Consider the following 72,089-nt stretch of genomic DNA (forward strand, 5'->3'; position numbering starts at 1 on the left):
AGCCATAAATCCATATGCAACCTTAATTCTCCTTGCCATGTCACCCATTTTCAGGTTCAGGGATCAGGACAGGAACATCTCTGGGGTGCCATTATTCTGCCTGCTACATCTCTTGGTTTTCTTTGGGTTTGTTTTTCTTCAGGGGAAAGTGATCACTGTATTGTGGTTATTATTTTTTTAACCCTTATCTTTCAGGGATACAGGCTGCATAATTGACAGATGAAAGGGTAGGATGTTTGACATCTCCTTCAAAATAATAGCAGAGAAAAGAAGACAGAGATCAAGATAAAGTTGGCCATGAGCTGAGAATTGTTGACTCTGCGTGTTTGGTATGTGGTGGTTCACTGTGCAATTCTGCTTACACTCAAATACATTTAATATTTTTGCATAATAAAAACAAATAATGACTGGAAATAGAGACCAGGGGACCAAGAGACCATAGCATAAACTGAGTCGTTCTGTGTGCTGGCCGCTATGCAAAACGCCTCATCTGACTCTCAAACAGCCCCCCTGACACCTAAAAAGCTGCTGCTTTGATAGGTTAGATGACTCGCCCGAGTAAACCGAGAACCACGTTCTGAATCCAGGTTTTCTTTGATTTCAAAGCCCATGTACTGAATCTTTTTTTAAGTTAAATCCTCAACTATAGGTTAAGTGGCTATTTAAGGCACTGGTAAGGTGACAGTATTTTAGGAGATGTGATGCTCGGTCTCAAGGTGATCTAGGCCTAGAAAATACCCACTGAATTGTAATTCTGGTCCTGGCTCTGACCACTTACAAATGATTGGAGACGAATTATCTCAGTTCTGCAGACCTCCATCAGGCCTCCATGATGAGATCACAGAATCCATTTTGCAAATTGTAGAGGAGAGTAGGGAAGGTCAAATTTAAGTTAAAGCCATTATGAAGAGGGATGCCTGGGTGGCTCAGTTGGTGAAGTGTCTAACTCTTGGTTTCTGCTCAGGTCACAGGGTCCTGGGATTGAGCCCCGCGTTGGGTTCCACGCCCAGCACAGAGTCTGCTCGAGATTTTTTCCCCTCCCTCCTCCTCCACCCATCCTTCTGCTCTCTCTCTGTCAAATAAATAAATAAAATCTTTTTTTAAAACGCCATTATGAGTAGTTAAGGGCTGTATAAGTAAAAAGGACAAAATGCAACATGGTGATGATACTGTGGTTGAAGATGAAAAGGCCCATGGCCTATACACAAAGAAGGAGAGTTTTCATGTATTGTCAAGTTCTTCCAAGCCTTATGATTTTTCTTCATGAAAGTGACAAATTCACATATATGAGTGAGGCCAACGCTAGGAATACCCAGGACAGGGACATTTCAGAGTGACTGAGGAAAAGCTCGCTCTTTGCACTGAAGTCTCTTCCTACCTCAGGGACTGTACTTAGCACTCAGGGACAGCCATGTTGGGAAATAGGGATTATGTTCGCTGTGGTGACTGGGAAAGCATGACATGGTATATTAATGAGGGGACAGGAACAGATGGTGTCAAATGCACATTAACAATGTGATGTCCTTCAGGATCCAGTCCCAGCTGGAATCTGCAGGTTTATCACCCATATCCCAGTCATATATACCTTTCATTCCAGCCTGACCTAAAATGAAGTTTCTGGGAAAGTCATGCCAACTCACTGCCTTATTCACAGTTCTCATGTGAGCACACCCTTCCTCCACCCTTTGCTTGGTTCTTACTCATTCTTTAATATTCAAATCAGTTCCTTCCTTAGGAAGATTTTGAATCCGATATCCCTGCTTTGACTTCCACAAAATTCTATGACTTCCAAGTGATATTGTATCATCCATTTTAGCACTAGACCAAGAGGTAATGAAGGCAGATGTTGACTTTCCTTGCTCTATCTCTAATTTCTAGAGAAGGACACAGAACATACTGTTTTGTGATTATATGTTGAATGAAAGACAGTATGTCACAGAAAATAAATATTATTTAAAGTATCCTTCCTTTTAAGGGGGTGGTTCTTTGTAATTGAAGGTTTCTTTGCTGAGCGCTACATTTCTTGTGAGTGTGCCAGCATGGAAACAGCAGCCTGAGATCTATGTTGTTCATCATAGTCAAGAAAAGAGACTTGGAGAAGAAAAATATTGTTAAAATATCCATACTACCCAAAGCAATCTACAGATTTAATGCAGTCCCTATCAAAATACCAACAGCATTTTTCACAGAACTAAGACAAACAATCGTAAAAATTGTATGGAACCACAAAAGACCTCAGAAAGTCAAAGCAATCTTGAAAAAGAAAAGCAAAACTGGAGGCATCACAATTCCAGATCTCAGGTTATATTACAATGAGGTAGTAATTAAAACAGTACGGTAGTGGCATAAAAATAGACACAGAGATCAATGGAGTGGAAGAGAAAACCCAGAAATAAACCCACAAGTATATGATCAATTAATCTTTGACAAAGGAGGGAGGAATATACAACAGGAAAAAGACAGTCTTTTCAATAAATAGTGTTGGAAAAACTGAACAGCCATATGCAAAAGTATGAAACTGGACCACTTTTATTCACCATGCACAAAAATTAACTCAAAATGGATAAAAGACCTAAATGTGAGACCTGAAACCATAAAAATCCTTAAAGAGAGCACAGGCAGTGATCTCTTTGACATCAGCCATAGCACCATTTTTCTAGATGTGTCTCCTAAGGCAAGGGAAATAAAAGCAAAAATAAACTATTGGTACTAACTACATTGGACTAAAAAGTTTCTCTATAGCAAAGGAAACAGCAAAATTAAAAGGTAACCCTACTGAATGGGAGAAGATATTTGCAAATGATATATCCAATAAAGGGTTAGTATCCAAAATATATAAAGAACTGATACAACTCAATACCCAAAAAACCAAATAATCCAATTATAACATAGGCAGAAGACACAAACAGACATTTGTCCAAAGAACACGTATAGATGACCAACAGATACATGAAAAGATGCTCAATGTCACTCCTCATCAGGGAAACACAAATAAAAACTACAAGTTATCACCTCATACCTATCAAATGGTTAAAATAAAAAACACAAGAAACAACAAGTGTTGGTGAGGATGTGGATAAAAGGGAACCCTCTTGCCCTGTTGGTAGGAATACAAATTGGTGCGACCACTGTGGAAAACAGTATGGAGGTTCCTCAAAAAATAAAAAATAGAGCTACCCTACAATCCAGAAATCACAGTACTGGGTATTTACTCAAAAAATCCGAAAACACTAATTCAAAGGCGTACATACATCCCTATGTTTATAGCAGCATTATTTACAATAGTTTAAGTATGGAATCAGCCATGCATCTATCAATAGATGAATGAATAAAGAAGGTATGGTATTTATATATAATAGAATTGTATATAATTTAAATAATTTTATTCAGCCATAAAAAAGAATGAAATCTTTTCATTTGGAACAATATGGATGGATCTAGAGAGTATAATCCTGAGCAAAATAAGTCAGAGAAAGACAAATACCATATGATCTCACTCATATGTAAAATTTAAGAAACAAAACAACTGAACAAAGGAAAACAGAAAAAGGAGAGAGACATACAAACCAAGAAAGAGACTCTTAACTATAGAGAACAAACTGATGGTTACCGGACAGGAGATGGGGGGGGAGGTTGGGGGATATGGGAAATGGGGATTAAAGAGTACACTTACCATGATGAAAAAATAAAGTAAAATGATTTAAAAAAAAAAAGAAAGAAGGGAAGAAGGGAAGGGTTCTTCCAGCTGGTCCCTAGAGGATCTCAGGCCATACATACACATCCATTGAACACAGTTTTATTGAGCACCTGTTCTGTGCCAGGCAGTAAAGATGCAAAGAGAGCAAAAGTGCTGTGGTCCCTGCTCTCAGAGAGGTTACAGTTAGCTCCTAAAGTGTCACCAAAGCAAAGAAATAGTGTTGTTCCCCCCAACCCCTAAGAGATTGGAATTAGCCCTTTGTGGCTTTTTTTTTTCCTATGTAACAGTGACTTTAATATTGTTGTGATATTCGTTTCCTAATAAAATTGACCAGTGGGGGGAACAGAGAGAGAGAAAGAGGGAGAGAGAGAGAGAGACTTGGAGGAGCACAAGATCAAAAACAGTGGAAAAGGAGTCCTCTCTGGCTATATTAATTCATAGGCGGCCAGTGACTATAACAGATATATCTCAAAATACCATTGACTAAATATAATGGAAATTAATTTCTCACTAACATGAAGTTTAATTTTCATGGACAAAATTTCTCACTCATGTAAGCCCCAAGAGATGATCATGATGGCAAGGGGTAGAGGTATATATTAGAGTTAGAATTAATTCAGCCCCACACACATAGATAGATTGATGGAGGCTTCAACACCATCAACAGTCCATGGACTTCAACAATGAGTCAGCAGTGCGGGGAAGAGAGAGAGGATTGTCTGTGGGAGGTTTTTATGGGCCAAGTCATCAGGTATTCACCACTTGTACCCATAAACCAATAGATAAACTCTGTCCCATAGTGACACCTTACTGCAAAGGACCCTGGGAAACGTACTCTAACTATGGGTCTGGTACAAGAGAAAATCACCTTTGAAGAACACAGGGGAGTCTCTACTGTAAGGGTTGAGAGGTGGAGAATATCAAGAATGAGAAGAGTCCTGGCAAAACAGAAGGCAGAGAAAGGGCAGATGGGAGGGGGGCGGGAAGGAAGAAGGAAGAAAGAAGGAAGAAGGAAAAAGGGAGAAAAAGGAGAGTCTAGAAATCCTGTCGTTTTTCTACTGCCCTAATGGAGCTAAATATGAGACAAGAAAATGAGAGCCTGGACAATTCAGGAAATGAGAAAGCAGCCTCCATAATCTACACATGGATTGCACACTTGCTTTATCTCACTAACCCCACATGACCCCTCGGTAGGGTGGTGTCATTTTCCCCATTTACAGATAAGGAAGCTGCAGTTACCAGAGCCATGTGGCTGGTCACTGGCAGAGCTAGGAGTAAGAATCCAGACTGCAAACAGTATCGAGAGCAATAATGAAAGGTGGTATTTAGTTAGCACATCCTCTATACTAAGCAGAATATTAGGACTTTACCTGAGTTCCTGAATTTTAGTCTCAAGGCAAACATATGAGGGAGGTACTAAATACCATTCCCATTTTGCAGATGAAGAAACCGAAGTAGAACTGACAAATCATGCTCCCAAGTTTTCTCAGCTCTTATGCAAGAGCACTTGTATTTGCACCCAGGTGCTCCGACTAGGAGTCTGCCAGATGAGCTTCCTCTTTCCCCGCCGTCCAGCCCAAATCCATCTCTGTCAATTACACCCATTGCTTCCTGACAACGCATTTGCCATGTATGAACCTCTTTGAATATTTATCTAGTCAGAACCCCCAGAGGAGAGAATGTATTTTGGAGCCTTCTGTCTGAGAAGATTGCTTTATGGTCCCTTCCACGTGGATGATCAACCATCCGAGTTTGCCTGGGAATGCCCCAGTAATCGCTCTGAAAGTCTCGCATGCCTGGAAACTCTTCAGTCATGAACAAACTAGGAATGTCTGTCACCCTACTTTCAACTCTGAAATCTGTGTATTTATGAACTTTATGCACAATCCTCTGTCCTACCCTAAAAAGAGAAGGGTCAACTGGGTGCACACTCAGAATCTCAACTCTTCTCTCGAATGGAGTCAAGTCCACCACACCATACTCTCTTTTTAACTTCCCTCCTCTAGCTGGTTAAGGAAAACATGTGAAAAATGAGACACCATTGGCAGGAGCGAGGATCCATAATATTCTCAGTGGATTGTGCAGTTTTATCATCTGCAAAGATGGTAATGGGGAGGACATTCTTCATTTTTAGTAAGTCATCAAAGCAGTACATTTGAGATGAGGCACCATTAGAAATTAGCAAGTCTCTCTGTGGCCTGTGCTGATTGCAAACCAAGAGAATTACTGAAGCCATGGACAGAAGCTGAGATGACCAGTGCTCAGGGGGAGCTGGCAATTCTTCAGGGGCTGCACATGTGTCATCACTGTTTGGGGAATAGCCCTGGATTAGTGACTCAAACTTGGCACAGAAGTAAGTGAGCTTTAGCAACATCTTCGTCTGAACTGAGAGCATGTTAACAGGGCATCTGGAGAAGAAAAATTTGCCTGGGTGGGAGTAGAGATTCAAGTAAACATTGGCCATTACCAATTCCCTCACATTACTGCAATTTCATTTTTTTAATGTAAATTCAATTAAACAACACATCATTAGTTTCAGACGTAGTGTTCAATAAATGATCAGTTGCATATAACATCCAGTGCTCATCATATCACGTGCCCTCCTTAATGCCTGTCACCCAATGACCCCTTTCTCCCACCCACCTCCCCTCCAGCAACCCTCAGTTTGTTTCCTATAGTTGAGAATGTCATGATTTTTCTCCCTCTCTGATGACTTCTCATTCAGTTTTCCCTCCCTTCCCTTATGATACTCTGCACTGTTTCTTATATTCCACATATGAGTGAAACCAAATGATAACTGTCTTTCTCTGATTGACTTATTTTGCTCAGCATAATACCCTCTAGTTCCATCCATGTCAATGAAAACGGTAAGTATTCATCCTTTCTGATGGCTGAGTAATATCCCATTGTATATATGAACCACATCTTCTTTACCTCTTCATCTGTTGATGGACATCTCAGCTCCTTCCACAGTTTGGCTATTGTGGACACTGCTGCTATGAACACTGGAGTGCAGGTGTCCCTTCAGATCACTACATTTGTATCTTTGGGGTAAATACCCAGTAGAGCAATTGCTGGGTCATAGGGTAGCTTTATTTTTAACTTCTTGAGGAACCTCCATACCATTTTCCAGAGTGGCTGTACCAGCTTACATTCCCACAAGCAGGGTAAGAGGGATCCCCTTTCTCTGCATCCTTGCCAACATTTGTTGATTTCTGTCTTGTTAATTTTAGCCACTCTGACTGGTGCGAGGTGGTATCTCATTGTTTCATTTTAAGGCATTATTTCTTTTGCTTGCCACCGTTAACAAAGGGTGTCATCCTCTGTGTCTTGGTCTGCCTGGGCTGCTATAACAACATACCACAGACCAGGTAGCTTAAACAACAAACATTGATTCCTTACAGTTCTGGAGGCTGTGAAGTCCCAGATCAAGGGGCTGGTGGATTTGGTTTCTGGTGAGAGGTCTCTTCCTAGCTTGCAGATGACTGTTTTCTCTCAGTGTCTTCACGTCCTGGAGGGTGAGTGAGCTCTGGCTCCCCTCCTCTTGTTAGAAGGATGCTAATCTCATCACAGAGGCCTCATCCTCATGACCTCATCTAAACCTAATTACTTCCCAAAGGCACCACCTCCAAATACCATCACATTGAGGAGTAAATCTTTAACATATGAATTTGGGGGGGGACACAAATATTTACTCCATAAAACCCTGTGTCAGGAGCTCCCCCACCTGCAGGTTGCCCCAGGCTCTGCAACTGATCATGGTTTTACTCAAGGGAAAATAAAGACACACACACACACACACACACACACACACACACACAGACAGAGTTTTGTTCTAACAAACTTTTAATTTTGTAATAATCTTAAATTTTTAGAACACTTGTAAAGATTGTACAGAGAGTACCCATATGCCCCTCACCTAGCGTCCACCGTCATTAATATCTGACATTATCATGGTATATTATGAAAGCTAAGAAACCAACGCTGGTCCATCATTTTTAATGAAACTCCAGCATTTATTTGTATTTCACCAATTTCTCCATGAATGATCTTTTTATCTGTTCTGAGACCCAATCTGGGATTGTACTCAGTTGCCATGTCTCTTTAGTGTCCATTGGTCTGTGACAGTATCACAGTCTTTCCTTGTTTCTGATGACCTTGACAGCATTGAGGAATATGGATCAAATATTTTGTAGAACGTCCCTCAATTTGGGTTAATGTGTTAAAAAAAAACAGTTCGTATTCCATAATGCATCAGCCAAGATTTTGATTCTGCTCTGGCCAGAGGACCTATAACATAAATTGGGCCCTGCCTCATTTTGGTGATACGCATCTGTTTTACCTGAAGAATTTCTGTAGCTGGATATTATCCCTCTGTCCTCCCTCAGTCCCTCCAGTATGGAAGGATATCTGATCCCAAGGAAAGAGTATACACATTAGAGCCATAAAAATTTGGATTCAAGTCTTGACTTTGTATTTACAAACATTGATCTTGGGCAAATCACTTAACTTCTGTGAACCTCTGTTCATTCCTTAAAAAAAAAAAAATGAGAATGGGGCACCTGGGTAACAGAGTCAGTTGAGAGTCAGACTTGGTTTTGGCTCAGGTCATGATCTCAGGTTCTTGACATTGGGCCCCACGATGAGCTCCATGCAGAGTCTGCTTGAGCTTTTCTCTTCCTCTGCTCCTCACCCCCATGCTCTCTCTCTCTCAAATAAGTAAATAAATCTTCTAAAAAATGAGAATAAAATGCTGAGTTCATGGTATTATTGTGAAGAATAAATGAGCTACCATGTAGCACTTGGAATATTACATGGAATATGTGAGTATTTAATTAACATCCATTTCCAACCACCTACATTTGTTCTTTTCAACTACCCAGAGCCTGCTTCTGAATATCACCTGTTGTCACTTGTTCATAAAAAGAATATATGGAAGACAGACTCATCACAAGAAAAAAAAAATGTGAAACTTTGTATGGGGACAGATGGCAACTAGATTTACTGTGGTGGCCATTTCACAATATATACAAATATCAAATCATCATGTTATGCGCCTGAAACTAATATAATGTTATATGTCAATTATACCTCAGTAAAAAAGAAAAAAGAAAATGGAGGCTGGGGTAACTCCCCAGCTCACAATCCTCCCAGAAGTGTCATCATCTGTGTGATTCTTTCCTTTCTTATAGTAATGGATCTGCCTTACTTGTGGTCATAGAAGGGACATGTGACCCACGTCAGCCAATGGGAGGGCTCCCCTTTCCTGGCCATACTGACTGGTCCAAGCCCAGCCAATCAGAGTCTTTCCCTGGGATTGTTCCCACTGGGTTAAGAAGAGAAATTCCTCCTTCCTCTCTGGTCATGGAATTAATTGTAAGGATAAGCTGCTTGTAGACATGTTTCCTGCCAGGTGGAGACAGCCAGCCCCCCCGAGGAAACCAGCATGCATGAAGAAGCAGAGCTGAGAGATGAAGAGAACAATCAATGGAATTCCGGTACTCAGGTCCAGTGATTCCTGAGGTCAGTCTACCTCTGGCCTTTCCATAGTTTGGTGATCTGATTAAATCAATGATCCTTTTTCCTTAAGCTACTTTGGATTGTGATTTTTATAAAGTACAATTAAAAGGATCTCAATAGATTGATTTATTGAACTTTGCTGCCTACTGCCACCTGTTCTAAGCGCCTTGCTCCATAACCTGTTATCTTTTCCTTCCTTCTCCTGTGGTCTAGTTGTCACTGAAGTGGCCTTCCTCTTTGGCCCTTTTCCTAACACTAACTCTAAAGCTAAAGGTCTAAATTACTGTGACACAGACAATCTATTAAAGGAACAAGAATCAAAATCTCTAGGAGTGGGTCTGTGAGAATGCACTGAAAAGAAATAAAACCACAGATAATGTCACCTTGTTGTTCAGAACATAGACTCCAGAGTCCATCAGACCTGAATCCATATCCTGCCTCTGTCACTCACTAGTTGTATGACTTCAGGTAACCCACTTCACCTCTAAGCCTCAGTTTTCCCATTAAAAAATAAACATGAGAATGAATACCTTTCTCATGAAGTCTTTGTGTGGACTCAACAGGTTAACATACATGTGATGTCAAGCAAGGGGCCTGTTACATTGCTGATACTTCACTTCATAACACCAGTTATTAGTAATGACAATTAAAATTGTGCAAATCACCCCAATCCACCAATTCATCTTGGTCTCAGGAAAGTTGGGGTAGTCAGGCTTTGTGTGTATCCTGATGTGCGTAGTATGAAACATTCATTAAGCACCACTAGTGTTCTTGCCAAAAAAAAAAAAAAAATCTGAATCTGAATCAAATCAATCCTCAAGGGCTCACTTATAGGAAAAGGGCAAGAGAAAGAAGAAGAGGTTAGATGAAACTATACAGAAATGAACACACATTCAGAAAGTGGGAGATACTAAAAGACAGATAACTTGATTTCTGCAATGAATCAATGGCAGAAGGAAAAGAGAGATAGACAGACAGACAGACTGAGAACAAGCCATGGTTACGCTATTATCTCACCATATTATACTCAGTGGAGAGGTTCTTGAAAGGGTACTGGTTTTATAAGCCAGGTGGCCTGAGCTCATAGCCTATCAACTACTGTCATTACACATATAAACCTGTGTGATTCATCAAGGGGTGATAATCCAAAAGTTGATGTGAAGTTCAAATGAGACAATGTCTACAAAATATGCAATAAGAAATTGTATGTATACATAGTTTTGTAGACATTATCTCATTTAAATACCTATACACAGAGTTCCTGCAATGAATACCATTTCTCTCCCTCTGCTCATACTGTCCTCTTGTGTTTCAAGCTTATCTATAGCCTGCTCCTACACCCATTGATGCAGTCAACAAACTCTTAGTGGATATCGTGGGATGGCAGTAATTATAAACACAGTAAGACAAAATCCCTGCCCTGAGAGGATTTACAGGGCAAATTGTCACAGGCACATCATGAGATAAACACAGAGGCCACTAAATGTGGCAAAGGGTTTGGGGTAGGCAGACATGGGTTCAAACCTCAGCTCTGCCATTACTAGCGGAGTGGGCCAGATCTATTCTCCACCCTAAATCCCCTTGCTCTGGGAGACCCATGTGTAGGGACAACTTCAACAGGTGCCAGTACCCTCTGGCTCCTGAATGGGTTTGGCCCCCAGAGGAGCTTGGAAGCAGAGAGGAGAGGCAGGCAGGGCAACATCCTTCCTGAGCTGTGACTTAGGACCTGTTGTGTCCTACAACCTGAGGTCTCTCTCAAAGTGGCCCTAAAGACAGTTCTCTCCTTCCCTCCTCCTTTTAGTCCTATGGGTAACAGTCCTGCTGCTAACTAGCCCTGGAACCCTGAACTACCCTTGTGGCTTCCTAATGCTGCCCACACCTTTTAAATAATCCTTTATTAAACTGTTCTGAAGCGGCCTCCTTTGTATGAGCCACCTGTTTCCTGCTGGAACCTTGACTAGTCCATAGCATGATCTTGGGCAAGTCTTAAACTTTTAGAGCCTTTGTTTATTCATCTGTAAATTGGGACCAAGTATAATCCCTTCCTCCTGGTCCTAGGCAATTTTGGTTAAGAAGAAGGCTGTGAAGTACGGGGAAGACTGAGCAGGGAGAAGGACAGATCAGGGTCCAAATCTGACTTCCGCTCTTATAAGTTGAGTAACCTCTGGCATTTGGCAACAAATCTCTTAGAAGTTCAATTCCTTGTGGGCAAAAGATAATGGCCAATGTTCAATAGGACTAAGCTTTGGCTGAGATCCCAAAGCTGGGAAAAAAGCTAAGTAGCCATGCATTCTAAAGAGAGGAGCTAGACCCCTATCCAGGAGAATGTCTGGTTTGTATCCAAATCAACATTCCCAACAGCTTGCTTACAGGAAGGCTGAAGCTGCCTCAGAGAGAAGGAATTCATCCAAAGAGCCTGGTAGTATTGGGTATGAAGTTGCCTCCACTCACCCACAGCAAAATAAGGACATCTAGGATAGTCAATCTTGGGGAGAGGATTTGTTGCAAGAAGGCAGACTGGATGCTTGTGGGATGTGGAGATGCAGGGACAAGTCCCAAACTGTATAGTCTCGTGGAGCTCTTGGGCGATCTTCAAATATGTTCTGCTGTCATTAGTTGCTAAGAGACTAGTACCTAGCACTTGCCTGGAGAAGATGGAGGATGGGGCTCGTTAAAGCAGCCCAGGATGGCAAAACAAGTATGTGTGCGTTTTCCTGGGGCCAGGTGAATACCACGGAAAGCAGACAGCTTCACATATCTTCTCAAGTAGACTGGGGTGCCATGAGGTGCAGAAACTGAGAGAAGTCACAAGAGGTTAGTCTAGTGCATTGTGAAGCCAGTGTCCCTGATGAAAGATGCCACGTGGATGAGCCAACATCTGGATCCTACCATTTGTAGGACATTCAATAGCTAAGAGAATACCATGAAAAGTGTTCACCACCATGAAAAGCATCTCTCATCCTTCTCACCAGCCTAACCTTGGAAAATCCATCAGCTATTAGGTGAGGCAGGTAAGAAATGGAGCAAAGATTGTTGAAGAGCAGATCAAAGGCCCCATGCCTTTACTGGTATCAGAGCATCCAGACATGCCTGAGCTGGGCAGAGGGAAAGACGCTCTAAACTGGATATGAGATTACATTTTGATTTATATTGGATTTATATTGGATTGGACATTTTAATACTTGCAAGTGACCAAGAAGCTATAGACCATCCCTGATATGCCATCAGGGGAAGGAAGAGGCAAATGAGTTTGAAGGCAATAGGGAGAAAAGTAAAACTATTTCCTGATTGTATCGACCAGGTCCAACCTATTTCCAAGAAAGCTATCATGATTATTTTGCAGAGTATTGGTGAAAAATAACTGAAATAACCTGGCATACTACATCCTTGTGAATAACAGTAGTATTATTAAAGATTTCAATGTATATGTTATGCGTGCAAGTTAATAACACACAAACTAGTCACATTCTGAAGGGTTAATGCAGAAGAGTGGTTGCCCCTAGTAAGCTTCGGTCCAGGGATCTGTTTTTAGGGGACCCCAGGCTCCTGAGTGGCCAGGTTGGTATCCAGAAGGCTAAAAGTGAAATACAAAAGGTCCACACAGTCTTTCACTGTGACCACTGAACTGACATCTGGTCCAAATCCGTACCACCAGTTGGCTCCCTTGCATAGCAGAGCCACATCATTGTCTTCAAATTCTTAGAGAAACATACAAAGTACTTGGACTCTGGTTTCCAAACCCACTTTCCACAAATCCCACCTTACCTGTTAGTTTCTTCTCCCTGGAAACAGTCTGCCCTGCTTTTTGGTCATGGTTGTCCTTGCAGAACAATCACATTCTTTCCATTAAGACTAGAATACCCAGGTTTCTATGTTCTTTTAGGCTTCCCCCCCACCCCCTGTTTTGTGGTTCACCAACTCTACTATTTAACTATTACATCCTTTAAAGACTGGTTAGGTGAACAAACTCGCCTGGATTGAACGGATGACAAAATGAGGTTGAGGCAATAAGAAACCTATCAAAATTCACATGTAGGACACAGACCTTGAGACTTTAAGGAGACTCACTCCCTGGGGTGCCTGGGTGGCCCAGTTGGTTAAGCGTCTGACTCTTGATTTCAGCTCACGTCATGATCTCAGGGTTGTGATACTGAGCCCCTCGTTGGGCTCGGGCTCCTCACTGGGCATGCAACCTGCTTGAGATTCTCTCTCTCCCTCTCCTTCTGCGCTACTCTCTCTCTCTAAAAAAAAAAAAAGAGAGAGAAGAACAAGAAGAAGAAGAAGATGATGATTCACTCCGAGATTTCACACACTCAGCAAATGTTGAGTGAGGGTGTGCTTGTGAAAGCTCATTTGTGTGAATACCCAAAAGCCATTGAAGCTTCTGTGTAATCAACACGTCCCTTCCTGGCTGTCTCTGTGTGGCAGGGGATGGAGGGGGAGTATCCTTCTTTAACCACTTGATGGTTAGTGTGGAGACCACACAGGTTCAGAAAGCCAGCTGGTATCAGAGTCTTGGTGACAACACAGCTTCAACCACCACTACTCCTTTGCTGTGCTCACTGCCTCTGCACACAGGTCTTTCAGTGACCTCTGGGTAAGGAGTGAGACTCCTATAAGCCAAGGAGAAAGGGAGTTCTTCTCCGCCTCTGATTTTTACCTAAAATATACTGTGCAAAGTTTACGGAATGTTTCAGCTAACCCTCCAGGTCAGTGGTTCTCAATGTTTTGGAGGATGTGCATAGCCATGGGACTCTCCTGAAAGATCTGGAATTTTTTCTCAGAAAAAGGCCACAGAAGACATAGAGACAAAATCTGTAGAAGTATCAGAAGGTTCATGAACACTCTCTATAGACCTTTGCAGATCCGTGAACTCAGGGCTCAGATTCCTGTCCTCACGGAAGTAAAGGAGTACCTCCTTGTCAGGCACCCTCCGAGTATCAGTAAGAACAAGAGGATCAAGGAATCCAAAGTGGTGTCTCTTCCAAGGAGGGCAGGAGGAGAGGGGACAAGGTCAGTTGGGTGAATGCTACTGCAGGGTGCTGTATGGGAAGGACTCGACTGAGACTTCTCCTGCTCTTCCTTGCAGCAGAAAGCAATGCTTACGAGCGCTGCACTTTTCGGGTAAATTTGCTTGAAGTCCAGCTTGGATTCATGACTGTGATTCACATTATATGGATGGTCATAATGCTCATGGACCAAGTACCTTTCTTAGCTGATGAATTTTATGAAAACAGTTTTTTTTTTTTTTTAATGTTTAGCTAACTCCTTAATGGAAGCTGCTAGATGCCTTATATTTCATGGCCCATGATTCCTGCACCCTCTCTCCTCCTTTACCACCCAGGCTTCAGAGGAGACTGATGAGCACACATTAGAAATACAGTGATCAGAAGTTAGGGAGAGCCCCTGCCTGCAGCCTCCTTGTCAGACCACAGGTGGGTGTCCGTGAGGGTCCTGATACAGAGCGCCCGGGGCGGGGGGGGGGGCTGTCAGTCTGCCATCTTTTCTGTAAAATGCCATCTTAAACAATTTTACCACCAAACATAACTTAGCCTTTGGCGGGACGAGGGGTGGGAGGTATGGAAACGAGAGCAAAGGTATGGAACTCTCACGATGAGAACCATGAAGGCAAAAAGAGTCTCACTTTTACAGACTGAGAAAAGTGGACTGGAAAAAGAAAAGGAAAAAAAAAGATAAAGAAGACAAAAAAATCACACTAACCCAGAGATGAACCATTTAAGCGCCCATCTCATGGCCCAATGTTACCCTGGCTTAGGAAGGCTCAGCAAGCCCTTGCCACGAGCTCTTTCACCTCAGGGAGGATGAGGGGGGTGGCTTTTAAATCTCGCTTCATAACAGTTATAAGTGGGTTGAGGAGGCTGTACTATTGTGTTGATTTAATAACAGAGGTCACCTTGCTATCTGCACAGCTTTCCCTTCTGCTTTTTTTCTCAACTGGGAAGCTTAAGACCTATTTGTTGTTTAGATGGAACTATCTAGAAACACATTTGTTCAAATAATGGAGGTAGCAAAACGATAGAGGAACCCCAAGGGAAGCTGCTCCCTCATTATCATGGTGACCTTGCTAGATGCAAGAGTGGTTTTGAGGGTATGTGTGAGTGTGTGTGTGTGTGTGTGTGTGTGTGTGTGTACAACTTCCCAGCAAACCTGCAAATGTAGGAATTTTGGGTTGTCATTTCATATAGGAGCACACTAAGGCTCCCGAAGACTAGACGGCCTCCCCAAGGACTCCCACTTCACTCAAAAATCAACAGCACCCGAATTATGTTCCTGATGTTATTGGCTCCCAAACCCCTCAGGGGTTCGTTATTTACTCTGTTTCCAATGACTCATTTAGCAGATGGATTTGCAGATAGTGGCTACAATGTCCTGGACGCCATGCTGGGCTGTAGCAGGTTGTAGGGATACCACAATGAGGAGCCATCATCCTCAGGAAGCCCACAGCCTAGGCAACTATTTACTGGAATATTTGGGAATTTGCCTTAACCCCTAAAGCACTGTGCAAACATTGGCTGCTCAAGCAATGTCACTCTCATCTTTCACCCATTTCTTAAGGAGCTGTGCCAACCTCACTTACAATCTTTTTTTTTTTTTTTAAAGATTTTATTTATTTATTCGACAGAGATAGAGACAGCCAGTGAGAGAGGGAACACAAGCAGGGGGAGTAGGAGAGGAAGAAGCAGGCTCATAGCGGAGGAAGCCTGATGTGGGGCTTGATCCCACAATGCCGGGATCACGCCCTGAGCCAAAGGCAGACGCTTAACCGCTGTGCCACCCAGGCGCCCCATCACTTACAATCTTTACATTCCTTACCTATTTTCTTCTGGGGCTGACCTCCAGGCTACAGACGAAAGTCTGCATCTGCTCTCTGTGTCCCTTTCTGCCAGTTCCCTGGTCAGGGTTCCCTGGCTCTGTCTGTCCACCACACGCCCTGCTCCCCTGCAGGCATTCCCCCTGGCCTGGTCCTGCCTGTTAGGGCCTGGACTCAAATCCATTTCTTCATGCTGTGATCAGTGCACAACTCAGTCCATTTTGGGAGAGGAATGGAAGGCAAGGAACCAGGTCAGAAAGGTTCCTCAGGAGGCTGAGGGAGAAGAGTCTGGCTCTGAGGGAGTGCCCCAGGAGAGTGCAGAATAAATTCATAGAGTGTAGGTGTGGTAAGCAAGGACTTTGGAGTCTTAGAAACTTTTCTGACTCGTCTGTCTACCTACGTGACTTGGAGGAAATAATTAATCATTCTCTGCCTTGGTTTGTGGGGAGTTAATAAACTCCTTATAGGGTGACTCAAAGTAGTGACTGAATTATCAGAGCAAAATAATTATCATTATACAGCATTTGGCATTTAATTCAAGGAGTCTTAGATTGTCCTATGAACACTCAACGAGACGTGGTCCCTATGGTCTTTGTGCCAGACATATTCTATTGACCACCCACCCCCGATCCACTCTCCATCCTTCTCTGTGCCCCAGGAGGCTGACGTGAATGAATCCATTAATGGGTCCCTTTGCCACTTGGTTTCTCATAGACTTTGGCCAATTCTAAATACCAGCAGAAGAGGGAGGAGAGTCAGGTGGGGTGCTTATTCTCAGGGGAACTCCTTCCTCCTTGAGTCTTGCTTAAGTCAGGCAGCTTTCTCGGGCCCTCTCTGTTTCTGTTCCGTATACCACTCTGTCCCTCTTTCCCTTGGACCTGGGGGGTGATAAAGGAACCTTGTTCTTATCAGCCCTGGTACTGCTTCTTCCTTCAGGGTTTCCTTATACCCGCAAAGGACCTCGGTAGTCTCTTGATTAAACTCTCTTTGAATGAGACTAACCTGAAGGCGATGTCTTCTCCCTGGGACCCTGCTGGAAACCACCTCCTTCCCTCTGCCTGAGATGCTGCTTTCTCCAAAAGAGGGCCAGACTCCAGTTTTGAAGTTCTTGTCTTCTGGCTTGAGTCTCTGTGGGTGGGTTGAGTGAGAAAGGAGAACTAGTTAAAATGAATTACCCTGGGGAGGACAGGTCATGGAGGAATAAAGGGGAATGTTGCAAGGAGATTTGAGCCCCAGAGAGGAGCAAACCCTAAGGAAAGAGCTGGTAATTGGAATTAGGGACCACCTATCTCAATTCTCTTACCTCCCAAAATCACCCTACCACAGCTTCCTTCCTGTCCAGCACCCCCAGCACCTTCCCCCCCCAGGACTCCCGAGAGCGGATCTAGGACCACACTGGCTCTGGGGCAGGGAGGGGCTAGGAATGACTGATGAAGAGTACAACAGATGTTCAACTTCTCTAGTAACCGAGAAAAGGAAATTAAACAACGTTAATGGTTTTAAACATACAAGGAATGCTTTCTAAACCAGGCACATTTTTAGATTCACAATTTCAACGCAAAGACTTCTGGTTTCAGCTCAGAGATGTACAGAACTGAAAAGAACATCACTCTCACGATTACAACAACAACCAAAACAGCTGGACAAACTACAAGTTCACAGCTTTTCTTGCACCTGTCAGAGAACGCAGGCTACAGGGCTATCCTGGAACCTTGGAGAAGCAGGCAACTGCAAAGGAGGCACAGGATTCAAGCATTTGCTCATTTACTGACCTGGGCAGATGCCAGGTAAGAAGATTCAGTCAAAATCGTGTGTGATTATATGTGTTATGTGAAAAATACAGAGAGATATATACATATATGTATATAAATTGACTCACACAATCATACAGTGGGTATGCACTAATTTGAGTTAAGGGTAATGTGAATTATACCATATTTAGTTCATTTCACAGTGGGGGTTTAATCATTCTCATTTAGTCCATTGTTACCTTTACTTTTCTTTTACATTTTATTTTTAAATATTTCAAACTTGCATAAAATTAAGAATAAGACATACTTCCACAGAGCTCTCACACCCCCCCCCCCACATGTAACCAATGCTGATATAGGCCACCTCCCACGCTGGCCACCTCTCCTCTGTTGAAATGAGGCTGACCCAGCTCCTTGGGCTCAGCAGACTGACAGGAGCCCAAGACAATGCCCGCCCCATCTTATCGCCTGTGCCCACCTCACCACACCTGCACAGCGGGCCCTCGTGTTCTCCCCCAGTTTAGTGATCCATCCCCTTCCTCTCCAAATGGGACTCAGTGTGGTTGGAAACATCAAAGTTCATTTTTGTTTCTCTTGGAGCTGGTGAATTTTTGTTTTTGTAAGAAAAAGGATCTGCTTGCTCTCAGGCTCAGCTTTGAAATAGAAATTGGCCTGCAACCAGACTAAAATAGCATGCTTCCTGTCACACAAAGACCTTAAGGATAAAACCTCTGGATTTTCGAAGCCCTGAGATATACGCTAACTCATTTAATATATTGTTCTATTTGTCTTTCCAGCAACACTGAGAGGTGTGTGGGCTGAGCCCTGCATTCCAGACAGATCTGGAGAGGTCAAGGCTTACTCTGCCTTGTGCATCTGTCAGGCACCAAAACTGCACTTTCTTTTTAACGACGAAGGTACAGATCACCTTTTATTTCACAATATCTAGATCGGTTACTCAAAGGCCTTTTCTATATCCGTAGCTTCATTCCAGAAAACTGAGATTGGGAGGTAATTGACCTCCACATTAGTGAGCACAAGTGGGACTATCCAATATTTCTTTAGCAAGGCCTTTAATTCCTGGATATGATATTATTTTGAACTTAGAGGAAGGGCACAGCAGTACTTTGTTACTATCTGTCTTAGGTCAGTGACATCGAAGCAGCTCCCAAGACAGTGATTTGGGTGAAGGCAGGTTCAATGACTGGGGAGGGCCCTCAAAAGAGAGGGAATGCAGGAAGCAGGATGGGCAGGGGAGGAGGCTAAGCAAGGATGTGGTCTCAGCAGGATCTCCCTTCAGCCTGATTGCATAGGGAGGTCTGGAGCATGAAATACACCCGTTAGTTAGTCACTGCCACTTTGAGGCAGTGGGGATGGCCTTTGTGGAAAGGTGAGAACTGAATTTGTGTGGGGACCAAGTAAAGGGAATCTGGAAAGGGAACCAACATCCCAGCTCTGCTGTCCTCAAACAATTGAAGGATTGATTAATGAAGGCCACAGGTACCATTTGCATTACAATGGAAAGACACAGAATAATTAAAAGGTTTGAATTGGAACTAAAGGTTTGATTGGACACACTGGATAAGGAGATTAAGTATGGGAAGGTGGGAAAGCTGGTCTTAAATGGTTAATTTCTTCTACCATTTGCAAAACCATTCAATTGAATTGAGAATGAGTTTGATCCATGGCTGACTACCTTCAGAACCTTCTACTATTCTTTCTGATGATGTCTTCACAGAAGGCCCATTGCCAGTCTTGAGATTGCTGATTTCAAGGCACTTCTAAGACAAAAATAAAAATTCCATTACTTTCTGCGGGAGATGACTGTCTGCTCCTTTTGAGCTGGACCAGAGGGAGCATTCAGAATACATTGCTGGAAGTAAATGGAATTTTTCAGCTATTTAAATTGCAATTCACCCCTGAAAACTCCATTTTATCAAAACTCCTGGTTAATACTATTTTCCATGCTCAGGTATTCTCCCCAAATACACATGCCGGAGATGCAGGAGCCCAGGGGAGACTGTTTCAAAGACAAAGTTCCTTAAAGAGGCCTCAAGTACTAACATCTTCACAGCCAGGTAACAAACACAACCCAGAAAGGACTGCCCTTTAACTTGGCAGACAGGTGTGCATTAAGACAGAGAGTGTTCTACTGGATTCAGAGGACTTAATTTGCCTCTCATTACCTGTGTGCTCATGAGAAAGTCATTTAATCTCACTGAGCCTTTTAGTTCACATCTCTGAAATGAGTTTTGGAACACTTTCCTTGCCTATCTCAAAGAGCTGTTGTGACAACGACATTAGGTTAATTTATATGAAAGTGCTATACAAAAACTTACAATTAAGCCTATGGTAGGCAAAATTCTAAGACAGTCCCCAAGAATCCTACCCCCTGGTATATACCTTATAAACTCTCTGGTCCCTGAGTGTGAGTATGTCCTGTGAATGTGATAGGCTAGTCACTCCCATGATTAGATGATGTAACTTCAGTCTCTTTCTTAACAGACTGGAGAGAGACTTTTCCTCCTGGCTTTGAAGAAAATAAGTTTCCAGGTCATGGTTACGACCTAGGGATGGCCTTGAGAAGTTGAGATGGACAGCCTGCCACCATGAAAACAGACTTCAGTCCTATAACCAAAATTTAAATTCTACCAACAACCTAAATGACAGTGAAAGAAGAGTCTGGCTCCAAAAGAGAATTCAGTCCAAGTCTTGTAAGACCCCGAACAGAAAATCCAGTTACTCTGTGCCATGACTTCTGACTTACAAAAACTATGACATAATAAATAGGTGTGGGTTTAGCCTCTAAGTGTGTGCTAATCTGCTACATAACTATAGAAAATGGATACACAATTGGTTGTTCTGAAATAGTTGATTGAGGACCTCTCAAACCCATTTCTCTATAAAAGCAATGAGAACACTAGTGAAAACTGTCAAAATTAACTGTTTCATAACTCTGAAAAATCACCAGTGGCTTGTAGCAATCCAACCAGCATTTATTCAGGAAAAATGGCTGAATCTTGGCAAGGATAGTGAGCTTTATGGCATTTTAAATGGACTTATGCCCATCACCCTCTCCCCAGCGCTTCAATAGCACTGAAAGCCAACAGCCTCACAGCTACAGCAGCTGTGAAAAAGAGCAGCTTAGCAGCTACTAAGAAAGCAAAATGGGTTTGGAGCTTCCAGGAAGTCCCATTCCTAGAAATTGTCAGCATGTGATCTGTCTGGCAGTCCATGAAAAAAGCTCACTTTTAAGGATGTCTTTATTTGATCTAATCAGAGCTTGTTTTTTGGGAGAAGCCCCATCCACAGAGTATTTGTCAAATACAATCAGTGGCAATTGTTTAACATCACAGCTGCCCGGAGGTGTAGTAACAGTTGGAGCTAACAAGTGGCAAACCAAAAATATTAAAAAGAAAAGCTGGATAATGAGATATCCATAGGTATCTTTGAAAAGCTCCAGGATATTCCTAGGAATCTAGAAGCCCATGTGCATTTTTAGGACTATGAGTATACCCCAAAAAGCCCTGAGAATGTCCTACTCTCTCATCTCTGGTTATGTTATGAGCGAGGAGTTAAGTACAATTTAGAGTTGTAAACTGCCTGCCAGAGCACTGAAAACATAACTCTACACACACACACACACACACACACACACACACACACACACAGAGAGAGAGAGAGAGTCCTTAAAAAGGCTGGAAGATTCTTAGTTCAAATAGTTTTATGGAAATCTCTTGTTTGGCCATTAGCTAACCGCTAAGCTAATGAATAGAAACTTCATAGCCACACATGACAAAGAATACAGATTTTACAGAAATAGTCCAAGAAAGTCACTAAACTAGCAAAGAACAGCAATAATAACAAAGCCTGGAGAAGAGAGAGAATCTGATTTTCAGAGTTGACGCATCATACTATTTAAAATGTCCCATTTTCAGTAACAATAGCAAAAAAAATACAAGCCATGCAATGAAATAGGAAAGTGTTCATACAAACAAAACAAAACAAAACAAAAAAAAACAACGTTTACAGAAACTGTCCCTGAGAAAGCCCGGACACTGGACTCACTAGACAAAGACTTTAAATCAGTTACCATAAAAAATTCAATTCCACTTGGTCATGATGTATTATCCTATTTATGTATGCCGGGATTTGATGTGCTTATATTTTGTTAAGGATTTTTGCATTTATGTCCATAAGGGGTATTAGTCTACAGGTGTTTGCTATTTATGAGTCATTTCAAAATAAAAGAAACCCACATTTTTTTTCTGAGTATCTATTCTGCCCCCAAGCTCTACTAGCCCAGAAGCAACAGAGCATACACTTGCTTAATCACTATGTGACCTTGGACAAGCTGTGTGAATTTTCTGAGCCAAACCTTGTTGTCCTCATCTATAAAATGGGAATGATATTAATACCTGCTTCTTTGGGTTGCTGTGGAGATTGAATGAGAGAATATGTATTGTGATAGGTTGACTTGTTCTCTCCAAAAAAGATATGCTGGAATCTTAACCCTTAGTATCTCAGAATGGGACTTTATTTGGAAATAGAGTCATTGTAAATATAATTAGTTAAGATGAGTTCCAACTACAGTAAGGTAGGCCCTTCCTCTAATATGACCGGCATCCTTAAAAGAATATAACTAAGTGGTGACAGCGACACAGGGGGAGAATGCCATGTCATGACAGAGGTGGAGATCAGAATTATGCTACCACAAGCCAAGGAATGTCTGGGAAAAGGCAAGGAAGAACATCCCTCAGAGACTTTTAAGAGAGTCTGGCCCTGTGAAGATCTTGACTTTAGACCTTCTAGCCTTCAAAATGGTGGAAGAATAGATTTCTATTGTTTTAAGCCACCCAGCGTGTGGTATTTTGTTATGGCAGCCCTAGGATACTAATGCGCATGCGAAGCTCTTAGAACAACACCTGGCATATGATAACTCCATAACTCATGTTATAATTAGTCTAGATGTTTTTCCTTGTTTGTGTTAATTTTAAAACAATTTTATAAGTTAGGTGATTAGTCTGCTTGGGCTATCGTATCAAAATACCGCAGACTGAGTGGTTTAAGCAACGGAAACTTATTTCTCACAGTTCTGGAAGCTAGAAGTCCAAGATCAGGGTGCCAGTATGGTCAGGTCCTGGTGAGGACCCTCCTCTTGGCTTCCAGACATCCACCTTCTTGCTGTGTGATCACATGGTGGAGAGAGGAGAGCAAGCTCTCTGGTGTCTCCTTTTCTTCTTCTTCTTCTTCTTTTTTTAAATTTTTATTTATTTGAGAGAGAGCAAGCTAGAGAGAGAGCACGAACGGGGGCGGGGGGGGCAGAAGGAGAAGAGACTCCCCGCTCAGTGGGGAGCCCAACCCTGGGCTCAATCCCAGGACCCCAAGATCATGACCTGAGCTGAAGGCAGACCCTTAACCAACTGAGCCACCCATGCACTCCTCTGGTGTCTCTTCTTATGAGGACACTAATCCCATCATGGAGGCTTTACCCTCATGACCTCATCTAAACCTAATTACCTCTTAAAGGCCCACCCTCCAGATAGCATCACATTGCGGGGTAGGTCTTCAACATATGAATTTTGGGGAACACAATTCAGTCCATAGCCGTAGGTACTACTACCTCTGCTTTATGGTATGAAAATGGAGTCCAGTGAAATTATAATGCAAGAAAAAGTATAAAAGGATAATGGTACTAAAAGGAGAAGATTCTAGTAAATATGTAACTTCCTCATGGGCATTTTCACACACAGCCATGTGTGTTACATAGCATCCATGATGTTACAGTCCCTGGACTCCGAGATCCTAAGTTCAATTCCCCCTTCTGCCATTCATGAACTCTGGGACCTTGGGAAAGTTACTTAACTGCTCGGAGTCTCAATATCCTTACCTGCACAGGGGACAATTCCTAATGCCATGGAGTACGTCTGAGCACTAAATGACAAATACATGTTAAGAGTGTTCCAAAGTGCCTGGCACAAAGCAGACATCAAATAAAAGTTCAAACTTCAAAGATAAATATACAAAGATGGTTGATGTAGCTGTGATTGTTAGAACAGACGTGGACAACTTCAATACCCAACAATGAGCTACATAAACTATGACTCATTCCCATAAAGAGATACTATTCAGGCTTAAAACAGACTAAGAGAGATTTATGTTGACCTACTGGGTTCTTTTCCTGTCCCTATCTGTTGTGTGACTTTAGGTAAGTGATTTAACTGCTCTGGGCCTCAGTTTCCCCATCTAAACTATGAAAATAAAAGCAGTACCTATTATCCAGAGGGTTACATGGCATACAGTCCAGACAAGATACTAAAAATCTTCCCAGGCACATAGCAAGCACATGATAAATATTAGCCATTATTATATTACGATTCCATTTGTATGGAAGGAAGGAAGGCTAATTGGTTAATATCTGGAAAAAGGTAAAAGAATCTGCTATTAACTGTTATTTCTGGGGAGTAGAAGGGAGAAGGTCTTCAGCTTTCCCTTTACCCTTTGGGTACCACTGGAAACAAACCAACCCCAAGTTATTAGCTCTCCTCCTTCCCTCTTTCTCACATAATGAAGAGTAGACCAAATGGTAGCTGAGCACTTTCTTCACCTGCCAGCCAGGGCTGTTCTTCAGCCAGGATACACGAGTACATCAGCTTAAAGACTGCCATTCTGGTGGGTAGATAGCCTCCTTGCCCTCTATGAACCAATAAGTAAGCATGAACTCCTTGCCTGCTGGGGGGCTCCGTGAGCCTCTGGGAGGCTGATTCACCATGACTCTGGTTTCTTTCGGTCCATGTAGTCCAACTTAGTAAATATCTTGACTTACTCTCGGTACTAGGCACTGAGCTCAGTGCTGTGCACCCATTGTATCTGACTCTAGATAAGTCTTCAAGGTACTTACTCTCATTTTCCCAATGATGAAATGCAGATTACTTATATATAACTGGCCCAACAGCCCATAGCTCATCATAGAGTCTCTCTGGCTCCCAAGGCCATGCTCCTTTTATTGGGTCTTTGCTTTCACTGGCTCACATTCCTTCTCTAAAAATATTCCTATGTTCTGACTCAACGAGTTATTTTCAAAAAGTCAGTTTTACCAGCTTTGTAGTTCTGGCTTGTCCCAACTGGTTCAGCAGTTTCAAGAGAAGAGCAGAATTTTCAACTCTGTGAATAATTAACAAGCTGAGTTTGATCTCCGGCCTAAGACTGACCACTTAACTTGATTATTTGCAGTGAACAAAAAGACAAGGAAAACTTTGGTAGATCGGCACTTTTTCCGTGACTGGAGAGGTAGGGGAGCCAGAAGGATCATTTTCGCTCTGTTCCCCCTCTAGGAGATGAAGTCCCCTACCCAAGGTCACAGGTACTTGGGGACTGGGACTGTTCCTCGGGGACTGGGCAAGGTTTTGGAAATTAAATAGTCTCAGGTTTAAGTCATAATCAGTTGTGTGACATTGAACAAAGTTACTCCCACCAACCCTCAACTTCCTTCGTCATTTGTAAATGGGGGTGATAGCATTTATAGGCATTTAAGCTAATATTCTGCTGAGATATTAACATTTTTCAACAGTCATCAACCCATCGAAGTGCTGCACATAGAGCAGCACCCAAGCGCTGGAGGCATGTACCTGTTAGTCTGTGGGGATATAACAGGGGCCCCAGGGCAGTGGCCAGGTGAACAGGAAGGTGGGGGTGCTGTGGTGGTGAGGGGTGGATTCTGGGGAAGCAGCTATTTACTGACTGCTATGGAAGTGTTTCAAGATTTTAACATTTGCTATGGGCTGTTCAAATGGCTACAGGATGAATAGCGGTCCTTTGCAATGGGAGTTTACATTTCTAGGGGAATTGACTCTGTGGTTCGTACTCTGGCTAAACTTTTTTCTCTCACATGCTTCCACATAATCTTCACAAAGACTCTGGAAAGTGCTACCTCAGGCCCATGCTTTCAATGAGGAAAATGCCTCTCTGAAAGTTACAATGGCCAGTAAGTGGTAGACCAGTGATCTGAGTTCACACTGACCCATGGCGGAGCCAGCCTCACCCCTGTGATGGGAGAGAGTGGGAAATCCTGGGCAATAGCACAAAACTGAAGTTGAGAACATGGGGGGGAAGGAGGAGTAAGAGAGCTGGGCTGGAGGACACTTCAAATGAGAAATAACAAATCTGGTAGACATGCAGAGTCCGTGGGCAAAATTGACATTAAAAACATGTGTCCCACCTACACTTTGCAAATGGAATAAAATGTTGACAAAAGATGAATCTGCATCAAGGGTAGACAGAGGTTCTCCTGTACTGTGCTTATTCAAGCAACTGAAATTATGCCCAAATATTAAGTTCAAGTAAAAACAAACAAAAACAAATCACAGCCCTTTGCACATAGGGCTTCATCGTCCCTCAGCACTTGGTCATTTCTCAGTCGGATTGTCTGGTTTCTTGCTTTCATCAACTCAGTTTTCAGAGTCCAGGGGCCACTAAAGAAGACGTAGGTGGAATGTCCCACCTCATCAACTTTCAGCAGCACTGAAGAAATCTGAAGTTTTTTGTGATTGTGTGGCTAGGAAATGCTTGCAAACGAGAGTGAGTGTAACCACTGCGAGCACCTGCTACGTAGCAGGAAGAGCACTGGCCTGGGAGTCCAAGAACTGTGGTTTGAATCTTGTTTGGCCCATTTCACAGTTCAGCAATCTCGGATGAATCATGACTTCATATGAAAACGAGAATCACAGTGGCAACCTCCCCGCTTCTGCTGGAGATGAAATGAAATACCATTTGTAAGGTTCCAACCACAGGGTTTGGAATATAGTATGTGCTCAGTAAACATTTTATTTCCTTTTCTCAGAGGCTCCATTTCTACACCTATTCAAGGAGAATGATGATAATATCTTAAGAAGAGGGTGCAGAGATTTAATTCAATACCTGTGAAACATGCTTTGACATGAGTAACGTTACCAACACGTTAAATTACTGTTGTCATTGCTGGAAGGAGTTGATGAACTCTTGTCCCTAACTACATCTCATAGTTGAATGTCTCATCCTATCTTTATTGCTTTCAAGTGTCTTCTGATTCTTGAATCTGATTCTTCCAACAAGAATACTGAAGCATTATATATGCCTCTGAACACAATTCACATCTCCCCATCATGCCCAGCCCAGGGCTGTGGAAACTCCAAACACGTGGTGAACACCGGGCATTTCTGAAGCAAAAGCTAAGGAGGTCACAGGCATTAAAATGAAACGTTTGTCCAAAGTGAACTGTAAAGTGGTGAAACCAAGAGGCTCGGGATATTTTCTTCCCTTACCAGTGACTCATCAACTTTAGGATTTTGACTGGTCAGAAAACATTAGGGTGTGGATAACTTTGGGGGGGCCATGATTCTGCATCATCTTGCTAGATGATATCATCGTACAGTTATGGATTGTTTGGTGAAATTTAGTTTCAGGTATCAGTGTATACCCACATATATACACACACATACAAATATGTAGGCATTTAGTTGTGATACACAGTTCATTTCTTATTGTGGGTCAGTAGTCAGTGTCTGAAAATGCTTCTCTAAAGCAAGAAGGAAAAACATTGGTGTGTTTAGGGGGAAAAAAATAGGCCTGTAAGGCTGGAATATAGCTGTAAGAGGGAGTGATAAGAACTGAAGTTGGCAGCATTAAGCAGAGGCCAGATTGTGCAGGCCAACAGGCCACGGTAAAGAACTTAGATCTCATTCTAAGCCCACTGGAAGCCACTAAAGGGTGTAAACCAGCATGTCACACACTCTGATCAACATTTTTAAAAGAAGGGTAATTTTGGATACCTTTTACTGTTACCTTTCTACTGTTCACTCAAGTTCACAGATTGGACTCGAGAATTTCCCAGGCTGACCCCATAACCAAGTGCTTTGGAGAGAATTAGAATGCTTGGAATAGAATAAACCTAGTAAACCACTGATTTGAATTCTTGGAGATACCAATGAGACTAGGTCAAGTGGTAAAAATAAAACTCCCACAGAAATGCAAACAACAACGTAACTATTTTTCACCTATAAGTAAGCAAATATTTTCAAACAACTTCACTGTAATTGGCACAATCTTTTAGAGAGGGTCACAGAGTCATTCCTATCAAAATCTAAATTTTGCAGGGGTGCCTAGGTGGCTCAGTTGGTTAAGCAACCTACTCTTGATTTCGGTCATAATCTCAGGGTAGTGAGATTGAGCCCCGGTGGGGCTCTGCACTAGGCATAGAGCCTGCTTGAGATTCTCTTTCTCCCTCTGCCCTCTTCACCCCTCCCCCTCAAAAAAAAATTAAAAAGAAAAAAAACCTCTAAATTTTGCTTAGTCATTAATCCAGAAATTTCACTTCAATGACTATAGCCTTTAGAAAAACTCTTATACATGCCAAAAACAGGTATAAAGTGTGGTATCATTTATAATTAGGAAAAACTGGACACAGTTGAAATGAGCCTCAATTAAAAAAACGCATAAATAAGAAACAGAAGCTTTTTACTATTAAGTACTAAACAACTGTTTAAAAAGAATGTTCTAGACACTTTCTGTAATAATATGAAGAAGGTCTGGGTTTATTAATGAGTAAAAAAAAGGAGTGTCACAGTAATATGGGTAGCATGATCTAATTTAAAAACACTGGGAAAAATACATGCAGCTAAGCATGTCTGAATGTTCACAGAAAAAAATCTAGAAGGAATACACAGCACACCTAATATTGATAACCCTTGGTTACAGGTGGAACAAGGTGAAAGAAGGCAATGGAAAATGTCCTTTCTTTTACTTTATACACGTTGGTATTTGAACTTCTTTTAAGCATATATTATTTTTGAACTGTAAGAAAAAAGTAATAAAATTATATTAATAAAAAATATTCATAGGCTGAAAGAGCAGGCAGAGAGAGGCACTAACCAGGAGGTAATAAAACAGTTAGAGCTTTAAGATGATAGGATGGTATCAATGCCTGAGTTTCACCTCCTAGTTGTCAGGTTGGGGAGAAACTAAAGATTCAGATGAAATGATGCAGTTAGCTTGTTTGTGTGTGTGTGTGTGTGTGTGTGTGTACATATATTTATGATTTTTCTCCAAATGCCTGGAGCCAGAGAGTTTTTAACCATTACAAAACCAAATGTCACATCATCTCTGGCCATCTTAACTTGGTTAAGTTTCTTTGGCTTAATCTGCTCCAATCTGCAATTGACCTGTGAGATTTTGGGGATTCATGAACACAGGGCAAAAGTGAAAAAGGGGAAATGGCTAGTCATACTAGTCATAGCAACCAATCCCTGAGCAGGTAACTTCCTGCCAGGACTACTTCTGAGTGATTATGTATATCACCAACTCCAAAACCCTGCATGGTAGGTGACACATCATTCCTGCTTTACAAATGAATACACCATGGCCTCCCAAGCCAGGCGAGGGCATCTGGCCCAGCAACACAGAAAGGGAGGTGTGGAGCTGACAACCTGGCCCTGACTCCAATGGCAGGCAATGCTTTCCACAGTGCCTCTAGGCTCCCTCAAACACAGAGGAAGCAGCCTCAATCCCAACGTATTGGAGCTGCTTGGCTATGCCTGAAGTCAGCTGGATGATGGTGCTAAAGAGAACAGAACACTTTTAATGCAGTGAAATTATCCTTTCAGAGTTTTCGATAATGTGCCCTAGTTGGCTGAGATCTGTATCAGCACTATGAAAAAGAAAAAAAAAAAAAGGAATTACTAAGCAATTTATAGTAGCTGTTCTCAGGTCCCCCCCTCTCCGCCACCAGCCACATACAGAGACAGATGTGTGTTTTGTTCCCAAAATAAAGGGCTGATGAGTTGGAAGCAGGATTACTTTAGAATCTTCCTCTGATAAGACCTCCTCCTATCTGCTTAACTTTGCCTGGGAAGGCTATTCTGGACCCTTCCCATCCCCACCACGTGGGGTTAGCTGCCAACACCTCCAGCCCTCACCGGTGTTACCCTAATGCCTGGAGCCTGCCAGTTCTCCAACAACACAACTTCATCAGAGGTTTTGCACTTACTCTGTGCCTGTCTTGCTCAGCAGAATGTGGGTAGGCCCCTGGAGCACAGAGACTGCACAATAGTTCTCTTTCTGGCCCCAGTGGGTAGCACATTGTCTGGTCGGCGTCAATACATACTTAAAGAATGATTGAACACAATTCTAGCCAGACACATCATTCGGAATGGCAAAGAAAACAGAAGGGCCCTGCAGAGAAGTGCCTCTTAAGTTTTGATAAGAACAGCTGAAAATAGTCCATTTCCTAGCTTGGGAGAGAAAGAAATGAAGAAGGAGATGTGTCCGGCGTACAACTATTCTGTGATACTATAATGGTGGATCCATTTTTCGAAAGGATAGAAGGCACAACACAAAGAGTGAAACCTAATGTAACTATGGTTCATAACGATGTGTCAGGGTTGTTTCGTCCAGTGTGACAACGTGCCACACTGACACGCATGCTGACCCTAGGGGAGGCTGTGTGGTTGGGAAAGGGTATGTGGGAATCTGCGCTTTCCACTCAATTTGGCTGTGAACCTAAAACTGCTCTAAAAAAATAAAGTCTATTAACTTTTTTTTAAATACTAAAATAGATGTCAGCACAAAGAACTGCCACCGTTTAATGCTTTATGAACAACCTTGTTCTTACTGAAATATAAAAAGAAATAGACCCCATTAGAATAAAGTAGAATAAATCATGCATATCCATTGTGATACAAGAGAATTCTCTCCATGGGCTTTGATGTATTGGCCAACAGTACAGCCAGGTAGCAAAGAGAAATGTACCCTAGTATTAAGAAAAAAAAAGAGAAGAAAGAAAGAAAGAAAGAAAGAAAGAAAGAAAGAAAGAAAGAAAGAAAGAAAGAAAGAAAGAAAAAGAAAATCAGTGTTTGAAAAGCAAAATTAAACACTTAAAAACAGAACAACAAAAAAACAATGAAATACTTTTTCCAGAGGAAATACCATTTCCAAAGAAGATACACATTAATTTACTCTTATCATCACCTTTTGCCTCATCCATGGCCCAGATTTGGTTTCTAATATTAAAGATTGTGACAAAATTTGCCAGTTCAAAAAATTTTTGAGTGTGTATAGTCCTTACTTTTCACAATAAAAGCACTCCCTGAAATTCAATCATCTTACTATTACTTTTTTACGTTTACATATTAATCTTTTACATGAATGAGGTTTAGGGCTATAGCCAAGGAATAAGTATTAATTAGTATTAGGGGTAAGTATTAATTAGTATTAATTGGTTATAATTAAGTATAGCAACTAGCAACTTCTAGAACCATCTCAAAGGATAAAATTGCGCTTGGAATCTTGTCATGGACCCCTGCTGGAGTTGGGTACTCCCCACACAGAAATTTTAGATTCAGGGTCCTAGTTGGTAAAGGGACTTGCTCAAGGTCATATATCATATTGCAGCCACACCATTTGTAGCAGAGCCCATATGGCCCCCATGCCACAATTTAGTGCTCCATGATGCACTTGATTTACATTATCTCATAAGCCAAAGAACAGCCCTATGGACTAGACAGTCCTAATAGATGCAATTTTTTATATAAGTCAAGGAGACTTAAAGAAGTTACTAACTTGCCTGATGTCACACAGCAGGTCAGGGGCTGGAGCCGACCAAGCGAGCTGAACGCAGCCTGAAGGGGTAAGGGGAGTGACAAAAGCACAGACAGAAGAGGGGCAGTTTGAGTAGGGATTGTCACAATGCTCAGCCACCCAAGGGCGGAGGTAATTAGGGAATGGTCAACATTCACCCAAGGCTTATTATTGTTGCTCATAATACGGAGTTGCTTCTCCTCTTTCTGCCTCTTTTTGCCTCAAGGGTCACTGCCTCTGGAGTTGTGGCAACAAGAGTGAAAACCTACCCGCCCCTCAGATAACTCTGCCTGCCAAATACTGGAGCAGAGTAAGGTTCTCTGTATTCTCCTCCAGTATGGGGAAGGGAGGGGCAGCCAAAGGTAGGAGTGGCCAGATGATCTTTCCAGGGAGAAATCCTAGCCTGGGGCTTTGGAGCCCAGCATTCTCATTCCAGGCTAGATACTGTGGCTTATTAGCTTTGTGACCAGGGACAAATAGCTTCATTTCTCTAAACCTATGTCCTCAACTATAAAACAAAGCTATCAGCAGCTGTCCAGAAAGGCCATTGTGATGATTAACACAAGGCGGGAGGGCAAGGTGACCTCTTCAGTGTTAATATTATCTATCACTTCTAATTCCCCCTTGGCTCTTCACCACCTAGTACCTTAAAAGTTCTTAGGAAATATTTGTTGAATAAAATATTATAAACAAGTTAAATAGTTCATCTACTAAAGATCAAAGCCCAAGAAGCATTTGTTTTTTTTTTTTTTTAAGATTTTATTCATTTTTTTGAACAGACTGAGACACAGAGAGAGGGAACACCAGCAGGGAGAGTGGGAGAGGGAGAAGCAGGCTTTCTGCTGAGCGGGGAGCCAGATGTGGGGCTTGATCCCAGGACCCTGGGATCATGACCTGAGCCGAAGGCAGGTGCTTAACTAAGCCACCCAGGCACCCCCCCAAGAAACATTTCAAACTCTCTAGCAGTGGCTACCCACTGGAAGTACTAACGAGAGTTATTTATCTTATCAGCTTCTTGTAGCTAGCTAAGAAATCTCCAGAACTAAAGGGAAGACCTCTCTCTCCCAGGCAGAAACTTCATTTTGAAAAAGGCTTTTGAATACCTATAATACCCTAGATCCTCTCTAGCCAATCATAATAGCTATTGATCTGGGCTTTATGTGCATTGTTTCATTCTGTGCTCACAAGAACCATTTTAAGTAGATGTTATTTTAGTCTGATTATATTCTTACATACATTATATATTATTTTGCAAGTACAACTGAAATTCAAGAGAGTTCAGTGATTTTGACCTATGTCATAAATCACATTGTACAGAAGATAAAATAAAGCTTCCAAGCAAGTATGTAACTTCTCCCAAGGTGACCAGCTTAACAGTAAGCAGAGCCCAGAGTAGAGAAACCCAGGGAGTTTGACTGTGAAGACTTAACCACTACTCAGCTCTTTGTGCCTGGGTCAGACCCTCTATCTCCAGTTTAGCCTAACTGCTGAGAATCCTCAGTTATGAGGTTAAAATGAATGCACTATCAAGGTCATCAAACCTTGGTAGTTAAATACATTGTTGTACAAGTGTCCCCCAAAAAAGTAGCAAAGCTCATCTTTTGAGTCATTGATGGCCACCCTTGACAAGGGACCAAAGTCTATATTCTAGCAGTGGTCTGTGTTGGCCAATTGAACAAAATAATGTCTTCTGCAATCGTGACTCCAAGACCATGGCATGAAGGCTGTCAGACTCATGCTGCTTTCCCTCTGCTTGCCTCCAGCCTGGTCTGTGCCACTTCTCTCGATTGCAACAGGCAAAGGCCTGAACTCACACTGTACTTCAAAACCTGGCTGGCAATGGGGTTCTGGGAGAGGCAGGCCAGGGTCACTCCCTTGCTCCCCCTGTTCCATCCATCCTAAAACCACTGCTGCCTCACCCTCTTCAAACCATAGGGGTGGCACCCCCTTGAGATGACGAGAGGGCTTTCCACTCTGGCAAAGCCACCCCCAGATTCAGTCACTCACTCCAATGTGGAGTGAAGGTCTCTGTGCCAGGTCCTACTGGAGTTACGAAGCAAAGGCTGAGGGCACTCCATGGTTTCATTCACTCCCCAGCATTCCTCCCTGAATTAATGTAAGCTGTGCCCACTCTGAAGCACCCAACTTTCTCCTCTACCTCTTCCAGGGTTGAGCATAAATGCTTCCTCAGGGAAGCCCTCACCAACTCACTGATGGAGAGATCCTCTCCTGCACACCCTGTAGGTTTCCATCTACCGCAATTCAACTCCTTATCGTGAATTCCTTTTTTGGCAAGTAGTGACCTGCCTTACCTGTTAGCATGTGACACTGAGGACAGAAACTATGGCTCTGGTCTTTTTATCTTAGGCACTGGGAATTTAGAAGCCGCCCAGCTAAGCACTTCGTGAATATTAATTTTATTAGTTACATCCTTTTTGCCACTATCTGTACCTTCAGAATTTTGGTCTAATTCTCCCATGGGAGTACTCCAATTAAACCTAGGCCCATCTGTTTTATTTGAAGGCCTACCAACCACCGGCACTTTTGAGGGCCACCTCTATTATCATCTGTCCTCTACAGAGGAGTGAAATTGATTTCCCCTGAGAAACAAACTCTGGGGCAGGGACTCTCAATGGGTTTGCTTGTAATCTCTGTATGTTCTAATACCTAAGCTACAGCTCAGCCTTCTCTGGTCCTTCATAAATACCTAGTAGTATCTTGCTGTGATTGCAAATACACACCAATCATTCTTGCATATACTCTGCAGATAAAATGGCTGTATTTGTTCAATAAGCAGCTTCCCCAGTTAATTCAGTAAAAGGAAATAAAAGCCCTTCTGCACATATTCTGGGTCTGCTCATTTTGCAGATCCTTTTAAACGCTACCAAACATGTCATTTTCCTACATTAAGCAAGCTCAGTCCACTTAGAAGAAATGGGAACAGCAGCCTACACCAAGATCACCCAAGAATAAATGCACATTCTGTATAAGGCTCCCTCCCTTTACTTTCTTGTGCAAGAATCATGATAAATTAAGGACTCCCACTCTAGGGATAAATGGCTTCCCTGCTTGCCGAACTCCCAATCACCTTCGGCATCCCATTCCAGGTTCTTTCTATTTAAAATTCTCTTAAGAGCCTATTGACAAAGACCAGGGCCTTGAGCCTCACAGGACGGGGCAGTGGCTTCAGCTGCTGGCTGAAGGAGTGCTGGTGGCTTTCCAAACACCAGTCCCAAATGCCACATCTGCATCCCTCATTATGCCAACAGTGCCATGTGGCCATATTTGTCCGTTTTCTGTAATTCAATTACCCAGTGAGCGCGTTCCCTTTGTCTGACACCAAAATCACCCAAGACACAACTGATCTTAAAACCAAAACACCCCAGTGTAGATTCCGATATGGGAGCGCGGTGATCAGCAACGCTTGCATTGATTCTGAAAATCAATGTGCACTGAAAATTTATGTGTATGAGACATTTTTCACGAACACTGAGGGCCTAGGAGCAATGGGTGATTAATTCTCACAGAGCTAATGCAGGGAAGGCTGTCACTAACTGAATTCATCAAAATGTTTACTGAGCAATGTAAAGATGACACACACTGATATAAAACTTGCAGCTTGATTTTTGAACCGCATATGGCACAAAGAGGTATACAAGTGGAAAAAAACCAGAAATTCAGTTAGCACTAATAGATGGCTTATTGGAAACCTTTATAGCATTTTTCAAAAGGACTGGACAGGTTTTATTTTAATAAGACAGTGAGGAGGAAGTGGTTCAAAAGATGTCATCAATCTTTTATTTAACTAAACACTGCCCTTCATTTTGAAGGAAATGATACAATTTCAAATCGGAACTTCCTTCTCAAGAAGTGGTATGAGAACGTAACATTGATTTAACATACATTCTTCAACAAAAATACAGTTTACACAATTCACGAGGAAATAAAATATACATAGAATTTACCATGTTAGTCAATGTAATTCTCCATAGGTCACAAGAATTATAGCTAAGAACAAAATATAGTGAATACTTGAACAAACCAGTCAAGTCTGTAGTTACTGTGATTAAAAAAAAAAATTTCACAAATAAAATGTAACTTTCCAAACAAAACCATTCGATGACCATGATCATAGATTTTATTCTAATTTATTTTTTTAAAAAATGGTTAGACAATCACATAATATCAAGAGTCTTTGACACAGTGGATTCCATTTTGTTAAGAAAAAAAAAATAGAAAACAAGTAGTCATTAATTTTTCTTCACTCTCCATAGCATATGTTGTATAAAAGTAAAGTTTTGCTTCCAAAAATATGTTTCCACGTGGTTGTCGTGTTGTCTAGTGGTGCTCTTAGGGCCAGAAGCACCGAAGACATGAGAAGGTTAACCACTGAAGTGTCATTTTTCATAAAAACTAAAAATTTCCTTAAAGGTCTTGTGTCAAGTCTTCTGCTATAGGCATTTTAGTACTATAAATTCATTTTAAATTACATGTGGAATAAAAGCTACAAAAGGTACAAGTTCTTTCGATACAAAAAGTTGTGTAGCGGACGTTGTGGGCTTCTTTGACATACACAAGCAGTCTCAATAAAATATTTGCTCAAATAAGAAAATAGAATTTGTTTCATTACTTTTAGTATTAGTATGTGTTCCAGTCCGGGGTCCTGCTTATCCCTGCCACAGCTTCTGAAGAATGTTAGAATCAAGATTTCTTTCAAAGAACATACATAATTCACAGTACAAAATAGTTGTAAAGTCTTATTCCCAAGGAGAAACAAAAATTATTAAATATATATATATATATTTTTTAAAGTGCCAGATGTAGCCATAGCCTGGACGCTGAAATCTCAGTTATCCGCAACACTGCCACCTTGAGGAAAGAGATGCGTTGAGGGACTCCCCTTTCTTGGAGCCTTCAAGGTTGGTTGGTGCTTTACTTCAGAGCCTTAGAGAGCCCTAAGAAACTTCCAATGGAATCATTCTTCGTATTACATACTTCACACCTCTGGTAGTCAGTAAAAATGCTTGCAGGACATGAGAAAGCAGTCTCTGGAGTGGATGGATTTCCTTTTCTAGTTCATTTTCAAAAACCTCTTCCCCGAGGCAGAATACTACGACTGGTGTGGATTTTACGAGTTCTTCCTTCAAGTGGAAACTTTCCACAAAAAACAGTTCCTTTGTGACAACAGACAGTCACTGCTGTACCTCCATGTGACCAATGACATTCACTTTCCAAAGGAGAGCAAAGGAGGTCGACAGAGAGAGAGGAGTGGAAAAGCTAGCTGGCTAGCCAGCCCAGAGCTGCTAGACAGTGCTGTTCTGTTCTTCTCCCCTCTTGCTGTCTGCACACTGGTCTTTCTTCAACTACCGTGTTAAGCATTAAAAAAAAAAACCCAAACCTGTTAGATATGTGAGGCTCTCCTAAACGTCTTTTACCTTGCTTGGCTTTTCCATGAACAAGAGAATATAAACACGAAGCTGGGAGATCATAACACATGAAAACTAGATCTACATTTCCCACAGGTGACTGACATCTCTCCAAAGTCCCAGACTAGGACTGCGTGTGGTTCATCTTTAGCAAAGGGATAGAACCTGCTTGGTGATCCTTGTGGGAACAGGGAACATAGCTAATGCTCCTAAAATTAAATTATTTCACATTGAGGTGCTATGACGGTCTAGGCTTTTAAAAATTATGGCATCAACTTCCAAGTTTGAAAAATGTATACAAGGAAATCCTTCAAGTCTTGTTGCCATGAGTTAGAAATCCCTAGGGAGAAGGCCCAAGGATGGCCACAGCTCTATAGGGTGTTCAAACAGGATTCCATTCCAGCTCTAAGAATTCCTTCACAAAAGGACTTGTTCAGTATCATCTAAAATGACTCCCAAGAGAAAGGAAAACTTCACTCAACTTTTGAGATGGCATTAGCAATGCCAATCTGCAGCAAAGCAGCACTGTGAAATCAAGGGCACGGGTCATCCAAGTGCTCACGTGAATACAAGAGACGGGCTGTGAAGATTTCTAGAAGCCCCACAGTACAGCAAACAGGATCAGCGGCAGATCCTTAGAGTAGGCGCCAGCCTGCTGCTGGCAGATCTCACAACCACCAACCTGTGCCTTAGGACTATCACCAGGTTCGGTGCTGACTACACCAAGTGGCATTTTATTTGTGATGGCTGTCACCCCCTTCATTGAGAAATCACTCTGTCGGGGTTTCTCCAAGGAACAAAGAGCCTGCTGCAACATAACAAGACTTCGCCTCTTGATTAAACTGCATCAGGTGTGGCTGGCAGAACACACACCTTATCACTGAATAAACCCAAGCCTAAGATTTTATCACCCGCAGAACAAAAGTGAGTGAGGGGGATGGGACCATGAGGAGACAAAAAACCCAAAACAAACAAACAAACAAACCAACAACAACAACAAAAAAAACCCCACCAAAAACCAACCCCCCCCCAAAAAAAAACCCCACAGGCCCACCACCAAAGCCTTACAGTTTACAAAAGGTTACCTTCACTGTTCAGGAAGGCGGTTACGTGATGAGTGGGAAATAAACTAATTTCTGCAGGGCAACCCCCATCTGACTGCTTCTGTAATGGATACTTTATGGGGTGGCACCAGCCAACCCCTGTGTGACCTGCGGATGAACACATCTGAGCAGGTTTAATTAGATCAGAGACACAAAGGGCTATTCCCTCCTTTGATAACGTGGCTCCAAGTGCCTACAAAAGCAGGCTAGAAACAAAGGCAGCATAACAGAATCATAATTGAATCCTTCCCCTAGCCGGCCCACGACAATGATTTACTTGGAACCTGGGAAGCGGTGGCTGGAGCAGGAGGGAGCCGGAGACTCCGCCAGAAGCCAGCTCCGGAAGATGAACTACCTGGGGGTGGGGAGGGGAGGTAGCAAAGTCTTTGTTTTGTAGCCCAAGTTTACACAACTATATATTACACTTCACAGGGGGCTGCTTGTGTGGCCCGTGGCTCCCAGACCCGGGCCTGGTCTCTTCGGACTTATACCGCAGGAATCCCCTGAAGTACCACGCCGCCTCCCACATCCCACACACACCCCTACGGGTGGGGGTAGCAGATCTGCGGCTCAGCGTGCAGGCAGGGCGCCGCCACAAACCCTCTCAGGCCTCAGTACAGGGCACCCTCCAAGCGCAGGGGAGGCCCAGGGGAAGCGGGGAGGAGGCAATGGCAGCCACTGGTCCTCCGAACTTTCCTCCACCCCCGAGTGTGTAAGAAGGGTAGATTTTGGACCCGGGTCCAGCAAGGCTTAAGTATCAGGCAAGTCCACCGTTTGGCCCACCTCAGAAAGGAAGACAGATCCAGCGGGGCGCGCAGGAAGTGCCCCCGGCCAAAGTGCTCCTACCTGCTCCCTCTTCCTCCTCTGTCCAAGATAACAAGCCCAAGCCACAGCTGGCAGCGCCCTTCGCCAACTCCCCTTTTTTCCAAATGGCGCAGGAGCCCAGATGGGGCCCGGAAGGTGCTGGAGGAGGGAGTGAGAGGAGGGGGAGGGGGCGGCGGCGGCTGGGAAAGGCTCCCTCTCAGGACTCTGCACTCAGCTCGCCCCTCAGTGCACCGCCGCCTCGCGGGCCTCGTCCTCCCGGCCGGGCGCAGGGGGGCGCCCGGGAGGCGGCGTAGTCCGCGCAGGGTCGCTGTCGCCCTCGTCCGGCTCCGCAGGGTGCAAGTGAGTGGCGAGCTCCTGCAGCACCGCCGCGCGCCCGATCTGGTCGTTGCGCCGCTTCTCCATGATCAGGTCCTCCAGGCTCTGAAACTCGAGCGTGTGGCTGCGCTGCGCCGAGAGCTGGATCTGCAGCCGGTAGGGCTGCTTGCCGATGCGCAGCTCGCCGCCAATCTTGAACTCGCGCTTGCCGTAGCGGCACCAGGCGGCGAAGCTCTCCGAGTTGCGCCAGCTCAGCTCGCGCTCCTTGGCGCCCACGTGTGCCAGCGCGTTCCGCACCACGGCGCCAGGGCTCAGCGGCTTGTAGCGGTACAGGTCGTTCACCACGCGGCCGCGCCGGCCCTGGCTCGCGTCGGTCAGGAAGCTGTTGCTCACCTCCAGCCGGTGCAAGTGCACCACCTGGAAGTTGCCCACGTATACAGCCCAGTGCGGGTACTGCGCCTGCGACACGAACTCCACCAGATCGCCAGGCCTGCACTTGTTGAGCAGGTTCTCGGGCGTGTAGGTGCTCAGCGCCGCGGAGCCCGGCGCGAAGCTCTTCTGGTAGATGCACTCGTCGCGGTAGAACACGGAACACTCCACCTCGTGCAGCCGCGGGTCATAGGGCTGTGGCGGCGGCAGCGGAGGCCCGTCCCCGCCGTCGGGCAAGCCTTCGCCGCCGCCACCATCCGGCCCCTGGGGCGGCGGCTGCGGCTCCACGTCCTCGTCGTCGTTGGAGAAGATGTAGGAGACCCCGATGCGGGGCCCGTCGTCCCGGTCCACGCCGGTCGGGTCGGCCGTGGGAACTTCCTTGTAACTTAGGTGGGTCAGTTTTTCCACCTGGTTACCCATCACGCTGCGGATACACGTTCACACAGCCGAGAGGGGAGAAAGCGAAACCACCACTAGGGTCATTGGCACGGGTCCCCGGACAGGGGTGGAGACCACCTGTTGGGAGAGGAAAGCAAGGAAGCCATGTAGGAGCCCCTCCATGAAAACGACGATTTCTTTAGAGAAGGAGGAAGGGCTGGGGGCCGAGCACCTGGAGCCATTTTACGGGGAAGCTCGGATGCGGTGAGCCTACCCTCATTTCTCCACCTCTAGGATCACGGTCGCCGGAGGCCAGGCAACTCTAGCTCTACCCCGCCCCCAGCACTTCACCTCGCCCGGGCAAACGCCCATTGCATCAGCAGCTCCTACCGCTTCCGCCCGCGCCCTACCTGCCAAGCCCAGGCAAGAGGGGGTAAAGAAGAGAAACTTTACTCCATGCCCCTTTTCTTAACCCTCCTTTCACCGCAGGGCCCTAACTTAGCCCCTGAGACGGCCCCCAAGCCTCCATCCTCGGGGAAACCGGCGAGGATCCTGCAGCTCTGCCCGGGCAGGTGAGCCACCCTACCTGGCTCACCTGCGGCGCTTTCTCCTCCGGTCTCGCCCGCCCCTCCCCCGCGCGCTCGATCGCCCTTTGGTTCGGGTTACCTGCGAAAACTCACCCGCAGAGAGGTGGAGGCCTTGGGGAATTGGCCCTCCCTCCCCCCAGCCGCACCTTGAGACTTCTAGGGTGAGTTTGCAGGTGTGGGATCCGCAATTCCTCCTCTCCAGGAGCGGGTGGCAGCGAGGCTGGGCAGGGGGGAGCGACGCATGTCTTGCCCCCACGGCTACGTAGCGCCCCAAGACTTGAAGGGGTGAGCAATGCCTGTTTACACCGCACCCCTCCCTCCTGCTGGGGCTGCTGCTCCCCCTCAACCTGCTCTCGGGGGAGGTGGGGTGCTAGAAGGCGGAGAAGGAAGCAGCCTAGCTGCCCAACGGCGGCAGCTCCAGCTCGGACACGGCGAGCAACAAGCGCCGGAGCGGGAGGGACGGGATTGTAGATCCGGCTCCGGGCTCCCCGGGCGGGAGCGCAGCCCCTGGCATTTAAAGAGACAGACGCTTGCTCCCAGAGACCAGGTCTTTCCCACACGGCGCATAGCCTCCGGGATCCCCGCCCCGCCCCGCCCACCCAGGCCGTGAGGCTCCGCCCAGGCCACGCCCCCGCGTCGGAGCGGGTTTAAATCCAGCTGGTAAGTAATCAATGGGCGGGCTGGCTGACGCTGTTCGCTAGTGTCTTCGCTGGCCGCTGGGAATCCCGCTTGCCTTTTTAGAGCAAGGGCTTGCTGTGGGGGTCTTCGCTGCTTGCTCAGTTCGTATTTTTCCGAGCTGACGGCTTTAAAGAGATATTGGAAGGCAGACGCCACCTGCCAGTGTAGAGATGAGAGAGGGAATAAGAGTTTTGGTGTTTGTTGTGTTTCCCCTTGGCCTCTTCTTTCCCAGAGACCTGGAGAGAGAGGAGTAGTCATTAGATAGCAAACAGACGTTTGCTTCTTTCTTTTCTTTCCTAGAATGTATTTCTTGCTAAAGGTCACAGAAAAGAATTTTTTACTGGGGCAGCTCGAGAAGCGTTTCAGTTTAGAGTTGTTTCTAGAATGAGTGCTGTGAAACTTTCCGGTTGGGAAAAAAGTTCACAGAAAGGAAACAGTATAAAACAGAACGAAGACTTAGTTGCTGGCTTGCTTCCAGGCCCTGCGCTGTATTTTATTACATGTCCCTGGAAGTTAGCACAAAGTAGATTTCATAACCTCTGTTGTTTTGAGAGTTACCAGGTCATCCATCCAGTAGTTAGAGAAAGCATTTGCTCTAGTTGTTTTTCTTGGGGGTAGGGGATGTAGGAAATGTCTAATTGCCCTTAAATTAAGAACAAATTAGCAGAGGCCCCCGGTGGATGTATTTCCTTCTTGCTAACTTACAGAAGGAAGTGACAGGAGAGGAGTATTGCCTATTAACCTCCACCACAAGGGGACACTTGCTTCCCCATGCTGATTTTGCTTTTGTTTTTTTGGTATTTGTGTGTGTGTGTTTTGTTTTTCCTTTTGTTCCCTACCTAAGATGCAGGTTACTGAAGTGTTCTTTGTCTTTCAAAAAAATAATAGATTGGAGTGGGGGTGGAGCATTGTTAATAGACAAGCTTAGGCATTCACTGGAACACCGGACTAATTCGTAGTGGAATTAAGAATGCAACTTAAGACCTCTTCTACTCTGTTTTCTATCACTGTTTCTTTTAACTAAATTTTTCCAGGTAACACTATTATTTATTCAGTATGCATACCAACCAGTGGAAACAGGAATATACTAACACTACTGCGATCCTTTTTAGTTTGAGAGAGAAAAAAAAAAATCAATCTACTTAGGTACTTTTGAGCCCAAACAATCAATATTGGCGGGGCTGTGATGGAAGTTAGTCCTTCGGCAAGTCTAAGATCACAGTATAAGTTAGGCCAAAAAGAGACTTCTGTGTGCCTGCTGTGCAGATAAATTAAAATATTTTCTGAACAGCCTCAGGCATGTACTCTGAGGTGCTGCTGTTACTTGAATGCTTTGTGTCACCATCATGTGAGCTCATGGAGGTTCCATTTTGCAGGCAGGAGTTAGGCTTACAGAGGCCATGGCGAGTCATCTCATGTCTTAGCCTGAGAAACCTCTGCTAGGGTCAGCAACCTAGGCCGCTTTGCCCCAGCTGGTACTGGGCAGGTTGGCTGGGGATAGGACAACCCACAGGACACGGAGGTAGGACAGTTTGCTTCCAGCACTCTGGGACAGAGATCAAATGAGTAGGAAGCAAAACCTGGTTGTCTAGGTGCCTGTCCCCTTGTCTTGAGGAGCTGCGTTCAGGTCTGTGATCATGGCTCAACAGCATTTCTTGAGCAAACAGAAAGTCTCAGAGGAAACAGGTTCTGAGTCATTTTTATATCCCAGTGCTTGGTAGTTAGTAAGTGTTCAATAAGTGCTTGATGGAGGCCTTAGCAGAATTCCTGGCCATCTTGATAGCCTGTCTCCTGGGTAGCTTCTTCGGTTAATTCCTGATTAGGGCCCACCCTCCATCTGGTCATGTAAGGCTCTTGGTCAGAGGTTATATAAGGGCTCCCAAACATTCTTTGCTCATCTCAAATAATTGTTTAATGAATTTAAAGTTAAATTAGCTGTCAACAATCTCGAGACTTGGGAAATCTCATGTTTAGATTTCCAACTTTAGTTGAAAAAGCTAACTATGTAAGCCCATTAGGCCCACATTCCGTGATGGCAACAAAGAGCTAGAACTAAGCGATCGCTGCCTTGGATAAAGGATGTAGTCTCCAGCTGGCCCCCATGCCATCCTCAGCTACCATAGTTCCTTGGCTGGCCTGGGGAACCTCTGTGTTGGCCGTCTCTGCCATTCAAGTTCTATACTACACATTGTATCACTTGATTATATATAATTCAGCACTTGATCGTATACCATCTGGTATTATTCTTTAATTCACGTATTTAAAATGTCTTTTCTAGAGAGAGCTTGATTCAAAACATATTTCTTGAAGACGTACTAGGTACCTACTTGTCTTACACGCCACACACTCATTCTACAAATTTAACAGGCAGCATGCTAGGTTTTATCGGTTTTATATGTCTCCATGGGGCTCAGTGTAGTGGAGGAGACAGAGAAAGGATAGACTTCTTAGGACAGCATGACATGTTCTGAAGGAAGGGGAGGTCGAGGGTGCCTAGGGGAGGTTCCAAGGCATGTGGGCACAAGTGAATTCCAAAATGCCTGCCATCAGGGGTGTTGGACTGGTGAGGGTGACACAACTCTAGAATAATAACGACAACTACCAGTGAGCACTTGATTCTATTATTCTGTTCTCTTTAGAGAGGCTAGGTGACTTCTCCCAGCTGGCAAGTGGGGCAATCTCACAGGTCCCCTTGACTTTAAGGCTTATGCTCACAACCACTTTGTTTTAAGTAGAGATAAACACGTTCTTTAAGATTTAGCAAATGCTTGAGTCTTGCTGCTTTTCCTGGACTCCAGAGATAAAACCAAGAACACAGTAGACAAAGTCCTTTCTCTTACAGCATTTATATGTTGATCGGAAGAGAAGTGGCAAATAAGTCAATGAAGAAGAATAAGGGCCATGAAGAAATTAAAATAGGGTAATGGTATTAACTGTGGCTATTGCGGGGGGGGGGGCAGTGGGCCTACTTTGGGTAGGGTGGCCAGAGATGGAATCCCGAGAAAGAGAAACTTGAGCTGGCACTGGGATGAGCTGGTCTTGGCATTCCCTCCGCATTTCCAACCACAGTGGGAAGGAATTGGGATGTTTAGGAAAAGGAAGGGAGCCAGTGAGCAAGGGGTTGGGGTGGGAGGTGCAGTCAGAAAGGTAGGAGGCTTTGAGGTTTGAAGGGCCTCAGGCTGGCTGCCCTCAGAAAATGGACTGACAGGGATGGGAGAGGAAGCAGGTCTGGTAGAAGGCCAAGCTGTGGAAGGGAAGGCATTCAGCACAGATGGAGCCTGGCAGACAAAGGAGGAAGGCCATGAAGGCACCATCCCTAAGAGCAGCCGCTTTAGGCTGAGATTGGGATTCTAAGCCACACTGTCGCTTCATCCCCCCAGCCCGGCAGTGACCCAAGTGTCACATCCCACACACCTCCTCGGAGGAGACGCTCAATAAAAGCAAGCTGTGTGGAATGCCAGTTAGTCAGTCTCACAGTCTTCCTGTCCAAAGCAGTGGGGAATAATCGAGAATTGACATTTCTACCTGACAAGGCACCGGCCCTGACTCTGCAGGTGTAGTCGGTGGAATGGCTCACTCCAAGAATGTACAACACAGGACCACGAGGGCAGAATGATCCGATTAGGCAATCTGGAACTCGGCCTGTTCCCTGGGCTGGGCCCCAGGCAGATAGCTGAGTGAATTTGCTGGAAAACAGGTTCTTCCACACCTCCTTATATTGGGAAACTCCCAGATTTACCTGCGCCTGTTCCCCACTGCGGGGGGGGGGGGGGGGGGGGGGGGGGTGAANGGTTGTTGAAACCATAAGAGGTAAGCAGTAGCAGAATGGAAACTAGTGACATGAGCTGGTATCCTGTTTGCCAGGTGCATGACCTTGGAGCCTCTCTTCTCCAGTTGGTCTCCTTCCCCAGTCTCTACAGTGGGGGCTGCGGATACTCCTTGTCTCACTTGTGAATCCTCCCCTGAGACAGCTTACGTGGAAGCACCCTCTAAACCCTAAAGCCTGTGGAGATGCCAGGCATTATTTGCACAGCGGGTAAGAGCCAGATGATGATTTTAACATGGGGAGGAAAAGGAGAGCCATTTGTTGTGGGCCTGCTCTTACTAAATTTCCATTCCAATCCTGTTCTGTACATTTCCCAGATAAGCACCCAAAGTCCTAGGGATAGGAATCTTGCTGACTGTAAGTGGGAGAAGCTGGATTCAAATCCAAATCTGGCTGGCTGGTTCCAAGTCTACTTTTCCTGCTGCATCAAGCAGCCTCAGGGACAGCAGCATAGATATTCTTGCAGACATCGGCCAGTCCGAGGACCAGGGGTCTTGTGTGTCTTCTGGATGTAGACTGACCAGCTTGTCCTGGTTTGCCTGGGACTATCCCGATTTCAGCATGTCCTAGGCAAACTGGGACAGTTGGCTGCCCTACCTGGGTCCTTCCCCGTCCTGGTCATTGCCCTGCCTGGAGTGTTGCTGGAAGTGGAGTAGGGATAGGAGAGGGGAGCAAGGTGAGTCAGGTGTTTTAGTCCAGACTCACTCTCACAAAGGGCTCCCATCTCTAGGTGAGGTTATAGACACAGCAGTAACTGGATAAGCAAGGCCGTCTAGTAAAAAAGGCAACAAATAATCTGCTTTGGGCATGAATTCTTTTTTCTGTCTCTTTTTTTAATCAGATGCTTGACAGGAGGTGAGGACTGGGCCTCTCTCTCCTCTGTGAGCTGGTGGCCTGCAGCTGCTCTCCCCACCCTCTCAGTCTGGCTTGTCTTGGGCTTTAAAACCTGCATAAAGAGTTTTGCACTTTAACTGAATTATTCCTTGACCTTCAGATTAAGGAAGGAATCACAGAGGCTGCTGAGTGGTATCCTTTTCCTCGGCTTCTGGCTTCTGTATTTGACTTGCTCCCCCCCCCACCCCCCGCAGATAACCAGCGCAGGCTGCCCTCAAGCAGGCTGGGCCAGAGCTGGGTGCCCTGTGGGTGGGCACGGCGAGGACGTGCCCTGAGAAGGGGTCTGGGGCTAGAATGCCAACACAAAACCATTAGCTCTCCATCCACTCACCCTGTGGCTAACCCGTGAGGCCGCTTTTACTCCTTTTCTGGAAGAGGGCTCACCAGTGGGAAAACGCTGAGGCCTGTCCCTTCCAGATCCTTGCTGTCGCGGAAGGCCCCTGACAAGGTACTGTTGATGTTGAGCCGGAGAGTTTGATTTGTGCTCGGGAGTCGGAGCTTGTAGCTGGGCTCCTGCAGAAGCCTCATGAAAGATGCATTTCACCAGGCGGTTCCAGGGGAGAGACCGGCTTCAATTACAGCTCTATAAATCCAAATATTGGCATATCTGCAAATCTAAATGTAGAGATTTCAAAAAAAGTCTAAATTCTAAGAATCTTATTTTGCACTTCTTGTGCAAAAAAGGGGAGGATGAGATATTTAGAGAGGAGACAGGGCTGTCAATAATGAGTGAAGCTTCAGCACAGCAAACCCAATGTCCTTTTCTTTCCTTGGGCTTTCTTCATGCTTCCGGGGAAGAAGAGCTGAAATGAGGGAGGAAGACTGCATTTGTTCAGCATGGCTTTCTGCAGGACAGATTAGGGGGCCCACCCACCCAGGTTTTGGGGCATAGGGCTCAACAAATCTGGTTGGTCGTTTTCGATCTGCTTTCCCCAAGGGAACTTCATGGGGTGCTTACCCCACTATAGTCTGTTCACAACCCAGCAGCCCCTAGCAATCCCATGAGACTATGAGCCAAGTCAGGTCACTGCTTTGCTCAAATCCCTCCTGTGGCTCCCCCCTCTCTCTTGGGGAAGGGCCCAAATCCTAAAATGGCCCCCAAAGCCCTGGCTTGTCTTCCACATTCCTCTCTGACACCCCCTCACTCACACCTCCAGATACACTGGCCCCTTGCTTCTCTCTCACATTGAAGAGAAGACATTTGCTGTTCCTTCTGCCTGGAACACTTTTCCACCAGATAACTTCATGGTGTGCTTGCTAAGTCTTGACTCATATGATCGCTTCCTGGTGAGCCTTCCCTGGCAACACTCTTTAAAATTCCAAATGTCTTCCCACACATACTCCTTATTCTTCTTCCCTGCTCAATTTCTCTATCACTTATTCAACTCACTTATCACACGTTAGGATTCTATATTATTTTGTTTATTACCTTTCCTAATTCAAGTATAAGCTATGAAGTCAGGGATTCTTGTTTTGTTCGTGGAGGTAACCCTAGCTCCTAGAACAGTGTTTGACACATGCTAGGGTTATTCTTAATTTAGAGATGAGCAATTTACTGTAATAATTTACTAAATGCCTGCGGTGTGCCAGGCGCTATCCTAGAGAGGTGAATTTCAGAGGGGTTAAGAAGTTGAGGCCAGGTTAACACAGCTAAAGTCACCAAGAAATTACAGCTGTCCCCTGTTCAACATGGTAGCCACTAGTTCTATGGTTCTATGCGGCTGTCGAGCACCTGAAATGTAACTGGTCTGAAATGACATGTGTCGTAAATGTAAAATGCTCACTAGTTTTACAATATGGTACCGAAGAGTAAAATACCTTACTTATTTTTTCCAAGTGATTACACGTTGAAATTGTAATATCTTAGATCTCTTGGGTTAAAAGGTAATTTTACAGAGCCAGGACACCCACCATTAACGTTACCGAGCATGTTTGGCTCCCTCCCAAAGAAGCGACGTTCGGAGAGGCATTTGGGTATTCTTAGAAGACATGCTTATAAACAGTACAAGTTGACCTAATAATTATATTTCTCTTTGTCAGTCAGCAAGAGAGGCGGGGGCCTGGCTTTATGCTTCAGACTCTGTGAACTAAGTCCCCCCACTTTCCATGGGTTGGCAGAGTTGGGTTTCTGAGTCTTCGAGCTTAAGGATTACACTCAGATGATGAAGAATTCATGGAAGTGGTAATAAACAAATAAGAAAGTAGCAGCTCACATCAGTAAAGTGCTTACTATAAATAGCACCATTCTAAGAGCTTTATGTGTATTCACTCATTTAAACCTCACCTATGAGCGAGGCATTATTATCACTATCCTCAAGGATCTTACCCGTGACAACACAGCTAGTGATTTGCAGAGTCGAGAATCAGACACAAGACAGTGCCACAGAGTAGGGGTAACCTCCAGCCACCCAGCTGGCCCAGACAGTAACCAATATGGCTGAGTTCCTTTGTCTTCATACTCCACATTCCTTCCATCTTTGCATTCATTCATGAATCTGACTCCTCACCACCCTTCTGGCCTCATATCTTCCCAGTTTCCCAGTTGTCCATTCTGTATGGCCCAGTCACATCAGTCCTTGGTTTCCTGTCCACACCAAGCTTGTGATTACCTCAGACCTTGACATGTCCATTTCCTGGGCCTGGAATGTTCTGGAATTCCACTCTTCACAAAGCTAAATCCTCTGTGTCATTTATGCCTCCAATTAAGTCAAGTCCTGAGAGGGGGTTTTGCTAACGAGCTTGTCACCCACCTCACCCTTCCTCAGCCCATTTGTTTCCTACAAAACACTTATCACAATAGTGCTTGTATTTGCTTCTTTCGTCATTGCCTGTGTCTCAAGGAGGCCAGGCTGATGTGTTACTGTTGCACCCCCATTGTCCAGTGTAGTGTCCTATACACAGTAGATGCTTAATGATTTTGTGCTGAGTAAACAAACCCTTCTTTGGATTAGCCTGATAGTCTCATTTTGTGTGGCTCAGGAGAAGTGTTTCTTCGAAAAAATGATTTTGACTTTCAAGGATGTGTTCAGTTTGCAAAACTAAGGTGTGAAGTGGAACTGGAAAGAAGCTGATGGAGTAAAGTGGGTCAAGAGGGAGAAATAGAAAAGAAAAAAAAAAAGGAAGTCAATAAGATCTATTAAGGAGAACAGATACCAAAAAAGGATTTTGCTAAAGTTCATGGTATTGGGGGTTGATTGCCAGTTGAGTGGATGAGTTATCCAATGAGACTGCAGGAGCAAAGGATGGGATGGAGTTCTCCCTCTACATGGGGAGGACTTACCTGTGGGCTAGCCCTGCCCTGGACTCTGTGGCTGGGGCTGAAAGTGTACCACTGTGCATGATAGTCAGTTGCTGTGCCTGCCAGTCCCATTCCAGATATCCTTACTGAATGCCTACTTTGTGCCATCCATCATTCTCCCTTGCTATGCAGAGGGACCAAAACCTGATCCTTGCCCTCTGGGTGCTCAGGGCTCCTTCTCACCAACTAGCATCTACTGAACAGCTTAGGAGATGTTCAGTAAGTATTTTTCAGTAATGGATAAATGAACGCATAGAATTAAGCCTTTGTCTTCAGAGTCCTAAAAGCACTTGGGGATGCCAGACAAGGGATATTTAGAGACTGAGCCAAAAGGATAAGTGTATAAGCTATGTTTACTGAGCTTTTGCAAATTGGAGAAGCTATAATCACTCCGTACATAGCTTTTGCAGGGGAGGAAGCAAATAATTTTGCTCTGTCTTAGGTTCATTGGCTGGGGTCCTCAAATTAGACTAGCAAATGACAGATTAACAAGAGAAAAACAAATAAAAGCTTATTAACGTGTGCATCACACACATACATAGGAGCCCTCTGTGATGAGTAGATCAAAAGGGTGGTTGGAACTTGGGCTTATATAGTATTTTAGCAAAGTATGCTAATTTTGTAGAGAAGTGACAAGACAAAGGACTTTGAACTTCCAGGGAAAGCAAATTGTGGGAAGGCAAATATATGGGGAAACTAATGGTAAACTAATGGAATTTTCTCTATGCCATCTTATCTCCAATGGTACAGGAAGTGGGGAAGGGGGACACCCTAACAAGAGGAATTTATGCTCTGTCTTCAGGCAGAGGGGGGAGGGCAGAGAGCTTTTCTTATATTTGCTTCTTCTCAGTTGCCTTCAACTCAAATTAATCCTTGTGCCAAAGCGACACCTTTTGGGGTAGCATATTAGGCTACTCTTTACTGTGAACCAGCAAAAAAAAATGAGGTCTTGTCTCTAAGAGATAGCAGGAGAATTCATTCTGTGCCAGGTACCGTGCTAACTGTTTGTAATCATTACCTGGTTAACGCTTCTTAAAACCTCACAGGGCAGGTTCTATCATGATTCTAATACCCATGGTAGCTGGGGAGAGTGAACCATCTCAAGTGGCAAATCAGCCAACCAACAGGATATGGACCCAGACAGGTCTGAATGCAAGCCCCACTGGACAGGGGACTCTGGTACGTCTGTCAGCCACTGATTGTCCCACTGACACGACCAACAACAGGGAGGAGCATTCTTGGTAAGGCAAAGTGCAGCCATTAACTGTTTCTTTCTCCTCCTCTAAGTCGGGCATGCTTCCACCGGAGCATCTAGCTCAAGGGTTTCAGACCAGTGTCTTAGACTTTAGCATATCCATACTGATTTCAGTAACAGACTGATAGAAGTGGCCCCACTGGGGAAAGGAACCTGAACTTTCTATATCCAAATAGCCCAGGGAGAGGGAAAACCAAACAACCTGGGGACCCTGACTAATTTGACAAATGAATGTATTACTGTGGGAGGGTCTGAGTCATTAGAGCTTTGGGGACATGCCAACTATGATAAATAAATTGGATTTCAGTGTGCCCTACCAAATCACTACATCCCTGCAGGCACTTAAACACCACACCAAACCTGAGCCTGAAGAACTCTGCTATTTTGGCAAGGTCTGAAACATTCCCATTCCCACCTGCCAAATTTCCCTCACCTACTGATTTACAAATTCCTGCCCCAAGTAGTCGGGGACTTGATCAACATTGACCAATACTGTACTTGGCCCCTTTCCTTCCATTATCCACAAACCCCAGAGGCTCTTGCCTCCTGGGTCATTATGTAAATGAGTTACAGGCAGAATCTAACAACCATTAACTAGAACACTCCACCTTGACCATCTCTAGTTAGCTGGATTTCTGCTTAACTGAAGGTTAAATAAAACCTCTCTTGTTTTATTCCTTTTTATTGAAAATCTTTCTAAACCGTGTTAGTTCACCTACCTGCCTAAGTTTCTGGAGCAGAACGAAAATAATTTCATTTTTGCTTGATGATCAGACATCTTGCAGTGCCTTGGGGCACTGTTCTTGCCTACTGGTTAGGATTAAAATTTCACTTTTGTTGCAGACTGTTGTGAGAAATTGGGTGCCAACTGTTCTAAGTTGAAAAGAAATTAATTTAATTTTGTTGAGAGAAACGCAGCATCTCGCCCTCCCAGTGCCTAACAGAGTGTCATGTACATTTTCTCAAAAATGCTGATGGAGTCAATGAATGCCTGATATTGAATTTATTTCTTGCATTCCCCCCCCCAATAATTGTATCTGCTGTTTATTGATTGCTAGTGATCTTTCCAGGTGTTGTGCTAAGCCCCGTGCAAGCTTTATGGCATTTCATCCCTTGTTGCCATGCAGTGGGGGGGCTTTATTCTACAGATGAAGAAAAGGAGCCTCAGAGAGGCTGAGACTTGGCAGGGGTTCCCAAACCAGGAAGGGACAGAACAGAATTCACATTACTTGAGAGGTTTTATGGATGGCAGTTTTCCTCTGTATATGGGGGTAGATGTTCCAGAACTGCCTCAAAACCACAAGAAAATGGAACCTATAGGAAGTGGAATTGAGGTGGGGCAGACACACATCCACCCCATGGTCCTGGACTCCTCATCTGTGAGGGAATCAGAACAGCGTAGTAGTGCTGAGAAGTGATTTTCAAATTATCTGTGGGGAAGGGCCAGGCTGGCTGCTTGTTTTGTTTCCTGGTTTTGTTGATAATTTCTAACTTTTTGTGTGCAATACCTTTGTAAAATACCATCGATATAAATTACTAGAAGAATGAAGTAAAAATAATAAAATGATGTACAAGTCTTAACTTTTGCTATTAGATTTAGCAGATATAAAATAACTGTCAAGTAGATATAAAATTTATAGAGGCTCATTCCCAATTTTTGTTCTTTCTCTGTGGACAGGTAACAGAGTTGGTGGACCAACAGAGGTGCTCCCATTCCACTTCACAGTGCTGGGTCCTGGGTCGGACTGCCCCTCCTCCAAGTGTGGTCTTTGACCCCGCAGCATGGGCCTCACCTGGGAGCTGAGCTTGCTGGAATGGCAGGATCTCAGGCCCCCACCTGGACCTGCTGAATCAGAATCTGCATCTGAACAAGGTCACCAGGTGATTTGTGTGTGTGTTAGCACATTGGAAGCACTGTCTTAGAACATAGGCTCTGCAGTCTGACCACCTGTTTTAACTAAGCTCTTACCTCTTACTTCTGTGTGACCCTGAGCATCTCACTTAACCTTTCTGTGCTTCAGGTCCGGAGTTGTAACAGCTCCCCCCTCTCTGGGCTACTGTGAGCACTGCGGGGTCATACACCTGGAGGGTTAAGGCCAGAGGATTACACTCAGGGAGCTGAGTCCAGAGCCCTGGCAGAGCCCTGCACTGTAAGGTAAGAGCTCTGTAGCTATTTTTGCTGTTGTTAATGATTATTATTATTATTATTATTATTATTATTATTATTTTGTGTGTGTGCTAAGCCGTCCTATTGTCCTTGAGGTCTAGGCATCCAGGCCAAGGAGGTTTACTTTGATGATCACATATCTGTTAGTTGTATGGAGGGGTCCCCTTCCCCTGCCTGACCCACGTTGTTTAAATGGCTGCCAAGGCCTTTTAAAACCCACTTGGACAGGTTCCTCACCCCACTCAGGACCATCTGTTCACACTAACTGTACGGAACAGAGTGAGTCTGCAAGGGGCCCTCCAAGCTGGTAAGTTCTTGCCTCCCAGGATGTTGAGGGCAGATCTCACTGTGGCTTGGTGGATCTTTCTGGCCCATGGAACCACAGCAGTTCAGCTGGGAGAAAGGATCCCTGCTCTGCTATGGGAGGTGGGGTTTCTGGGGCAGCCATGGCCCGGGCTGCTTTCTTTCTTTTTCTTCTGTTATCTCTATGGATGAAAATCAGCATGTCCACTGGTGAGACTAACGGTTCTGTGAGCCGGGTCCAGGCAAAGGCAGCAAACAAAGTGAACAGTCAGCCAAGGAGCGTTTGCTGGAGATTTACGTGGAAACCTGCTCACAGATGCAGGGCTGCTGGATTTATAACAAGGGTGGGATAATTTGTTCTTGTGTGCTAAGATAAGGGTAAACAAATTTCATGCTGGGATGTAAGCTCCTATCTGCAGAAGTCAGGAAAGATTCCCTGCCCTGCTGCTGAATCGCGTGCTTGACAAATTATCCTTAGAGGCTTATTTCTCCGGAGACTTCATCTAGAGGTCACGCTGGGGCCTGAGTGTGAAAGGTGAAAGGACATGCCTGGTTGCAGAGGAGGGAGACTCTTATGTTCCTATGCATGTGGAAGCCCAGAAATGACAGTGGCCATAGTGCTGGCTTTAGTATTTGGAAAATCCCCGAGAGATGCTGGGGTGCCATTGGGTAGCTCTGTGGGATCCATGGGCATGGTTGAGGAAATATGGCTGGAAATGTAAGTTCCCCTTTCACCCCATGCTTGGCCTTGGTCCAGCAGACACACACACACACACACACACACACACACACACACACACATGCCCTGGCCCTGCCCTTTATACTGTACAGCAGGTAGGTAAGTGTCCTGTGTTCCCAGCATGCCCCATCACACCTCCACCGAAGGGTGCCTTCCCTGGGCTGCAGGAACTAGCTGGCCGTCTCTGCCATCCCTTCCACTTCTCGAGGACAAAGGCACTCTCTTGATCATCTTTGTATCCCCCATGCAGGAGCTACTCTATATATTTGAATAATGTTTACAGAAATAAGCAAGCTAGAGCTCAGAGCGTGGACCTCTAAGAAACGTTGGAGCGCTACTCAAAATTTGGCAAATGATTGTTCTATCGTATACAATAGTTGGTGTTTTGCATATATTTGTTTTATAATCCTAATTATTCTATATGTAATTATTATTACCCCACCTTACAGACCTTCCAGCGGAGGCTCCAGAACCAGGAAAACACAAGTCTTCTGTAGTGAAGCCAGGATTAGAACTTACTGCTCTTAGATACCCAACGCCTCTTTGCCCAAGCTGATTCAGGATATATCGCTATCCATGGTATATATTCAGGGTATATAGATATCCAAGTATATATTCCTCTTTGCCTAGAGTCCTGATTCCAGGGTATATTGCTATCCATGTTCCGTTAGGGATTTCCCTGGGCCTAAGTCTGGGTCCCATTTTTCCCACCTTTTAAATAGAAGGAGAGACAGATTAAGATCCCATCAGCTGCTTGTCAGCGGGCATCAGGAATGCAGAAGGAGGACGTGTGCAGTCAGGCAGACTGGGCTTTAAGGCTTGGGCAATGTCAAGTCCCCAGTAAACTGGATATTGCTACACAGCCTTGGGTGTGAGAAAAGTGAACAGGGAGCCAGTCAGTAGCACAGGGCCTTCTAGCAGCAATTCATCCCAGGGGCTGGAAATCCAGTCTAAGACTGATGAGTGACCAGGCTAGTGTAATAGAGAAGCAGTGATCCCAAAAGATGGGTGTGGTCCTGTTTGTGTGTTTGTAGAGTAAGGCACACATACATGCACACTTATGCACACATGGACACAGTCATCAAGAGAGTGTCTGTGTGTCACCAGAGACCCAGGAGACATAGGATAAGATTCTTCTGGGACACCTGGGTGGCACAGCGGTTAAGCGTCTGTCTTCAGCTCAGGGCGTGATCCTGGCATTATGGGATCGAGCCCCACATCAGGCTCCTCCACTATGAGCCTGCTTCTTCCTCTCCGACTCCCCCTGCTTGTGTTCCCTCTCTCGCTGGCTGTCTCTATCTCTGTCGAATAAATAAAAAATCTTAAAAAAAAAGATTCTTCTATGTTGCAGATGATATCATCCAAACTCTCTGGCTTTTCCACATAGGATTTTTTTTTAATACTTTATTTATTTATTTGACAGAGAGAGAGGATGCAGCAGGGGGAGCGGCAGGCAGAGGGAGAAGCAGACTCCCCCCGAGCAAGGAGCCTGATGCAGGACTCGATCCCAGGACCCTGGGATCACGACCTGAGCCAAAGGCAGAGACTTAACCGATTGAGCCTCCCAGGCGTCCCAAGGACTTTGAAGATCATGAAGGTCTCTTATTCATCTCCCTCTGCCCATGATTTCCATACTCTTGGTACAGATGGTGTGTATAATATATCACATTTTATGGAAAACGAAGAGTAATGTATGTGTGTGTACATGTGCATATGTATATATGTACACACACATATATATATCTCACTATATATATAGTTTTTTTCCATGATTTTTCCATATATACACTATTTCTGAAAGTTTATCCAAAATGCTGGTAAGCATAGTTGCCTCTGGGTAGGGATCTAAGTGCCAGAGTTATAAAAGAGAATAACTTTGTATAATATCCTCTTTTATAATATTTGAATCTTTTAATCATAGATATAGATTCCTTGTTGAAAACAGTAAACTAAAACAAACAGAAAACTATGGTCAAGCGTCGGTCTTAACACTTGGCTGTTTCTGAATTGGTTCCTCTGAGCAGATGATTGTTTCTGAATGTCATTAACTCTCTGAGTATTTATGATCTGGTTAAAGGTCCTTTAGGGTTCATTGGAAAGAAGTAGACTTAAGGAAGGCCCCTGGAGGTGAGGAGGATGGAAATGCCCTAGGGGGTGGCAATTCCTCCAGCTGCAGCCAGGAAAGGCCAGAGCACTGGGGCCTGACAAGTGCCAATCATTCTAGCAAATCAGTTAAAAAATAAGGTGAACTCTCCATCTTTTTTTTTTTCCCAAAGATTTTATTTATTTATTTGACACAGAGAGAGAGAGAGAGAGCGAGAGAAGGAACACAAACAAGGGGAGTGGGAGAGGGAGAAGCAGGACCCTGGGATCATGATCTGAGCCAAAGGTAGACGCTTAACGGCTGAGCCACCCAGGCGCCCCTGGACTGTCCGTCTTGACACCTTGCTGAAGGAGGTGTATTTAGAAATATGGAGAGACTTGAACTGGACTTAGGGAACTTATTTTTTATTTTTGAAAGTAATTCGGCTACATATACCAGACATTTGCTACTGGGCTGGGCTGTGGCAACAGAACTGGGATGCAGACTTAAAAACAGAGTTAGCTGACTTTGTTTAATACCTGCCTTGGGCCAGATGGTAGGGTAGGCATTACAGGTCTCATTTCATCTTAAACAATCCTAAAAAGTATGATCGCATTTTACCTGTGAACAAAATAAAGACCACAGGAGGCTAGGGGTTCATCCGATGTGGTCGCAGATGTCACAGCTAACATGGCAGAATCACAATATGACACCCAGTTCTCTCTGATTCAAACCCTAGGCTTTACCCAAGACTGTCCAAAGAAAAGAGGGCGGGGGAGGGGGAGCTTATTGTCCTACTGTATTGGCAAATATTTATCCTAAGGTAGTGGCTCTCAGACACTGACTACATCGGAATCACCAGAAGGGGTTGTTCCAATACTTATTGCTAGCCTCACCCCCAGAGCGTTGGATTCAGTGGGTTTGGGGTGGGGCCTGGGAATTTGCATCTCTAACAAGTTCTCAGGTAATGCGGATGCTTCTGGTTTGGTGACTCCCCTTTGAGAACCACTGTCCTCAAGAGACTAGAGTTGGTGTTCATAGAGCTTAACCGGTGATTTTAGGAGCAAATGTGATGGGAACAGGGCAATTTCATGCTGTTTATATTTCTTGTAATTATTTTCTTTGTGTTTTTCCTTGGGTTTTAATGAAATACTTTTCGAAATTATCTACCTATCTTATCTATTTTAAGGTGAAAGAGGAAAATGCCTTTGTGGTTACACATGAGCCAGAGAGAAAGGGGGAGCAGCGCATCTTGCATCTTATGGTATGGCATGTGGAGGTGACCCCAGGACTCCACAGGGGAAGACCAAATCCCTGATCAGGACTCTTCAGGTCGCCATTGACAGAAATCTAACTCATTTCTCTCAAGATCAAATTTAGCTATGTGAAGCAGCAGCTCACTTTAAACAGGTATCTTAAAACCAATTTTCTGTTTTTCTTGTACAACAACAATTCTGGAATTAGATGGTCACTAGCATTGCTTTAGCAGCTCAACGATATCAGGTCTGGCATCTCGGCGATTCTTTTTTCTTTTTTTTAAAACCCGTGGTCTCAAAAGAGCTGCTGTGGCACCAGTGATCACATCTGTATTCTAGTAAGGAAGGTGGAAAGTGGAAGAGATGTGGTATGCCTCCTCAGTGGTTATATCCTTGTGTCACATAACCACATCTAGCTGCAAGGGAAATAGACAGAGCATTTAGAGCTGGTACATTGCCACCCTACACAAAATCAAGATTTTTCAGTCAAGGGAGGAGGAGCGATTGGATATTAGGAATGCACTGAACAACCTTGCACAGCAAATTGGGCAAAATCCAGAAGATGGTGGCTCCAGGAAAAGGCAAAAATGAGTGGTTTCGAGAGAGTTAGAGGGGTTAGCTTTTGCTGAATAACAAGCCATTCCAAAACTCAGCATCTTTTAAAGTTTAAGTTTAAATAAAGATCCATTTCTTATGAATCTGTGGATTGGCAACTCATGTGGGAGACTCACCTATGCTCCATGTGGTGTCCACTGGGTTTGGTGTTTCATCTGTGACCTTAGCTGGCTGGCTGAGACCGCTGGGATCCTTGAGACACGTACGTTCTTCTTTCTATATGGTTTCATATCCTACTATCACCTTCTTTACATGGTAGCAGGAAGGTCCTAGGGACCCACAAGTTATTTATTGTGGAGAACAAACCAGTCTACAACTTGGTGAAATTAACAACTACCCTTTCATTTGCTCATAACTCTGTGCACCATCACTTTGGGTAGGGCTCAACTTCATGATTCTTCTGCTCATCTCTGATATCCCTCATGGGGCATAACTGGGGCCAGATGATCCATGATGGTCTTCCTTTTATGTCTAATAAATGGTGCTGGCTATTGGCTGGGCCACTTGTCTCCAGCAGGCTAGTCTGGACTTCTTCACATGCTGACTAATTTCTAAAAGCAGCAAGGGAGAGGGTACTTCCCAATGCAGAAATACTTGTCAAGCCTCTATCACATCACATTTGCTGACATCCCACCAGCCTAAGCAAGTCATATGGCCAAGACCCAAATCAATGTGGGAGAGGACTCTGCAGATTGTGGATACAAGGAGACATGATTCAAGTCTACCACATGTACCTTAAACCAAGGACTTGAATGTCCACAGGGTTCTCCCTGTCATGTCTTTGCTTATCTCTTCATGTCCTCTTCATTCCTTTGGACAGAAGCTTTCCCTGGAGCCACACCTGCCGTCGGCTCCGGGAATCACTTTTTCAGTTTCCCAGCAAAGGAAAAAGAGTCTTTCTCCCTTCAGTTCTATTCTGAATGCCACTGGAAGAACTCCAGTTGGTCTGCTTTCGGGAAGATGCCCATCGTGCAGCTAAGGAATTAGGATACGATTATTGGCCGTTCCCATTAGAGGTGCACATTTGGATCGGGGTTACAGAAGGAGCACAGTTGGACACTGCCCTAAAAACAAAGTGGTGTCTCTTCTGGAATAATGGAGATATACTGGCTGGAAAACACAAATGTATGGGCGCAGACAACATTAGGGACCATTTGAACAGAGAACCTCACAGACTCTCTTGTGGATGGTTTTTGTTTGTTTTGTTAGTTGATTGGGAGGGTCGGTTCTAATAAGAATTTAAGCTAAGGTTAAATTCAGTTTCTATCATTTTCCAAAAACACTAAACCAATTTACACATTTCCCCTATTTTATTCAAAAGAATGCAGACTGACATCCACTGCTGGCCCCTGTGGGAAGGTTTCTAACTGGGTGTTCTTTGTGGCAAATATACAATAGCAGTTACATTGCCTTGTCACTCACCTACCCCTGAGATTGTGTTAGTATGACAATACAGAAAAGCAAAAGAAGAAAGACCTCAGTCCTTAATTGGCACACATTGGTCACATCAATGAGGATCTATTTTTTTTTCTTCCAATCCCATTAGGAATTCAAGAGTACGCTAATGACATTTCCCATTGTGACCTGTGAATATATGGGAATGGAAATTGCTGGGATCACCTCTGCTATACATGGCCTCTCATGGGGGCATTCCAGGTGAGTGTCATGGAGGGCTCCCAGCATGAGTGGAGTATAAAGGGCCCACTCTTGCCTTTTTAATTAGAGTGAGGGAGGGTAAAGAGAAGCAACCAGGGAAAGTGCATGGAGTGTAGGAATGCTGGTCTTTGGGGAATGTGATCCACTTTCCACAAATAGCAGAGATTCCTGAAAGGCTTTAGGCAGGCTCTGTTAGGTAGCCATGGCAATCTGGTGCTTCTTGCATCTCTACTGCTGGAGACAGTGAGTTTGCTCCCCCCTCCCCAGGGGCCTTGGTGGTGCAGCCAGGACTTACTTCAGAAACTCCCAGACACAAAGGCTACTCTGAAGCACTCCGTTAATTGGCGGAAGTGGCTCCTAACTGTCTTAGTGCCCTGCTGCATTTCACAGAACTCCCCTTCTGCCCAGCAAACATTTGCCAGTAATTGTGGGGTCACCACTTTGAGTTAACAGGTTCTGGTTTGCCTTCAAGGGGTTGTTGAGTTCTCGGTTGGATTCTTTGTTCACAATCGGGGTGTGTTTATAAGTAGGACTGCCGAGAAGTCTTAGCTGTGACTTTGAAATATGAAAACAGTCTGGCTTCACATATACCCAGTTCAAAATCCATGTTCCCTCCTGTCTATACTTCTCCGTGGTCTCCCATACTCACGGGTCCTGGATAGACATTTGTGGGAGATGCCTGGGCCCAAACTGGGATTTCTCAGCCAATGCAATGGAAAAGTCAAAGTGAGAAGAGTGACGTTTCAATCAGGTAAATTGTGCTGAGGTCCACGAGAAGCCACAAGGAGACCATCAGCCTTTCTAAAATAGCAATGGGCTATAGAGCAATAGCTTGGGCTACAGAGCAAGGAGTCGGTTCAGACTATTTAGGGCACACTTGTGGTCCTGGGGGTGGGGATGGGAGCTGGGGGGTAGGCAGAGCAAGGGAAGGTTTCATGTAACTGCATAGCCATAGTGGTATCTCAGGGACCCACAAGGAGAAAGTGAGATCTGAGGTGAGTTTGTAGGTAGAAAGTGGGAAGGACTGCACTCCTACTTTAGCTAGGACCCATCTATTCTTATATTTTATACACGGAGTGACCAGCTAGGATTCAGATTTCAAAAAATTAGTAGACTTTTTAGAGCATTTTTGATTTACAGGGATATTGAACAGAAATTACAGAGTGTTCCCATATATCCCTTTTCTTCTCCACCGCCCCCCCGCCCCATTTTTCTCTTTCATCAACATCTTCCATTAGTGTGGTACATTTGTTACAATTGATGAACTAATACTGATACATTATTATTAAAGCCCTTAGTTTTGAGTTCACTCCTTGTACATTCTGTGAGTTTTGACAAACCCATAATGCCCTGTATGCACATGATAGTGCCAGAGAGAATAGTTTCACTGTCCGAAAAATGCCCTGTGCTCCATCTATTCAGACCTCTGTGAACTCCTGGATTCCGCTGAGCTTTTTACTGCCCGCATGTTTTCCCTATGTCATTCATATCATTGCAATCGTACAACATGCCGGCTTTTCAGATTGTCTTCTTTTAGTTAGCAATATGCACTTAAGTTTCTTCCATGTCTTTTCATGGCTTGAGAGCTCATTTCTTGTTATCACTGAATAATAGTCCATCATTCGGATCTACTACAGTTTGTCGGATGTAGATTTTAAAAGAGGTCTTCTACAGAAAGCATGTTTAAAAATCACCGCTTTAGAAACAAACAAACAAACACTGGGTTAGACGTTATGGCTTGCTTTTATGAGGTAGCCAAGGTGTTGGATAGGCCACCTGCCGGGGCAGCACCCATGTCAACAGGTGTGAAGGTGGGTCCGAGTGATTGGGTCGCAAAAAACCTTAATTCCTACATACACATAAAAGACAATATTTAAAATGGCTGGTATTAAGAGGAAGAACATTGGACCAGGAATGAGAAAATGTGGTCCAATATGAGTTGAGCACAGAGTGACAGCTCATTTATTCACTCATTCATTCATTCAGCACTGATTTACTGAACACCTAATTGGAAGACGTCACGCTTGGTCCTGGGAATAGAATAATGAACAAAAATAGATGCAGCTGATGGAACTTTCAGGAGAGTCAGGCACTCGCCAGAGAGATCACACCAAAGAATATACAGTTACATACAGAATGAAGTGTTCGAAGGAAAACAGCACGACTGCGGAGGCTGTTACTCCTGTGACCAGCCCCACTAGCATCCTGCTTATCAGACCTTTCTGTGCCATTGTCCTCTCTGTAAGGCAACTCCATGATGGAAATGCAGCCCTTTCTGGAAAGACTGGGGCATACAGGGGGTGTAACCCTCTGACACCAATCCAAAGAGCTAAGTACCTCCACGGAATGCAAGGGGGCCAGAGACACTGAAGCTTTATTTCTGGCTTGCTGTGTCCTCCATCTCTTTTTTCCTACAAAATATATTTTGAGCAGTCATGATATTCCAAACATGGGAGGTACAAAATTAAATAAAAGATGGTGTCTCCCTTTGTGGATGAGGCTGATGAGTCAACATATAATTGCATAACACTGTCCGATGGCAGCCCTCACAGGGTGTTCTGAGGGCATCCACATGTGTCTCTCCTGTAATATGTATTGAGAGTCTGCTGCGTGCCAGGCATTGTGTTGGGCCAGGGATGGAGAGATAAAGGAGGCATAGGATCTGCCTGTGAGGACCTCACTTTCCAGTGCGGGAGATGATCTGTCAGTGTAATTCAGTACAGTGAGTCCCAAGATAGGCACAAGAGGTAACAGAACTACTTGGAAGAAGGCACTGCTGAGAATCCTCGCTTAAAATCTTTTTTGCTTTAGGCAGAGGAAGTAGACTTCTTCCTAATTTATGGTAAAATGATTTATGGAGATGTATATACATAACTATTTTAGCTAAAAAAATTCTTTTCACTTAATCTGGGGCCTGAGATGACAAATTCCTCACTCTGCAGAGGGAGGCTCAGTGTTGCAGAATTAAAGATTATGCAGCTTCCTGAGGTGGAAGACAGAAACCAGCATGCTGAGGTCAGTCCTGCTCAGATGCAAGTGGCGTCTTTAGTTCTGGCTATGACTTCTCCTAGGGTCTAGTGAATGAATTAGATGTTGGGAGTGGGGGTCAAATGTAGCCCTGATTTTCCTTTTGGAATAAAGAATCAACCATAGCCTGTCCTAGTTTATTGGCCCCAATGGTAGCCTCTCTTGGTTGAACCAGGGCCATTAGAGAAAGGCCTAGTCGGCGTCTGGAATACGATTCCCAGCCAGGATTTAAATGTGTCTGATGGCCTCTCCCAGCCTGTCTGCACTGGCAGGTGTTTTCTGCCCCAATATTATAGGGTCCAGGATGCCGGGGCAGCAAGCCCAGTGAGGATGTCTGTTTTTTGCCCACTTCCTAGAACCATTTATTGCTGTTCCAGTGTAGCAGTTAAGAATGTGGGCTCTGGACTTCACCAGATCTGGACAAGTGGCTTTACTTAGTTCTAAGAACCTGTCTGTAAAGTAGGTATAATCATAGTACTTATATTTGGATCCTGACAGGAAATAGAGGCTGCACGCGGGTTAGGGTCATTCCAGCAGGTTTTATTTACAAAAAAGGGAAGCTATAAATGTGTGGAAGTGGTTTAGGAAGCCACACAAGATAGTGAGGAAACTCGGGTTCGTAGCAGAGCTGTGGCTACACATAAGCCAGTAGGAAAGAGGGAAGAGGCGAGTGACAGTAACTCAAAGGGGGAAGAGGTATTTAGCAAAGACCTCTTTGAGAAAAGCCAAGACCTTAGTCTACCAGAAGTGGCCTCATAGAGAACCTGACCTTCCTTTCCTACCTCTCTCCAAAACCCTGCTCTCCTGAGGCTGCCTGTTGGCCAAACCCAAGGAGAAGCTGGGGGGCAAGAGAGCAGGTGTTATAAGCCGTACAAACCAGCCTCCCAGGGCGGAGAGAGCAAAATGGAAGAGGGTTGGGACAATGGTGGAGGGCAAATGGAAGCTACCCAGCACAAACTTCACAGCTTGGTGGAGCTGATTACAGAATGCAATGACCTTAAGGGCTTGTTGACCTTAAGGGCACAGTTCCTGGCACTGAGTATTTAAGGAAAGTTAACCGGCACACTTAGTATTTCTATTTTCTAGATCAGATGTGAAAGAGTTGGCAATGTTTCAGGGCTAAGCGCATGAAGCAGGGCCTCACTGGAATAACAGGGGTTATACATGTGGTCCTTACCCGTGCCCAAGTCATGATGAGTTTGTGCTTCCTTTGGTAGAAAAAGAAAACTGAGAGTGTTTTCTCCTGTCCTGAGGAATGCTCAAATTACTTCTTGGAACCCATCCCACCTCCTGAAACTCCTGTAATCTTTTCTTTGCCATTTCGGGTTGTGTGTGAATGTGCTACTATAAAGAAAATGTGATTGAAGCTACTGGTCACCAAAGTAATGGTTCTCAAAAGAATAAGGGTTATTTGGGTTATTAGAGGGGCAGAAAAAGGGGACTCAACTTTCCACAAGGCCGTATGGGATGTAGAGGGTACGAAGATAACGTGAGCTCTCATCATCAAAGAGGCGGACTCGTAGGGATAGGTCCATCCCCAATCTTGGTATTAATGGACATTCCACATGGTCCTTCTGCCTTGACTTTCGATGTGAGCCTGAACCATTCATGGTGCCTAGATGTCTGTAAATTCTGTGTCTTACCTCACAGGAGTATTCCACAGATTAACAAACATCCAGAAAACAGGTGAGTCCTTTTGCATGGGGAGGGGAGCCTGCCCTCTTACTGCCCACAACCAAAGTTCATTAGTCAAGATGGGGTTGCCGCTCCGTTCCCCCCCTTACTGATGGTGTGAACTCGGATGAGCCATGTCACCTCTCTGAGCCTCAGTTTCCCCATTTGTTAAGGTGGAGTAATAATACTTTCCTTGTGAGGTTACTTGGAGTAAATGAAAGGAAATCATGCATGCAAAGGACTTGTAGGCACTCAATGCATGGCTCTCTCTCTTGAAATCTATTTTATATTATATCAATTAATTATGTTATTTAATTTTTAATTCTTAATCTTATATTTCATTTTAAATAGATTCCTTCCTCCTCCCACATCTGGAAGGCTGTCCTCCTCACACCCCACACCATCAACTCTTTTCTCTAGCTTCCCTGTGTCTACCCTTCTCTAGAACTGTATTCACGCCCCATTCAAGACCTCACACACCGAGATGCTCTTCTGCCCACAGGCTACCTGCCGGGCTGCACCCTCAATGCCAGTGGCACCTGAGTGGTCATCCCGGCAAACACGCCTCAGGCTCCTCGGTTCCAGACATGCTCTCTCACCAAGTCCTCACATCCACCCTATGGAGACTGTTACCACCACTTTATGGATGGAGAAACTGAGGCACCAAAAATTGCAGCATTTTTACCGAAGGTCTCAAGGTCCAAGTAGCAGAGCCCGAAGCCGAACCTGGTCTGACTCGGGGGTCTCCGTTCTTCTCTGCACTAGGTGTGTTGGCTCTGGATCGAATCCCTGCCTCATCATAGGTGTTCCAGAAGTGCTTGTTGGATTAACTGGAACGAACACCCAAAGCTATACTTAGAAAGTTTTAACTTCATGGACTACATACCCTTCTGTGAAGAAATGCTGATGTAATGAATTTACGCCCATGAGGCACAGGAGAAAGCTAGGTTTAACAGTTTATTTTTTTAAAAAGATTTTTATTTATTTATTTATTTGAGAGAAAGAGAGCATGAGGGTGGGGAGGAGGAGAGGGGGAGGGGCAGCCCAACGCGGGGCTCAATCCCAGGACCCTGAGATCCTGACCTGAGCTGAAATCAAGTCAAGAGTCAGTCGACTAACAGACTGAGCTGCCCAGGTGCCCCAGGTTTAACACTCTTATAACAGAATTTGGGTAGGATCCTTTTTCCGTTCAGATACTCACCTAGCATGATACGAAAACTCTATGAACAATGATAATAACCACATACAAATGACATGTTCCACACACTTCCCTTTCCTAGGTAGGCACAAGCTCGGATAGCTTGGGGAGTAAGACTGCAACACCTCTCTGTGTCCTTGTAAGGGAATTCCAACAGCTCTCATTTCGAACATTACCTTTGGTGGGAAGCGGCTGCACAGAGGAATGAGATAAGTGTTATCATGGCCATTGGACTTGACTGTAGCTTAACCCCAAGGTCACTGGGAGGCCAGAGCAGAACAGGGGAAGGAATGTTGGCCTCTGAGCCCCCTGGGCCTCCGGGCACGCTCACTCCCCCTGTAGGCCTTCCCATGGAGTGCAGTGACAGCCTGTACCAGCCCTTCCTGGGGTTGCCCTGCTTCTCCCCACAGGAAGGGACCAAACCCAGTGCCGGCATTCCAGAAAGCTCGAGCACCTCCCTCCGTGGCCCTCACTCCTCTTTGCCCATGTGTCTCCAATTCACACAAAAGACTCTTTCAGAAACTGGTTACCTAGATTTGAACTTTTCAACGAGGCTTTTTAAAATTTTTTTTCTTTAAGCTCTGCAGCTAAAATACCAGATCCTGCTGTTGCTAAGATTAAGGATTTTCTCCCTCAGCTCAGTTTCCATTGACTAGGAAAGACCAGGAGATGGATTACTGTTCTCTTTCCAAAAGCAGAGAGGCTGCTTGAGCTGGGGCTAACACTGGGATCCGACATTATTCAGGCCTGTGCTAATAGTCCTTAGTTACTCCTCAAGCTCTCACAAAAGTCACATGCATTTGTGTCGGTAACTAAGGCCTACGGAAACCACTCAGCCCTAAGTGCACACAGGAGAACCATGGAGTTGGAGTAAAAGGTAATTTAACATGAATATTTATATACTGTACGTACTGCGTGCCATGATTCACTCAGCTTATTTTCAGTTTATGCATTTGCTTCCCATTTGCAGTCTTTATTTATTACAAAGTTAAGGCCGTTAGCGAAATAACACATCAGAGTGGGTTTTCTCCCCCGCCCACCCCCGTCTTTAAAAAATTTTCCTGCTTTTTCATCTATTTCTGGAAAAGTGTGCCAATATAGCAACAAAACCGGTCACCGCTGCCAAATCCCAAAGAGATTCACGGAGTGTTGTACTGAGTGGAGTCTTTGTACCACAGAGGGCTGCACACGGCCACCTTGGTGGCTACTGAGCTGGGGCAGCTCCTGTCGGTCACCATAAGTGACAGGAATCACCCGCTGCTCTGACTCTCAAGGTGGGGATACAGGGGCCAAGACTGCTAGTGTTCACGGGATCTGGAGCTGGAGAAGCTTGGCTTTAGGGCTCAGCACGTCCCCTTTCTAGCTCTGGCATGCCTAGCAAATGACTTTCTACATCCTTTCTACAAACATTCTGAGTCTTCATTTCGTCTTCTACAAGACGAGCCTACTACACTCAGCTTGACACATGACAAGCTCTAAATATACATGTGATCCTAACAGTAACCTGGAGGTGACGAGGAAAAGCCCAACCTGGGGAGGGTTAAGGCCCTTCCTTAATGCATTTTGGACCTAGTTGTCTGATCCCTGTTTGCTTCATTCCAAAGCTTACAATCTGTTCATAATGAAACCCACCTCAATATCTCTTGCCACCTTCTACCAGAAGTATGTATTCGAAATCTGGCAGATTTGAGATTTTGGGGGACTTGACCTGGATACAAATGGTAAGAATAGGTTAAAAAAAAAAAAAGACGCAGGTTGTCCTTGTGCCAGTGCCAGATAAAACGTGCTTTTTAGAAATGTCATCCTAATATTTTGATTTGCGCCTGAGTTCCATTTCTATGCGAGCTACAGTTCGCGGCTCTCCTAAAGTTTACTGCGGCCACCACGGTCTTGATGACTGGTTTACAGAGAGATGCCTCTGTCAATCCCAGGGGAAGATCTTGTCCAGCTCTGGATGTCACTTTCCAAGAGAAGCAGAGACACGTTGGGCATGCCCCAAGAAGGGCTGGAAGGATGGTGAGGGCTGTGAGAACGTGCAAGGAGCAACGGTTGCTACATCTCAGAGGAAGAGGCCTGATGTGTGGCAAACAGATTACTCTTTACCTTTGAGGCTTCAGGCAGAAGGTCTCACACAACAGGTGCAAGGCCCAAGGAAATAGTTTTGGGTTCAATTGGAAGGAGAGTTTTGAGCTTGAAAACAGTTCAGCAATAGAATGAGCTCTGCTGAAGGGGAAACTTTCATCTCTGTGGCTGTGCCTGATGGTCTGGGGAGCAGTTTTTAACCATGTTGTTCCAAGGGTTTATACATAGAGGAGAAGATAACTCCAACTCACAGCTTCCATCCTTATGATATGTCAGGTGCTTACAGATGTGCAAAAGGCTTTCCTACACCTGNGGTCTGGGGAGCAGTTTTTAACCATGTTGTTCCAAGGGTTTATACATAGAGGAGAAGATAACTAAGGTCCCCTCCAACTCACAGCTTCCATCCTTATGATATGTCAGGTGCTTACAGATGTGCAAAAGGCTTTCCTACACCTGTTTTCTTTCACTTATTCATGTGCAGTTAGTCAGTAGACCAGTGAATAGCTGTTGTGCTTCCCCTATCTGGCACTAGGTACCAAGTACACAACAGGAAACAATGTTGCCCTCAAATACCTTATAGTCTTGTGGGAGAAATGGACAAGTAGACAGACATTTGTAACAGAGCACGGTAAGGGTTGGAAGAGGAAGCACAGAGAACACTGGAAAAGAATACCTACCCATGTCTGGGGGATGAGAGAAGGCTTCCTGGAGGAAGGGATATCTAAGATGGGACCCAGTTGGACTCAGCCAGGTAAATAATGGAGGGGCGTCGCAGGCACGGCAATAGCCTGAACCATAGCCTGGAAGCCTAAAAGAACAAGGCAGGATGGGGAGCTGTAGGCAGTTCTGTTCCTCTTATCAACAGGGGACATCTATTTTCCCATCTCATCCTTTGAATCTGAATCACCTACGGGACTTGCTTCAGCCAATGAGAAATTAGCAAATACAAAAGGAAGAGCAAGAAGAGGCTTGAAAAAATGCTTGCACAGGAAAGCTTCTTGGTACTCTGGGAGTTTGACAGTGACAACTTTCTAAGTCCATGATAACCTGCTGGATGATGAGAGACACTTGCCCACTCTGTCTTCTTGGTCATCCCTGGCCTGTAGTCAACTATCTTCAGAAGCTGAGCTGCCTAGCTGACTTGCTGTGGACCACAGATGCATGAGTGAGCCCAGCAACACTCACTAGAAGAACTGCCCAGCTTGGCCCAGCCCAAATTGCTGACTCATTAAATCCTGAGCTTAATAAAATGGCTATTATTTTATTCAACTAACTTTTGAATGTATTTTTTTTTTTATTCTTCAGTAAAAGCTAATTGATACGGCAGTCATAGAGATTTATAAGTCATGTTAAGGAATTTGGACTTGAATCCAAGAGTGCCACAGAGACTTCAAAGGGTTTAAGCTATGGAAGTAATACCAGATTTGTGTTTCAGAATGATTACTGTTGGATCCAGCCAATGAGATCATGTGTGGTTTAGTATTTGCAAATTGTAAAGCAGTATACAAATACGCTTGATGAGAAAAAATAGTACATACCAATGGCCTAGAGACACATGGCACACAATTTCAAGGCAAGCCCTTCAAATCAAACTCCCCGAAAATACCCAGCAATGGCACATCTGGCTATGAACAAATTATCTCCCGAGTACCTTGCTGCTCGTAACCAGCTCTGGGCCTAGAAGGAGACCTGGCCAAAGCAAGGTGGCATGGGGGAGGGGCAGAGTGTGCCAAGAACATGGAAGATTCCCTTTTCTCAAAGATGACTTGGATCAGCAGTTGTTCAGGCTAATTTGGTTCCTGTAACAAATACCTGGGTCCTGGGGCCTCAAGGAAGCCTTTTAGAAGATTATCATAAGGACACAATCAAAGAATTGCACAAAGATGAGTTTGTTCTTTGCAACATTATTTATACTGTGAAAAAGTTAACATAAATGTCCAACAAGAGGGAAATAATGATGTAAATTATTATACAACTATATAATAGTGGTTGAAAACCACGCAAATATTAAAATGATACTTTTAAAGATTGTGGCATAGATAATGTTCACAATCTAAAAATATGTACATGAAGTATGTGACAGTTTTCTACTAATTCCCATTCTATCCTTTTACTTTTAATAATAAACTCCTGATTTTTAGCTGAAAGCATGGCCCAGAAACCTCATTTCTCAGCCTTCCTGGCTTCTGAGTGTGACCGTATAGCTGAGTTGTGGACAATGGAATGTGGCCAGGAGGGATGTGTGCCATTTCCAGGTTGTTCCCTAATACTTACAGATGGGTGTTCCCTTTGCCTGTGCTTTTCTGTAAGGTTGAGTTGCAGATGTCATGATGGGAACTCAGAGATAGACCCTGGACCCAGCACCTGTCTAGGGAGTAGTTGTCTCCTGTGTTGAGGAAGCTCCTCCCCAGTGTGAATGCCTCACCAAAGCTCAAGTGACCCAGGAGCTGCTCTATGTTTGAGGGATACTCATTTGAAGGTCACTGATAGGTGCTCAGGTGGGCAACTTGAGAAAGTCACACACTCAGCAGCAGAGTCCTGCAGAGCCAAATCTTCTCATTCTAAGTCTGGCACCTTATCTCTTAGATTAACTGTGATATCGTGGGGACTGCAGGTGACGTGAAGAGACAAAGGAAGGACTGTCACAAGAGTGCAGGTGGGTATATATAAAGTGTGAATGAGCCTGGGCTACTCATTTTGGGTCATTTCTCCTTTGATCTACTTTTGTTGACTCTGGGTTCTGCTCCCTTTCTGACATGGGTTGAATGCTTCCCCCCACCAAATTCTTATGTTGAAATCCTAAAGCACAATGTCTCAGAATGAGACCTTACATGCAGAAGGGTCTTTGCAGATGTAATCAAGTTAAGATGAGGTCACTAGAGTGGTCTCAAATCTAACATGACTGATGTCCTTATAAGATGACACGTAGACACACACACAGAAGGTGGCCATGTGACAGTGGAGGTTGAACTGCGGGCCCAGATTGCCAGCAAACCACCAGAAGCTAGGGAGAGCCGAGGAAGGATCCCCAACACGAGTCTTCAGCAACAGGGTGGCCCTGGCGACACCTTGATTTTGGACTCCAAGGCTCCAAAACTATGAGATAATGAATATTTGTTTTAAGCTACCCTGTTTGTGCTGCTTGGCAAGGCAGCCCTACGGAACTAATACTCTCTTTCTGGGCCGCCTAATGCCCTGCAGAAATGGCCAAAGCAGGCAGAGCAGACTAAGCAGCAGGGCACCCGTAGGGTTCTGACCCCTTACCCTGGGCCCTGGGAGTGACTGGCTGGCCAGGCTGGGGCCTTGACTTAGAGGATTTCCCTCAGCATTAAAGCCAGAATGGATCCGGCATGAGCAATTCCAAGATTTATTACTTAACCCTGATTCCTACCAGGGTTATGGGGGAAAGAAACAGATCAGTGGTCTATGGAAGACCTTCCTGGGACACCAAGCCCAAGCTCTTGTCATATTCTCCATGTTCCCCTTTTTGGTTTTATTCTTTTTCTGGGACAAAACTCCTCCCAGATTTGTATTCAAATCTCCTGAGAAGGTGGAGCAAACTAGACAAATGGGAGCACCCATAAAATCACAAGTTACCTCATTTGCATGCAGTTTGCTCATTTAAATATCATTACCATAAGGTGGAGGTCCTATTGCCAGGGTGACCAGTAACAGAAAATGAGCAGGATAGCTTTGCCGGAGACTCTCTCTCCACTTTGACTCATTCCTGCTGTGTTCCCAGCTACCCTCCCAACTGCCATTAAAAGAATACAAACCATTCTATAGTTCTGCCTTTTTCTCATCTTGTTTCGCTTTTCCGTTTGCCTAAGATTTTATTCCTTACCCTACCAGAGTTTCCAAATTTAGCTTTCATTTCTTCCAGCTGAACTTGATGACCCTTCTCCACCTGTTTGATACCGTCTCCCTCTGATCGACCCCCCACTTTACCGTTTCCGTTTCTGTTGTCCGGTGCCTGGCACTGGGTCATATGACCTGTCCAGAGTGTGAATTCCAGCTTGGCTCTCAATGAGCTTCACGACCCTGCGATACATTCTTGAATAATTCCAGGCAGCAGGTTGCTGGTCTGTAATAAGAGATGTACTTTAGGAGAATTAAATAAGGTAACACATATGAAGGCTTTGGATTAGTTATCTAATGCTGTGTAACTTAGCAGCGCCCAGCAGCAACCCTCATTTATTATCCCTCACCCCTTCTGGGCCTCAGGACTTCAGGAACAGCTAGGCTGGGCTGTTTGGGCGTGAGGTTTCTCAGGAGGGTGCAATTAGGAATTAGCTGAACCTGTGGTCATTTAAAGACTTGGCTATAGCTGGAGAACCCAGGTGGAGAGTGGTCTTTCCATGGGATCCACTCACAGTGGTGCTGGCTGTTGATGGGAAGCCTCAGTGCCTCTCTGTGTAAGCCTCTCCAGAGGGTTCTGGAAACCCCTCGTGCCATGGTGGCTGGCTTCCCCCCAGAACAAAGCGAGGGAGAGAGAGAGAGGCACAGGGATGCATGCTTTTTATGACCTAACATCTGAAGTCCATACCATCACCTACACCACGTCCATTCGTTGAAAATGAGTCACAAAGTTCAGTCCACATTCAAGACAGATTTAAACTCCATTATTGGAATGGAAGAGCGTCCAGACCACGTGCAGAATGAGGTGTGTGCACAGGGCCTGCGGAAGCTCCCCCTGGTCCCTGGGTGTCTTCAGTGAGTCAGTCTGGATGCAGCCCTGGTCTGGGCAGCTGGGGGTGGCCCAGCCAGGCTCAGTGGGCTCCTCTGCCTGGGCCTGGCCGGCCAGGACTGTCTCTGGCCCATCGGCCTGCAGTGCATGCTGCTGCTGGAGGAAACCCTTCACGGGCGC

The 72,089-nt window shown here is 44.6% G+C and overlaps 1 protein-coding gene across 3 annotated transcripts; it reads right to left on the bottom strand.

The window, feature by feature from the left end:
- Window positions 1-35,149: 35,149 nt before the first annotated feature.
- On the bottom strand, window positions 35,150-41,009 carry LRATD2 (LRAT domain containing 2). 3 transcript variants are annotated; one of them, XM_019801261.2, is made up of 2 exons: window positions 40,618-41,009; window positions 35,150-40,022 (listed from the first exon to the last, which is right to left on the bottom strand). In XM_019801261.2, exon 2 carries the CDS (start codon window positions 39,924-39,926, stop codon window positions 38,985-38,987), a length of 942 nt encoding a protein of 313 aa, XP_019656820.2. In that variant the 5' UTR covers window positions 39,927-40,022; window positions 40,618-41,009; the 3' UTR covers window positions 35,150-38,984. The 3 variants fall into 3 exon arrangements, with proteins under 3 accessions (XP_019656820.2, XP_034524500.1, XP_034524501.1); XM_034668609.1 differs by having other exon boundaries at window positions 40,565-41,009; XM_034668610.1 differs by having other exon boundaries at window positions 40,551-41,009.
- Between the last annotated feature and the right edge of the window lie 31,080 nt (window positions 41,010-72,089).

This window comes from Ailuropoda melanoleuca, chromosome 9 (genome assembly GCF_002007445.2).
Source record: "Ailuropoda melanoleuca isolate Jingjing chromosome 9, ASM200744v2, whole genome shotgun sequence".
Taxonomy (NCBI): domain Eukaryota; kingdom Metazoa; phylum Chordata; class Mammalia; order Carnivora; family Ursidae; genus Ailuropoda; species Ailuropoda melanoleuca.

What these genes read in the sequence shown, in the direction of transcription:
- LRATD2 (XM_019801261.2), bottom strand. Translation starts at nt 39,926, where the DNA reads ATGGGTAACCAGGTGGAAAAACTGACCCACCTAAGTTACAAGGAAGTT.